At 38.0% G+C, this 53,700-nt stretch overlaps 1 long non-coding RNA gene across 1 annotated transcript; it reads left to right on the forward strand.

Annotated features, from left to right (window-relative positions):
• The first annotated feature begins 19,788 nt into the window (after positions 1-19,788).
• On the forward strand, positions 19,789-32,608 carry LOC134299538 (uncharacterized). The gene is made up of 2 exons (XR_010006757.1): positions 19,789-19,924; positions 32,442-32,608. It is a non-coding gene; the product is annotated as an uncharacterized LOC134299538 (long non-coding RNA).
• Positions 32,609-53,700: the final 21,092 nt, after the last annotated feature.

The raw sequence follows: 53,700 nt of genomic DNA on the forward strand, positions 1-53,700 counted from the left end.
ACATGTGTTTATTTATTTTTTTACTAAAAAGTACACATTTTTAACATATTTTAAAACATTTTCACACTGACTAATGTTACTTTACAAAAATCAAACATATACATATTTTTCTATTTTCTCTCTCTCAAGTAAATAATGAATCTTGGAATTGTACTGATGTCTGCAAAATACATATTGAACAATTGTCAGTCTTAAGAGACACAAAATAAATATTTTTATAGGAAAATGTTTGACCAATTTGTTTCTTTTCCACCACTAGTTTCAGTTTTCAGCCTTCTTGGCAGCTGCATGGTCACGGAGGTGAGACAATAGGAAGTGAGAGAAATCTTCCTCTAGAAGGAAAATGCACTCCTGAAAGAGTTATCATGGGGGAAAAGTGTCTCCACTGAAGCTTTATCAGCAATCTTTGCTTCCACAACAAGCCAAAATTTTCAAACTCCATTTGTCACAGTGTCAGAAAGCAAAACAAACACCACAGGGATGTTAACTACCCAAAGCCTCCCCCCTCCTTTATATGGCTGGAGTTATATTTAAAAAGTACCTGTTCTGACTTACATCCAAATTCTACCTAAGCAATATTGTACATAACTTGTTCATAACTTGGGGGCTTCCTGTACTGTAGAATGACCAATTTAACTGCATTTCTCTGAATCCTACCTGCACTTTCTTTCTACCAGGTTTCTTTCATATCAGGTTGTGAGACATGTTTTTTATTTTCCTGCATGTATTTTTGTTCATTATTCTAATATATACCCCTTATACCCACATTTTAGGTGATGCATGTATTTTACTCATTGCCTAAAACATATATGTGCATATTTTTGTCAGTTTAACAATTCACATTTTTACTAATATATGTGTCCTTTCCCCCCTGAAAACCTCATACATTTGCACAATATTGACATTTCTACAATAAACTGCAGGACATTTTCAAGAAGTATTGAAATGTTATTTTCACTGAGACTGGGGCCCCTTCTACACTGCCATATAAAATCCAGATTATCTGCTTTGAACTGGATTATATGGCAATATAATATAATATATAATCCTGTTCAAAGACGATAATGTGGATTTCCTGATTTGATAATACTGTTTATATGGCAGTCTAGAAGGGACCTGAGATAGTACAAAATTATTTTCTATCCTGAGTAGTCATAGGGTGTGCAATTTAGGACAGACATTAAGGGACACAAAGTACTTCCTTAATACTTGCTTCTTTAAATTAGGAGTATGAGTGGTTTAGGGCTCCATAAGATGAATTCTTTCAATGAACCTTTAACCACTATTTACAAAAAATGAAGCTAGAATACAGGCATTGGCCCATTTTAAAATTCGGCTATAGTTTATTTATTTATTTATTTACAGCATTTATATTCCACCCTTCTCACCCCGAAGGGGACTTAGGGCGGATCACATTACATATATAGACAAACATTCAATGCCTTTTAACATAGAACAAAGACAAGACAAACATAGGCTCCGAGCGGGCCTTGAACTCATGACCTCCTGGTCAGAGTGATTCATTGCAGCTGGTTACAGCTGGCTTGCTCTCCAGCCTGCGCCACAGCCCGAGCCCATAGTTGGGCTATGTTTTTTTAAAAAAAGAATTTCTGATGGTTTTTAAAAATTATTTTATTGTACAAGAGGCTGTATATAATGTCTCCTGTCCTCTACGCTTCTTATAAAAAGCTTGCTTTCCACTGTGGAAAAAGTAACTGGAATAAAATCAAGAAAAAAGCCACACCAGAAGACAAGTTGATATACTATTGTTTAAAGAAGTAGTGACAATTGTTATCTGAGACAAAGAATCTCTCTGAATCTGTATACCTTTCCCTTGCATTGGTGACTTGTGGTATTGATGGGATGCTAGCATACTATAGTGTTTATTAATAACTTGAAGATAACTACCATTCAAACACATACCTATGAATACATATAAAATTGCTTTGGATATTGTGTTCCTTAAAACCTTTGTGCATTCTACAGGAAAATGCTTAAATGGTCTGGCCTAGAGGTGTTTTTGTTCTTTTTTAAAAAGAAGAAAAATATTTCAGAGGTTTTGAAAAAGTGCAAATACTAATAGAAATCTATGCTGTTTACTCTTATGGCTGAACAAAGTAAATTAGACCTATATCTAGAATCAGGTTCTACAAAGCTCATTTACACTGAATTGTGGTCCTAACAATAGTGGTTGGAAACATACAGCTGCAGCATATTTCAAAATTAGTTTCACAGCAATGTGAGGTGATAGCTTGCTTATATGCATTGTGTAATTTATGAGAGATGCAGAAAGTGCTGGCAAAATTTCCTCAGGCATATCACTGAATGCTTTAAAGGCATCAAAAATGTGTAAAATTTACACTTAAATACAGACCTGAAAAAGTGAATCAAAAGGAATGCTTTTCTACATTCAGTTTTTAAGGGATCTAAATCCTTTCTGAATTCAGCTAACATGATGAAATGGAGAATGGAAAATAGGTTTGCTTACCAGGCTGAAATTCTATTATACTGATTTGTTTCTAAGAGCTTCAAAGAAAGTCTGTGCCTTGAGAAGTATAACATAAAATATTCCACTGTGAGTGTGGCTTTCAGTTTCAGTAAGGTTTCAAGGATATTTAGGCTGAGGCTATAATGTGTCTATTTTCAAATCCTTGAATCTTTTTAAATAGCCTCTGTAGAATGACACTGGCCATCACCCATTAGCATAAAAGAATAAACCCAAATAATGAAGCACATTGCCTTATCAATCATAAACAAGTGTCAATGGTTCTTCCTTGATTCTTCCCTCCAGTTAGAGTGATTTCAATAACCAAAAGCTCATCAGTAGGAAAAAGCTGAATCATACCAGAACTACTGCTTTATTGTTATTCTAACAAGACTGGGTCTGAAAATAAGGGCTGGTGTTCTGCATAGTATAAATGTATGTGTAAGATTGACTTGTGAAACCATAACTGCTTCATATTTAGGAAGATTAGGTAGTAGGAGTGTGCAATTTTTTCATTAGTCGTCATAAGCCGTATCAAGTTCGTTAAATGTGTAGTTACAATGAGATATACAATGCGTGGGCATGGCCTGCACAAAAAACTTAAGAATCAAAACTTACCCAGTACTTTTCATTTAAATTTTGTAAATCTCAGAAGTCTCTCAAAGTCAGTTTCATTTTCAGTGCCAGAAAGCCTAGCAAAGCCAAAAAGTCTGCCTTTCCTCTTTAAATTAATGGCCTCTCACCATTAGGAGAAGGAGACAGCAGGGAGCAAGCAGAGTTTGCTAGGAAAGAGACCGAGAAAGCACAGAATTCTGGGAAATGGAGTTTGGGAAGGCAAGGAGCCCTATGCCAGAGGATTCAAAAGACCCTGCCCTAAACTACATGTCCCAGAATTTTGCTCAGCATTAAAATGCCCCAATCAGGATAGGGGAGAGCTATTTTCCCTCTGTAGCAGCAGCCATCCAGAGTTCAAGGAGATAGCTCTTGTAGTTTTTTAATGTTGTGTATAACAATTTTGAAAATTCCCCAAAAATCCATGAATAAGTGAAACATTCTGAAACTTGAAGGGTTAAGAGTGGTAAATGTGTTCCACCATTGTAGCAATTTTTACCCCAATAGCTGTAAAAATGAGAGAGAAAGGAGCCCCTGAAGTTTCCCCACTTGCGCAATTGCTATAACAAAAAAGTAACGAAATTTCGCTACTCTCGTTATAGAAATGGAAGTTTTACTAACAACACTTTAGAAACAAAACACTAGTGTTCCCTAATTTTGTAATGATTATTGAAACATTTTTAATTGATTGCACATGTCTATTAGGTAGTCATGACTGTGGTATTATTGTGATGATCATGAATCCCCTCCCGACCCCAGCGGCTAACAAGCTTAAGGAGCGATATTTAAGTGTAGGTCAGAGCATAAAGATTTTTTTCCAGCCTTTTCTCACCAGAGTGAGGCTGTGACAACAAATTGCAACAGGGGTCTTGTTTCTGATTGATTCAGACTCATCAGCAGCCTGTTAACATGGGTTTGGAGAGCTGAAGTCCTACTTCTGATTATTGTACCCTCATTTGGTTAATGTCAAGATGGAATTTGAAAGTCTTCATTACACATTTGTACACATTTATGCATTTGAAACCAAATAGCTAATCATGTTTGCTTACAGTTTTTCTAATAGTAGTATCCATATTAGAGGCACACAATCCACTCCAGATTTTAGTGTTATCTTTAAATATGTTCTCCAGCAGGCTAGACTGATACAGCTCAGCACCATAGACACTTGATTTCCAGTCTGGACTAAAATCCTCACCTGAATGATATGAAGTTAACAAATGTCACTGAATTCTTCTCAATGATTGACAGCAGTAAGACAGAAACTGGGCTCAGATGTAATGCTATACCTCTTATTGCTGGCAATTTCCGGGTTACTAACGTTAGACTTATTTAAAGAAAGTGGAATTGTACAAGCAGCACATAACAGATATTCTTATGGGTTCTTCTGCATTTTGATACAGGTTTTAAAAATTCATATGATTCAGACTGAAAGAGTAATTTTTCATGAGCATCATACTCACATTCCATCAAATAAAAATGTGCACAAAAATGTTCATAGATGAATAGAGATAGATAGTAGGCATGTGCAATCGATTCAAAAAGTTTCAGAAGTAATTACAAAATTAAAGGGCACTGGTATTTTGTTTCTAAAGTGTTTCTAAAGTATTGTTAGTAAAATTGTCACTACTATAATGAGAGCAACAAAATTTCATTACTTTTTTATTATAATAATTGCACAAGTGGGGAAACTTCGGGGTTTTTTCTCCCTCATTTTTACAGCTATTGGGGTGAAACTTGCTACAACAGTAGAACACATTTATTTTTATTTATTTATTTACAGTATTTATATTCCGCCCTTCTCACCCCGAAGGGGACTCAGGGCGGATCACATTATAACACACATAGGGCAAACATTCAATGCCCATAAACACATCAAACAGAGACTGAGAGACACACGCAGAGGCAAGTTAACGTTCTTCTGAGGGGATGTTCGATTCTGGCCACAGGGGGGAGCAGCTGCTTCATCATCCACACTGACGGCACTTCCTCATACCAGGTCGTAAATTAGTTAATCTTGCCTCCCCACTTTATAAGTGGTACCTTATCTCCTACTTGATAGATGCAACTATCTTTCGGGTTGCTAGGTCAGCAACGAGCAGGGGCTATTTTTATTTTTAATTGACGGGTGCTCACCCCGCCACGGGCTGGCCTCGAACTCATGACCTCATGGTCAGAGTGATTTAAGGCAGCTGCTCAACAGCTGCGCCACAGCCCGGCCCCACATTTGCCACTGTTAGCCCATCAAGTTTCATAATATTTTACTTATCCACAGATGTTTGAGGAATTTTCAATTTTTTATAAGCAACATTTATTTTTGAAAGACTACAAGAGCTATCTCCTTGAATATTCTATACAGTCACACGTGATAACAGGGAATCATTCCCTCCAACTTTCAGAAATATTCTTACAGCTATTAAGTTTAGGATTTTTCTAAAGTTTTAACAAAAATGTTTTTTAACAGCCACAACAGCTATCTCATTGAATGTCTCTCCTATTATCCAATAGAGTTTCGATTTAGGGATTTCTTCCCAACCCAGCACAGAGATTTGCTTACTATACACACATTTGGTGAAACATGCATAAATTTTAAAATTATTTTTAAAATGAGATGAATTTTCAAATTTACACCAAAATGTAAGTCTTGTGCATTAATACCTGAAGATTCACTTTGAGAAAGACAAAATGAATATTAGCAGTGCCATTGTAACTCCTGTGGGAGATCAAAAACACTCACTTCATAACATTCATTTTTAATTAATGATTGTCATCATCTCCATTTGCTGTCAGGTCCATATACCTTACCCTGCAAAGTATGATGTCCGCACTAATAATTAAATAACTAAACATTATTGTTACAGTGTTCATTATTCTGAGCAATAGGCAGCAATTTAAAATGCCTCCCTATTAATCATACATGGTTTCCCTGAATTATACTGAGTAGGCTATGAACATGTGGTGATAGTGAACCCCTTTACTTTGACAGTCCATCCTGCTATGTTTTATGTCATTATGTGCACTTATAATTTGTGCTGGCTTTAGCCTACAAAGCCCTAAACGTTCCCGGCCCAGTCTACCTCTCTGAACGTATCTCCCCCTACGAACTATCTCAGAGTCCGAGATCATCTGGGGAGGCCCTGCTCTCAGACCCACCACCTTTGCAGGTGCAGTTGGTGGGGACAAGAGATAGGGCCTTCTCAGTGGTGGCCCCTCGGTTGTGGAACTCCCTCCCAAGTGATGTCAGGTCAGCCCCCTTCCTCCTGGCTTTCAGAAAGAGAGTTAAAACCTGGCTTTGGTAGCAAACCTTCGAGAAATAGTTATGTAATAAGTTTACTTGAAATCATGCAATTGACTCTGGATCAGCCTTAGACCTTGTCTTTGGATGCTGTGTCTATTGGATTGTATTTACATATGTTTTTATGTAAGCTTATTTTAATCTTAATGTAACTTTTTTATGTTTTATGTTGTAGGCACTATGCAGTGCCATTTGTAAGCCACCTTGAGTCCCCCCAGGGGTTGAGAAAGGTGGAATATAAATATGGTAAATAAATAAATAAACAAATAAATATAATGTCATAGGTAATACATTGATACAACTGTTTCAATAATGCAGAAATGCTTGCCAACTAAAAAAATATTCCAAACAACAGGATTGGGTACTAAAGGATGACTTTATTAACCATTTAAATCTTTCATTTAAAACATTAATGTTCTGCAAGAACATGTTTAAGCAGTGCTTCATTTATAAAACTAATTTGGACTTATTGGAACTGCAAAGGTATAATTCGGTATACAACTTTAAAAATCCTAAATGCACACTTTCTTTCTTGGACATTTGTCATAGATCCTAATAAACCCTGCCTTGTTACTGAGGTGAAGTCAGAACTGTACCTAGGTTTCTAGGTTAATAACTTGTTTCGTTCTTTGGCGGAAAAGAAGGTGTTTTACGTTTCTCTAAAAAAATTGATCCCATGTTGAGATTGTAATATATTCTCTGCTTTAGAGCGGGGCTGAAACTCCCTCAGAAGCACAGCTTAAAATGGAAACAATCTGAAGAATTGGCTCCCGCTATGTTGGCAAATATAGCTATAATGAAAAGTATCTGCTGCGGAGTATATTAAAAGGGACCATTTGGTGTTTGGAGACTCTGTTGGATTTCATTTCCCATATATTCTAGAGCCCTGATGTGTCAGGTTATTTTCCTACATTTTTTCATAGTATGTCTATGTTTTTGCTTGCTGATGTGGAAATTTAAGAATTTTTTCATCGTTCATTTTTCATTCTTCAAGTGATAAAATATTGACTCCTTCGTGCATGACTTATTCATACTCAACTGTTTGCATCATACTGCCAAATACTTTTAAAAGAACAGAAATTTTAGATTTAAAATAGGAATCTGTTAAAATTAGAAGTCAGAAACTGATCATAAAATCGTCATAGGCAAGTCTGCCTTGGATGTGGGTGGGAAGTAAAATTATATTATTGATGGCATGCATGAGGAGAAACAAACGTGCAGTTTTAATAAGGGCAAAATTTCCCACATTGTAGGTTTGCATGCTTATATTTTCATACATGTCCTATGCTGTTCTCCATATATATATATATATATATATATATATATATAGAGAGAGAGAGAGAGAGAGAGAGAGAGAGAGAGAGAGAGCATGAATTCAGGTAAACTACTTTTTAATAAACTTTACTATTCATATCAGAGATTTATTAGTTATTGTACATCAATTCAGTCTAGGTAGTGCTTCTTCTCCTTTCTGAATAACATGCAAAAAGTGTCAGTTCCCCCTTTTGTTGTGGGGAAGAGCGAGAGAAATCTACAATTCTGCCACCATCTCCTTATAAATGTTTTATTTCCATTTTAAAATGGATCTAAGCAAAGGTGGCAGGGTTGAGAGAAGTCCACTTCAGCATTTTTCAAGTATTAGCTAACTTTTTGAAAAAAGGACCTTCTAAAAATTAAGAAGCACAAAACTACAAAGAACCTTTAACATTCTTAACAACTATATATCAATTTATTTATGCACACACTTCTTTTTTGCCTTTTGCGAATAGACTCAATGTGATTTAGAATCATAGAAGATAACACAAGGGCCATCCAGTCCAACCCCCTGCTGGCTGGACTATACAAACAAAGCACTCCTGACAGATGGCCATCTAGAAGGAGACTCCACTACACTCCAAGGTATTGCATTCTACTGTAAAAGCTATTATATTCAGGAAGGTCTTTGTAATGTTTAGGTGTAATCTATTTTCCTGTAATTTGAACCCATTTCTCTGTACCCTAGACTCAGGAGCAGCAGAAAACAAGTCTGCTCCATCTTCCATATGACATCTTTTCAAATATTTAAACATGATTCTCTTAACCATCTCTTCTCCAAATCCTTTAACTTGTCTTCATAAGGTACAAACTTTTTACCATTTTGGTTATCCTCTTTGGGCACAGCTCAGCTTGTCAATATCCCTCTTGAACTGTGGTGCTCAAAACTGGGCACAGTATACCAAGTGAGGTTTGGCCAAAGCAAAATAGAGAGGCACCATGACTTCCCCTGATCTGAACACTATACTTCTTTTGATGCAGCCCAAAAATCCCATTAGCTTTTTTTAACTGCTGCATCACATTGTTGGCTCATGTTCAACTTGTGATTTACTAAGACTCTAAGATCCCTTTCACATGTGCTGTTGTCAAGCCATGTGTCACCCATCCTGTAACTGATTATCCATTTAATTTTTTTCTACATTTCTCCATGATGAAATTAATTTTGTTAGTTTTGGCCCAGCTCTCTAATCTGTTAAGGTCATTTTGGATTCTAATCCTGTCCTCAGGGGTATTAGCTTTTAATTTGGTGTCACCTGCATATTTGATAAGCATGCCATCTTCTCCAACATCCAAGTCATTTATAAAGATGTTGAATAGCACTGGATCCAGGGCAGAAACCTCTGGTACTAGTGAGTCATTTCTCTCCATGATGAAGTGAGAACATTGGTGAGCACCCTTTGGATTCAGCCTGTCATCCAATTACAAATGTATTTAAAGATAGCATTTTACATTTTACTAGCTTGTTTAAAAAATATAATGTGGAACGTTGTGAAAGGCTTTACTGAAATCAAGGCACTGTAATTATGGTTGAAAAATTGAAACAATTTAAAAACTTAAAAATAGTACACTACAAAACTAAGAATAAGAAAAAAAAAACCAGTCATTTTAAAACTGAGAATGCAGCTTACATATTTAAAAATTATTCAATAGGCATAGAAAATAAATAAGTTTTTAAATTATTTATGGCAACAACATAATGATTTATAACTCCAGATAGTATTTATTTCAGTATAAACATAAGAATAAATGCAAACAGGATTATTTCAAAACTTTCACACCTTGTATATTCAACATAAGCCTAACAGTTTAGCAAATGGCAACAGTAATCTTGAAAGATAACAGCATTCTAGAATCACAAAATGATCTCTTTATTCAGTCAGGTGTTTGCACAACTAAAGTGATCATTGACATTTTAAAGCTACTTACTGACAGTGTGAAATATTATTTTACAAACCCCAACATCTATTAAGAATAACTGATATCATGTCTCTAAGTAACTAAAACAAGGAAAGTTAACTTCTAACTATATTAGATTAATTGATATGGTTGCACTTTGTTGGCTATGTATGTTTCTGTGGGTCAAGTCTTGTTGAGACTTAACACAAATGAGCCACATTACATCAGGCATTTCATCATACAACAGCTTCATGAGAACTTGAGCTGTTGACATTGGTTGTTGTTGTTCTGTACTTTCAAATTTATGGTGACATCAGTTGCTCTAGTCAACACTTATTCAGATGAGATTTGTGACATCGAAGGCTTTGGATCTAAGGCTGAAAGAATGCAAGTTGATGCAGATACCTATTGGGTTTCCATGACTAAGTGGCGATTGAAATCCTGTTTCCCTAGTCCTAGTTCTACACTCAAAGCACTACTATTAATTTCAGTTTTAGTATACTGTTACTTTAGAATGTGATTAATTTCTAATTTAGCATTTAGACTTTGTAATCTGTTTTGTTAACATGATTCAAAGATAGGAGTTGTTCTTATATCAATGCAGTAATGAATCTAGAATCATAGAGCCGTTCGAGGTCCTGAACATCTGAAAACAGTACTAGTTGCACACCATGGAACTTTCCACTTTCAACTTCTTCTCTCAAACCTTTTGTGTGGGGATGCATTGACGACATATGCATGCTTGAAAATAAATTCCATTGACCTCAGAGATATTTATTTCCAAGTTAATATCCTTAGGTTTGTGTTTCCAAGGTAGTATTCTGTAATAATGCAATCAATATGAAAATAACTCTGAACAAGAATGTTTCATATTCAACAGAATTAATTAAGCCTTCTGGTGCATATATAAAATGTGGCACTGCTGGAATATTTTTGTGCTGTAACCTTTGAGAAAGGAAATTTTATTTTTGAATCAGTTACCTTTAATAAAAATAGCCTCAGTTTCATGTGGTATGATTTTATTTGGTAAAAAAAGAAATATATATTACAACCAATCTGTTCCTCCTGAATCACTGCATTTTGTTATAGTCTGTTCAATGTTTTAGAAAACAATTGTGTGCCTGGTTACAAGAGTTTTGTAAAGCTGTTATATATTATGTTGCAATATAGTATTGTGCTTTACTGTTATATAGAGTGAACATGATCTATTGTTGCTGATATGAGCTTCAAAACTGTACTGGCTGTGTATGGATTTTGAACAAGTATTTTTCTTGGTTGTTATCCCCTAGCTATTGGTTTAAAATCATTTTAATGCATAGGACTTCTGCAATTATTAAAATATAGCTTTTTATATATTAATGTCTAAACGTTTATATTTCATAATAAATAAAGCTATTTTTCTCCCCACTTGTGCTTGTGCTACTTTTTGTCTTCCACTTGTGCTTGTGAACTTACATTTCCATATTTGCCAACATAGAAACATTTGATTTCTGGTATGTACTTTTTTTGCTGATAGATAATATGGGAGTATATTAGAAATGGGATCATCCTAGATAGCAAAAGGACTTTCTCTGCCTACATAGTCCTATTCATGTTTTATGATCACTAATCTGTGTATCCCTTCTCTAGTACTGAATAAGAAGGGCTTCAGAATTGTTCTCAGATATCTGAAAAGATTTTTCAAGATAATACCACTCCCCCAATTCATGGACCTTTGTTTCATTGCCCACACATTTCAAATACATTTGAAGAACTTTTTCTAATTATGAGAAAAATGTTGCACTCTCATCTTTGGCAAATATGCCTTTTTCTTGCATTATTGGCCTTCAAGAGAAAGGCCAAGGTAGACTATTTTAAGTACTTATGGAGTGGTCTATGCAGAAGTGACTTTTTAAATTACTACTTGATCAGTAGGTAGCTATTCCTTTATTAATGACTCATATTTACTTTACTTGGTTGATTCAAAATGGAATAGGTTATTAGATGCTGTAGATTTCTGAGTGGCTTTAGTATATTTCTAAGATAATGGAGATGTTTATAATAACATGTGGCTTATACACTTTGAATGATACATGGCCTTCACTTTGTCCCTTATTATTATTATTATTGAAGTCATACAGGAAATAATAAAGCTTCTGAAAGACATGGCTGAATTTACTCTTGACATATCTGAGTAAAATCTGTAGCTGAAGTGCATAATCTGACTTTCATTGAGAAATTCATGAGGAAAGAATCTTGAATATATTCACAAATTTGTCCAGGAACTGGTTCTTACTTCCTCCACCTCATCCTACTCCGGGCTGTATGCATTTTCACAAGACAGCAATTGAACTCAGTATATTGAGAGTTCACGCTAATGGACACCACTAGACTAAATTCCACAGTCTTTCTCTTTGAAATACATCCTCTAATTGACAGCTTCAACATTACACATTTGACCACAGTGAAGGTCAAAAACTGGGTCAGCAAGAGAGTCTTTTTGTAGTTTTAATGAGCAATTTTTTCACTTATTTTGAGGGCATAAAGGCATATTTGAAAAACCGGTCAAAAAGTGACATTTGGTCAGCCTCTGTCCATGTAGCAGACTTTAAAGGAGCTTTCTGCTGCTGATTAACTATATATGCAGTTAAAAATAAGTAGTTAATGTGCCAAAACATGGAGTAATTTATGCTCTGTTAGAAACACTGCATTCTTCTGTAGCTTCGGATCTAGGCAGTTCAGAACCCACAAGAAGAACAAAAGTGAACATGATTTAATTTTAAACAGCCAAATGCACCTTTTCAAACATTACCTATATTGGAAGTTTCCTGAGACCGTGGTGGAGGTCCTTGGGGCGGTGAGGGCAATCACGTCGGCTCTGGACCCTTGCCCGTCTTGGCTAATTAAATCGGCCAGGGAGGGGCTGGTTGATTGGTTTGTGTTGATCATTAATGCATTGTTGGAGCAGGGGGTTTTTCCATCTTACCTGAAACAAGCTGTGGTTCGTCCACTCCTTAAAAAGGTTTCCCTTGACTCCACGGTGCTGAACAATTTCAGACCAATCTCCAACCTCCCTTTCTTGGGTAAGGTGCTGGAGCGGGTGGTTGCCTCCCAGCTCCAGGGCTTTCTAGATGACATCAACTACCTAGATCAGTCACAGTCTGGTTTCAGGCCTGGTCACAGCACCGAGACAGCCTTGGTCGCCTTGGTGGATGACCTCCGTAGAGAGCTGGACAGGGGGAGTGTGACCCTGTTGGTTCTCTTGGACATCTCAGCGGCTTTCGATACCATCGATCATGGTATCCTTCTGGGACGACTCTCTGGGATGGGTCTCGGGGGCACGGTTTTGTCGTGGCTCCGATCCTTCCTGGAGGGTCGATCCCAGATGGTGAAGCTGGGAGACGCTTGCTCGGACCCCTGGCCTTTGAGCTGTGGGGTCCCGCAAGGCTCTATTCTGTCTCCCATGCTCTTTAACATCTACATGAAACCGCTGGGAGAGGTCATCCGGAGTTTTGGAGTTGGGTGTTACCTCTATGCAGATGACGCACAACTCTACTACTCCTTTCCACCTAATTCCAAGGAGGCCTCTCGGGTGCTGGACGAGTGCCTGGCCGCTGTGTCTATCTGGATGAGGAGGAACAAGCTGAAGATCAATCCCGACAAGACAGAGGTCCTCCTAGTCGATCGTAATCCTGACCGGGGTATAGGGTGGCAACCTGTGCTGGACGGGGTTACACTCCCCCTGAAGCCACAGGTCCGCAGTCTGGGAGTCCTCTTGGATTCATCGCTTATGCTTGAGGTTCAGGCGTCGACGGTGTCTGGGAGGGCCTTTGCACAATTGAGACTCGTGCGCCAACTGCGACCGTACCTCGCGAAGGCTGATCTGGCCGGGGTGGTCCATGCCTTGGTCACCTCCAGACTGGACTACTGTAATGCGCTCTACGTGGGGCTGCCCTTGAAAACGGCTCAGAAGTTCCAACTAGTCCAATGAGCGGCAGCCAGGATGTTAACTGGGGCCCCTTACAAAGAGAGGTCAACCCTCCTGTTCAAGGAGCTCCACTGGCTGCCATTTATTTTCCGAGCCCAATTCAAGGTGCAGGTGCTTACCTACAAAGCCCTGAATGGTTTGGGACCATCCTACCTCCGTGACCGCATCTCCGTCTATGAACCCACGCGTTCACTTCGGTCATCTGGAGAGGCCCTGCTCGTGATCCCGCCTGCGTCGCAAGTGCGGTTGGTGGGGACACGAGACAGGGCCTTCTCTGTGGTGGCCCCCTGACTCTGGAACACCCTCCCCAAGGATCTCAGACAGGCCCCTACTTTGGCAGTCTTCAGAAAGAACTTGAAGACCTGGCTGTTCCAATGTGCCTTCCCAGATTAATAGGAAATCTCCAACACCAAGTCCTATAAGCACTTTATTAGAACTTAGATTGCACATCGCACCCTTCACTTGCCCTATAAGTCTTATATTTCACCTGTCACATCAGCACTTTTAATCTTGTACCCATTACTCTGGCCCGGCCCAGTTTTATTGTGTTTTAGCGTATTGTTTACTGCTTGTTGTTTATACTGTTTTAATTGTTTTAATTTGCCTTTTGTTTTGTATTGTTATATTGTGTATTGAGGCCTTGGCCTTTGTAAGCCGCATCAAGTCCTTCGGGAGATGCTAGCGGGGTACAAATAAAGTTTAATAATAATAATAATAATAATAATAATAATAATAATAATAAAGTTATAGAAAAGCACATTTATATTTCATCTGTATCTTTTCAGTAGAATTAGCAATTCAGGAGGTAGTCCCACCTACAAAGAGTTTTCTCAGGTGGTACACGATGACTTCTTCTAACCCTGTTTGTTTTTTAAAAAATAGTGATATATTTAGCTAGTTTTAATTTTATGAATAGCTGAATGATATTTTAAACTTTTATGTTTGGTATATGTTGAGCTATGTTTCTTTTAACTGTTGTGAGCTGCCTTGAATCTCAGACTGGAACTCAATTTGGCTGATGATGATGATGGTGGTGATGATGGAGTTTCCTAAAATTAAATCCTAAAATCAGAGATATAAAGTAGTAAACAACAAATAATCAGTTCTTCCATATAACAAAGAATATGACACTGGATTTGGAGAGATATGTAGATCAATATTCATCTCTGACTTCACCCACTGCTTTCTTTGCTCTGGAACTTGTGATAAGAAGTAAACATCTATTGTAATCTGCAGGGGTACTTGAAATGCATTAGCGAGGAGATGTACACAACAGCAGTAATAAAAAATGTAAGACACTCAACACTAGTGAATGGGTTTTCTTCTTTTCTTTTCCCTTCCCTAGTCCTTTTCTTTTATGAGTCATGCCATTTTAAGCTTGTAAACTTGGGAGCAAGGACTTTCTTGTTTTTATTGTAAGCCACTCTAGAAACCTCTTCAACTAGAGCAAGGCACAATTCATTTCAATAATAAACATGAGAAAAATAAATATCACTCTGCCAACTTCAAACTGGCATCATTTGAATGAGTGATGGTGGCTGTCGTGAAACACAGATGGTGAGATGTTGGTGAATGGGTAGTGGAGAGTGGGCATGCAAAGGCTAATCAAGGGGATTATGGATCCAAGAGCAGATGTAATGTTGGGTGTTGTACCACATCCTATTAGATTTGCCTTATCAAAGAAAGAACAAGGGCATCCGTACCTTTAATAGTTGTGAAGGCCTGTCGCTTCCAGCAGGCAGTCAATTTTAAATTGAATTTTAAACTGCATTTTATTGGTGTTGATCTTGTGTTAATTTTGTTATAACACAACACTATTAAATACATATATCTGTTTATTTTAACAGTATTATAGTCTGCTTCGAGCCACAAGGAGAGGTGGGTAACAAATAAAACTGTTATTTCTATTGTTATTATTTTGAAAAAATGGGTTTCAGTTTTAGATTACTTATGACATTCACATTGCTCTGATTTCAAAATCCCCAAAGAATTAGATGGCAAAATTAAACTGAAAGTATTTAGATGATAAAAACACACAAATAAAGCAGGGGATGTCACATCTTTTAAAATAAATGCAAAAACAAGTAGTTATCTACAAAGTTTGGTAGAACACACTGCATGATATACAATACAGTGCAACACATAATCTTGCATCCAGCATACAGTAATCTTAACCTCAAATATTGTTGATGTTATTGTGTTCCTTCAAGTTGTTTCCAACCTATACTAACCCTAAGACTAACCTTTCATAGAGTTTTCTTGGCAAGAGTTATTTAAAAGGGGTTTGCCATTCCACCCCTTTGAGGCCCAGAGAATGTGAATGATTTTCCAAAGGTTACTTAGTGGATTCATGCCTATGCAGGGATTTGAGCTCTGTTCTCCAGAGATGTAGTCCAATGTTCAAACTACTACACCAAGCTGGTTCACCCAAATACTAATAGCATGAAAATGAATTTCCTGTCTTCTTAATTGTATTTTGCATATTGATCACATGCAAAGGGGCATTCTGGCAATGTATCTATAGTCTATACAAACAGGAACAGGATCTGACATTTGTTCTCTAGTACTTGTGAAATTAAGTTCACTTTGTATAGAATACAGATATACCTCAACTAACAAAACTGATGTGCCCATGGGCATTATAATAAACACTCCACTTCTGAGTGTTTCATTTTCACAAATTTGATTATTTGTGGATTATTTCCAATGACTTCTATTACTTCTATTATTTTTAATAGGAACTGCAAGCATCATGATACTGAGGGAGATTACAAACACACAACAAGGCTTGCATGTTCTATTTAAAATGTAGAGCAGCAGTAGAGGTGGAACCCATTTTTGCCTGTCTGCCTGCCTCCCCGCAACCACCCATGACTTGCTAACCAGGCCATGAAAGCCGCCACCACTGTTGCTCCACTGGGACGTCTTCTTTGTAGAGGTGGCTGAACTTGAAAGATTTCCAGTCCAAAGTTTTTCAGTCAATTTAAAAATTGTCGTGGTCATGTAAAAGGAATGGCATAGCTGTAAAAACTTATCAAGCCTATTTAAAGCCAATCAATGTCTCATCAAGTAAATTATAAACACTGACAATTCTGTGTTTTTGTTTTTGTGTGTGACATGTGATCAACCTGCTTTATGTGAAAACCAGGACTCAACCATGCTCAGTTTTGGAGCTGAAAATTGTCTTATGTGCTACTTTCTCAGGAGAGAAAGAAGAACTCTTTTCACTCCTTCTAACAAGACTTAGTTATAGTTGGGTGGAACTTTCATAAAGATTTGGAATGGTTTGAAGGACTTTTTTTAGATTGTTTATAATATCAAAGAAAATGTTTTCATATAGAAATGAAAAATAATTTTGCATTTTTTTATTTTTGCAAAATTAATTTTTTATTAGCTACCCGCTAGCAGTTAAAATAATGTAGTTTGTAGTTCAATGGTAGATCACATGGTTGGATGGACAAGACCTAAGATTCTTGTTTTAAATAACACCCATTAAAAAACAACAACCAAAAAACAAGAAACACATGACTGGAAGACCACAGTATTTTGATCTGTATTTTACTTGTGAATCACTTCCTATTATACAGTTTGTCTATACTGTTGTCATGACTTCAATGGTTGTCCAAACTCTCAGGAAACTCAGCAGTTTTCAGCCCTAATTCTGTGAAGAAAAAGGAACTGTCATTTAGATTAAAATGAAACTTCACCCAGATAATACTTGACCCAGGTAATGCAAAGATACAAGAATGGGGGGCACCTGGCTCAATAGCAGTATGTGTGAAAAAGATCTTGGAGTCCTCATGGACAACAAGTTAAACATTAACCAACAATGTGATGCAGCAGCAAAAAAGGCCAATGGGATTTTGGTCTGCATAAATAGAAGTATGGTGTCTAGATCCAGGGAAGTATTGCTACCCTTCTATTCTGCCTTGGTCAGACCAATACTGTGTCCAATTCAGGGCGCTGCAATTGAAGGAAGATGTTGACAAGCTGGAATGTGTTCAGATGAGGGTGACTAAAATGATCAAGGGTCTGGAGAACAAGCCCTATGAGAAGCGGCTTAAAGAGCTGGGCATGTTTAGCCAGCAGAAAAGGCTGAGATGAGACATGATGTATCAATATGTGAGGGGAAGTCATAGGTAGGAGGGAGTAAGCTTGTTGCTGCCCTGGAGACTAGGATGCGAAACAATGGCTTCAAACTACAGGAAAAGAGATTCCACCTGAACATTAGAAAGAACTGTCTGCCCCGGAGTGTGGTGGAGGCTCCTTCTTTGGAGGCTTTTAAACAGAGGCTGGATGGCCATCTGTCAGGGGTGCTTTAAATGTGATTTTCCTGCTTTTTGGCAGGGTCTTGGACTGGATGGTCCACGGGGTCTCTTCCAACTCTATGGTTCTATGATTCTAAGATAGGTAAGATAGGTTAGCAAAAGTAAAGCGGGCTGAAAGGGAAGAACTCCAAAGAAAGCTACAAAGTTGACAATGTGGATTAAGAAAATAAAGTATGTAGAAAATGAAAGTAAAAGAAAAGTACACAGGTATGGAAGCCTGGTAAGAAAAGTCAAATCAAACGGGCAAGATCCACAGGGCTGGGACCCAATTTTACATCCCAGGACCTGTTATGAGCAACACAAACTCCTTAGATAAAACTGGATGCCCACTTCATCCATGAGTTGTACTTCTTTTTTAAACTTTTTTTGTGGAGTAGGGCATCTAAGGGATTGGAGGTAAAGGAGCACAGGAGCTTCCACACCATGTGATTGCCACTTTGATCAGCCTATAACTGTTTACTCTGATGGGCAGCATTTTAAAGTTGCTTATAGTCCTATGAATTAAAAACACCTCATATCAATAAGCATGAGTGAAACAACAAACATACTGGAGGCAACTGAGAGCCAAGGTGGCAGAAAGCAAGCAGTTATGAGAAGATTAATTGTAGGGATGGTTTTCCCGCTTCTATTTGGATGAAGTGGCCAGTTTACTGTCTGTGAACATATCATTATTCAGTTTTTTTTTAAATGACCTCTGAGTCAGCATTTTATTCTGCTTTTGCTAAAAAAAAAATGAACAAATGCATGTTTTATCACTGAATATATTCACAATGAATATTCCTGTCTGATCATTAAACAGAACAGCATAAGTGCTTGTATTTTTTCTGTCTTCAAAGTGAGTGATCAGAGTGTGAAGTCTTCAGAAAAACTGACACCGTATGTCAAATTTTGCTATATTAAGTGAAATTATAGCAAAGACTTGAATGTGCTACAATAGCTTAATGGCTTCTTAATTGATGTGTTGCTTCTTGACACGATCTAAGTGTATATTTATATCACCGCCAAGGAAATGGCAATAAGTCTTCCAAATCCAAGAATGGCTGTCAATTAAGGCAGCTTTTGTTTTACTGGCCTACTTTCTTTTGCTGAACTGTCAAGATGAGGGTGTGTGTTTGTGTGTGCATGTGCGTGATGGGAAAGCTTTTGTTTGCCTTAGTTCATGGGTCATTGGCTTTCACAATTGCTGGCTCTCAGCTCTATTCCACATTAAACAATGTGTTTCTTCATGAATCATTTATTCACATAAATTCCAAATAGTTTAGCACTTGTCTCATTCATTAGGCAGATTATATAGACAAATTGTTACCTCAAGCCAATCAGCTTTCTTGTTTCTCCAGTATTCTAAATTGACTGAATATATTAAGAAGCTTTCACCACAATTGCATGGGCAATCAGGAGCTCTGTGTTCTGCCTTCTTTAATAAAAATACATGAAAGCTGATATGTCATTCACAAGGTGTTAGACAAACCAAACAATATGCATCCAGTTGACATGTCAAGTCATTTCAGCTTTTAAAAGCACATAGTTTATGCAATCCATGTGGTTAAATCAAGCATGCTGCCTCTGCCTGTGTGCATGACAGTGAACGAAAGAGAGAGGGATTTTTCAAATCTATGTTAGGATCCAGTAGAAGATACTATGGCCTACTGGTTCACAGTTTTATGGAAATGCATGCAATTTATATCTGAACAAAGAAATTCAGCTTCTTTTGATTTCCACCTTTAAAAAAACAAAGACGAATCACATGAATTGTATATCCATATGGCCAGCAATCATAGTCTAGTCTCGATGGAGGCATGGGAGCATTGACACTTCCTCACAATGCACACTAGAGACCTTTGTGATGTGTGAAAGGCACACTAGAGACCTTTCCTGTGTCCATCCACTCAGAAGAAAGGGGCAAAGCACATACATGTATTGATAAACTTAGGGCAACTTTATGAACTATTTAAATCTGATCTGCAACAGTGTTACACAGTGCTGTTATATTGAAACAGATGCTCATCAACTTTCACTTCAGCATATCAAAGGTGAGCAATTCAGACACTAAAACCAAGATAATAATCTTAGTTTGCCACTTTGGGCACTGAGCCCCAAAGGAGAAAGTCAATTGAGTTCAGTTCCAAATATCGTACTCCTTTACATTCTGAGTTTCAGGATTCAAAGAGCAAGTCCAAAGACCTCTGTTTTACCAAAATGTACCTATTATTAGGTATGGGCAAACCGTTGTAATGATTCTTAATTCGGATTAAAATCGGATATAATCTGCTTTGCGAACATGGTTCCGACGTGGGTTATCACGTCCCATCTATTGTGTGATTTCGAAGCATTGTATCCCAACGTTCTAAGTGGCTTCAAAATTTGATCGGAAAGGGTTTTTTTATTTTAAAATAATTTTTTCAATATATATTTTTAATTAATTCTGTTTGGGAGCAGAGCACAGCCTAGCTTGTCCTTGCCTCCCTGACAAATGGCTGTGCACGTTAATGTAAGGGGGAGGGGTTGTATGTCCTCTGCGTGCCTCCGTAGGCATCTTTTATAGACAACGCAGGACTTGGAGCGCCTCGTAGCATTTCGTGTTCAGAAGGGCGCGCAAGCGGGTGGCTTGGCTTGCTCTTGGGCTCTGGCTGGCTGCAAGACTGTGCTTGGCTTTTGCAGAGCTTGGGCTAGTGGGCTAATAGCAAGTATCGAAGGCGAGGCAATTGGGAATGAGCTACCGGCTGGCTGCAAGTGCCTGGCTTTTGCAGAGCTGGGCTTAGTGGGCTAATAGCAAGCATTGAAGGCAATGGCAAATGGTGAAGGACTTTTTAAAAATTGAAGAGTGTTGTTTCCTGAGAAGAATTACAAACAAACACTACTACTCAGAAATTAAGGCTTCTTTTTTTCCTGGGTTGCCATTTAAGGCAAGGGAATAGAGTGAAGGGCTTTTTAAAAATTGAAGGGTGTTGTTTCCTGAGGAGAATTTCAAACAAACACAACTGCTCAGAAATAAAGGCTTCTTTTTTTTCTGGGTTGGCTGGCTGGGTTGCTCATTGCAGGGCACTGAAGGGTTTTCCTTTAGAAACATTAAATCTCAGAACTCAATTACTCTGCTGTTTTGCCTCCTTCCTTTTGCCTCACCACATCAAATCCCCCTTTGCTCCTTCCTCACTGGTTGTTGGGGTGCCCTGCTCACTCACTGCTTGTGATCCACTGCATGTGTGCTTGAAGCACTACTACATTGCCAACCATACCACTGTCCCAGCCAGGCTGTGGGGGGCATCCCATCTGTTGCCTCCCACCACGTCAAACCCCTGCCCGCCTGCTCCCTGCTGGCACAAGTCCCTGGCCTTTACCTCCTTCCTCGCTGGTTGTTGGGGTGTGCTGCTCGCTCACTAATTGTGATCCACTGCATGTGTGCTTGAAGCTCCACTACATTGCCAACCGTACCACTGTCCTGGGCAGGCGTGGGGGGCATCCTCAGTATCCTGGTCCTTTAGTGCTGCCTTCAGTTTCCTGATCCTTCTGTGCAGTCTTCAGACAGCTCCTGGGGTGGGGCAAGGGATGCCTTTTTGGGTGGCCCTCTGTCCGGACAGCAATGCAACCGTGCAGCCTTCCTTCAGGGAATCAGTGCAGCCTTCCGTGAGCTGGTCCTTCCTTTGGCGTTCCGTTCCTGCTGCTGGTGTGGGTTTGGTTTTCTTTTAGTTGGTTTGGGTGCAGCAGCAGTATCCTTCCACTTGGGGAATATTCCCTCCTGGGGTATGCCTGCCTTTTTGGCTGGCGGTAGCATGTAGGCATTGCACCCAGGGGTTCACACTGTGAACTTTACACGTGCACTAAGGCTGCCCAATGCCAGTGTCCATGGAATGGGCTCCTTCCCAGATGCCTGCAGAAGCACATTGCGCATTGCGGCAGCACAGTGTGTCCTGTCCACCAATGTCCACCAATTTCACAGATTTCCGGCCAAAAAAACAAAGTTTCCCAAGCAGAAGAAGGACTTTCACAGTGAAGAAAACCCAATGGAACAGGAAATAAGACTTTCAAAGCAGGAACAAATTTCTGCAATTTTTAAAAAATGGTTTCTTATATAAGCTATGAAAATTTGCCTTAAATCAGAGGATAAGGGAACATTCTGCAATTTGGTGAGCTAGCAGGGTTGAATGTGTTCTCCCACTGTACCAAGTTTGATCAGGATACCTCAAAAAATGAGGGCAGGAGGGTCCTGTAAATCTCTCCCCATGCTGTTTTTTCGCAACTGTGAATGCACGTCCACCATTAACGAATCAATTCCGAATATTCCGAATTTTCAGAAAGAAATTTTGATCAAAAAAATCAGAATAGACTTTAGAAACGAAGTGCCAGCGCCCCCACTCTAGAAGCGAGTATTGAACCATTTTTTCCCTGGATCGCACATGCCTACCTATTATGTACAAAAAGGCTTGGCCCCATGTTAGGTGCCCCAAGTCCCTTCGGGGAGATGTAGGAGGGGTATAAAATAAAGTTGTTGTGATTATTAAGCCTGTAAATGACTAAATAAATAGTTCTATAGCTATACATTATTCAAAGGCATAGCTGCATTAGACCCCTTCTACACAGTCCTTATATCCCAGGATATGATCCAAGATTATCTGCTTATCCCAGATTTTATGACAGTGGAGACCTCATATAATTCAGTTCAAAGCAGACAACCTGGGATCAGATCCTGGGATGTAAGGACAGTGTAGAAGGCGCCTTAGTCTGGAACAGGCATCTTCAAACTGCATCCCTCCAGCAGTTTGGGCCTCCAACTCTCAGAATTCCTGACCACCAAACAAGCTGGATAGGGCTTCTGGGAGTTGAAGGCCCAAACAGCTGGAGGGCTGCAATTTGAGGGTGCCTGCTCTGGAATATCAGTATGAAAAGGGATCTTGTAGCACCATAGAGATTATCTGCTCTTTATTATAAATATATGCAGGATGAAGATAGTGTTCTCTTACTGAAAGAACACTTTAGAAGTAGCACACTACATCTTCTAAGGTAAAAAAGTGGTGTGTTATTTAAAGATCAAGTGCCAACTATTTGAAAAAAATGTAAGTACTATTTTTGGAAGTAACCCAAGTCTTATCTTCTGAAGCAAAATGCAAAATCTTGAGAAACATACAGCAAATTCAGTCATTCATCAGATTGGGGTATAGGGTGGCAACCTGTGCTCGAAGGGGTTGCACTACCCCTGAAGACACAGGTCTGCAGTCTGGAGGTCCTAGACTCAGCTCTAACGCTTGATGCTCAGGTGTCGGCGGTGGCCGGAGGGCCTTTGCACAGCTAAACCTTGTGTGCCAGCTGCGACCATACCTCATGAAGTCTGACTTGACCATGGTGGTCCATGCCTTAGTTACCTCTAAATTGGATTATTGCAGTGCACTCTACGTGGGGCTGCACTTGACAGCCTGGAAACTCCAATTGGTCCAGCGAACGGCAGCCAGACTACTAACTGGAGCAAATTACAGGGAGCGGTCAATCCCCCTGTTTAAGGAACTCCATAGGCTGCTGTTCATTTTCCAGTCCCAATTCAAGATGCAGGTTATCACCTACAAAGCCCTGAATGGTTTGGAACCCCCATACCTTTGTGACCGCATTTGCTCCTACGAACCTGCGCGATCCCTTCAATTATCAGGGGAGGTCCTCCTCTTGCTCCCACCTCCATCGCAAGCACGGCTTGTGGGGACGAGGGAGAGGGCTTTTTCCGTGGTGGCCCCCCGGCTCTGGAACTTGCTTCCCAGGGAGATAAGACAAGCACCCACTCTGGCAGTTTTTAGGAAAAGCTTAAAAACTTGGCTTTTTCGGTGTGCTTTCAAAGATTAAACAACTAATCCCTATGTCAGATTCCTTTCCAATGTCAAACTGTTTTCTTGATGCACTTTATCTCATCCCTCAGTTGAGAATAATTTCATTGTTTAGCCGACCCGAGTCTCCCACTACATGCAGCATTTTATCTATCTACCTCATCCACGGGTTTTATTATTTTTATGCCTCGCACTTTGGCCCAGCTCACCCTCATTTAAAATCTTGTACTATTTTTATACTTTGTTTTATTATGCCACTAGCTGTGCCCAGCCACGCGTTGCTGTGGCAAAGTATGGTGGTATGGGAAATAAAGTATTGAGGAATTGGTGGTAGTTAAGGTAAAGGGTAAAGGTTTTCACCTGACATTAAGTCCAGTCATGTCTGACTCTGAGGGTTGGGGCTTATCTCCATTTCTAAGCCAAAGAGCCGACTTTGTCCGTAGACTCCTCCAAGGTCATGTGGGATGACTGCATGGAGCGGCGTTACCTTCCCACCGGAGCAGTACCTATTGATGCACTCACATTTGCATGTTTTCGAACTTCTGGGTTGGCAGAAGCTGGGGCTAACAGTGGGGGCTCTCTCCGCTCCCCCAATTCAAACTTGCGGCCTTTCGGTCCAGAAGTTCAGCAGCTCAGCGCTTTAACACGCTGCGCCATCAGGGGATATTATTTCCTAAAGGTTGTGAATATACAATATTTCTGATTGGTTTTTTTTGTCTGTTGGAGGCAAGTATGAATGCTGCAATTAGGGAAAATGATTAGGATGTAATGGCCTTGCAGCTCTAAAGCCTAAGTCTGCCTATCCCCTGGGCTGAGTTGGTTGCTAGGAGACCAAGTGGGCAGAGATTAGTCCTCTAATTGGCAGCAATTGGATAAAAACAATTATTCCTTTCCCTCTAATTAGGACTTTATTTTTCTTTTTGTTGTATCAACCTAGAGGCGTGGATGATGGGTTGTGTTGTCAAATTTCGAGGTTGGGGGGCCTGTAGTTTTGTTGTTTTGTTGGTCGCTGTGATGCCATCACTCTTTTATATATATAGATTGTTACTATGTTTTGTTTTACTTTGTTATTGTATAAGCATTTTACTATGTTTTGTTTTACTTTGTTATTGTATAAGCATTTTATTGGATGTTGTTGTGTGTCTTGTAAGTATTTAATTTTGTTTTATTGTAACTGTTTGGGCTTGGTCCCATGTTAGCCGCTCCGAGTCCCTTCGGGGAGATGGAGGCAGGATACAAAAATTAAGTTGTTGTTGTTGTTGTTGTTGTTGTTATCATCATCATCATCAGAAAGCATTAGATAACTCAAAATTGATATGAGTATGAGTAGTACTGCATTCTATACCAACTGTATTCTTCACCAACTGTTTCATGTCTTTGGGCTAGAATTAGATTAATTTAGCCATGCTATATAGTCCTCTTAAAATCAATTCGTTATGTGTTCATGCATGTGTGGTGGTTATGTGTTCATGCATATATGGACCTTCAAGCCACTTGTCAATTTATGGTGACTCCAAGAGTTTTATAAGATTTTGACAAGAAATACTCAGAGGTAGTTTTGCTAGTTCTTTCATCTGAAACATAGCCTACAGTACCTGCTATTCATAGGCGGTCTCCTATCCAAGTGCTAACCAGAACTGACTGATTAGTTTTCAAGAGCTGATGGGCTTTAGTGACTTTAGGTATTTAATTTCATTTAATTCCATTTAATTTAATTCCATAGAATTAAAATGTGGCTAAAATAGAATGGATCCAACCCTGGAAGTTTTATAAATAAAATATTAATTTGTCTGACAGTTGATCAAGAGAAAGATCTTCATGGAAATCCTTTGAGCATCAGAATTTTTAAGCAATAATAAATAAGGATAAAGGTTTGATATTTTATGTCTTTATTCTAAAAGTATTGTTAGTGTTGTTGCCTTCTGAGTGCTAGAAATCTTATGCTTTATGTATTCAGGACCACTGGCATCACTGCTTTTGTTGAGCTTTTGTCCTTTTGGTCAAAACTGAGGATGTGGGTGATATGGTTAATCAGCTAACAGATTCTGCATTCATAGAGTAAACCATCCATGACTTGAAAATGTTAAAATACACAAAATACAAATTTTGGTTTTGCCATTTTATGTAACACCATTTTATTTCACTATTGTATATGATGGAACCTGAGCAAACACAAATATGATGGGACTTAAGCATTCACAGATCAGTACTAAATGGGAACTAAATTCCAGTGGATGCTAAGAAGCCACTGGAAATAATAAAGCCAAAAGCCGAACAGATAGGAGTGATGTAGGAGAGGAACAATAAAACAACATCACCAACAATCTTGATGCATAGCTCAGAAAATGTGTGAAGGTCTCATTGACTACTAGCTGATTCCATACTTCCTTTTATTGAAGAGTCTGGTCCACAGAAAGAAGGAAAACAACTGTTCTCGGATTAAAATGATAATGTGAGAGAAACTAATAACTAATAGGTTATTCAGTAAGTTATCATTCAGTAAGTTACAGTATCTAATGAACCAAAACAAAGACTTCAGCAAAGCTGATGTATCAACTACTTTGGGCACCATGATCCCATAAACACTTTTCATGCTTGTGTTTATTCATTTATTTATTTATTTGCTTTGCTTCAAAATGTAATGTTTCAGCTTATTTTGATAAAAAATTATGTTTGTCTGAACATGCCCAATGTTGTAGTTGGGTCAAGGAGCAGCTCTGGTACTACTGCTAGGAGGAGAAAAAGGGATAACAGGGAACAGGTGTCTGATGAAGAACAGCAAGTGAAAAGGATTCGTGAAATACTTATGGCTCCCTCTGAGGATAAAACGTTTGAAGGATTCTCTAGTGGGGAAGAGGAGATGCTAGAGGATGATGAGTTGACAGAGAGTAGAAAGATTAAAAGGTCAACTCAGGAGCAAGAGTCTGATGGGGAGAGGGAAAGAAAGAAGATCCGGGAAATACTTATGGCTCCCACGGAAGATGAAACCGTGGGTTTTTCCGGGGATGATGGGTCTGGGAGTGAGATGGAGAATGCTGATTGGACTCAAGTAAGTGTGGATGATGAGCCAGCTCATGGAGCTGCATCTGGGGATTGGCAAGCCTCTCATACTTCTGGGACATGGGGAGATCTAAGTCTTGAACGGAGATAGAGGGACTGGAGAGATGAGGGGCGAGGCCCTCTAACAAGATCAAGATCAGCTGCAAGGAATAAGGAGAGGGCGGAGGTCTCATCAGGATCAGACTCCGATGAGTAAGTTAAAAGTGGAGTTTGGAGAATTGTAGCCTTGCAGAAGGCAAGGTGTCTTTTGGGACATTGCTTTGTCGCTGCCTGTCTCCTTGGGTCCTGGTTGTACAGCTTTGTTTGTTCCTGTGTCTGGTCTACTTCCTGGATTGGCGTTCCTGGCTCTTTGACTCCGGTCTGTTCTTTGGTGACGACGTCGCTTGCTCCCGCTTCAGCGTTTCCTGCTCTGGAAATCCATTTGGTGTTCCTGGCTCTTTGATTCCGGTCTGTTTCCTGGTGATGACTTCGCTTGCTCCCGCTACAGTGTTCTCTGCTTTGGCGCCCCGTTTGGCATTCCGTTTGGCTCTTCGACTCAGGTTTGTTTCCTGGTGACGACATCGCTCCCGCACTCCCTGCTTTGGCGTTCTGTTTGGCGTTTTTGGCTCTTGACTCCAGTTTGCTTCTCGACAACGGCTTTGGACATCCCCAGCGGTTTCTGGCTTTGTTTTAAGAGCAGTTAGCTCTTTTGACTCTCTGTGCCACAGCGTTGCGTGGCGTTTGTTTTCTTTTGACTGTGTTTAAACTGGATTATCTGGCTAGATAATCCGGATTATCTCTCTACTCCTATTTTAGTGCCTTTTTGTTGCTGAAACCACTTCCTTTTGTTTATAACACTGAAGTTAAGTGTTTTTTGAGATTAACTTCTCATTTAATAAACGTTTGTTAACACTATTTGTGTGTGTGGCACTTTAAGAGGAGCCTGTGTCTCGACACCCAAACATTTCCACATAAACTCAGAACCAAATTTTGGCATCTTCTCAGAGCTAAGGAAGAAATTTCTGGTTTTGATCCATTTTGCATACAACTTTGTATGAAGAAATGTTAAGACGTGTGGGTGGTATTACCCATATATTTGATTCATTTGAATATTAAAGAATATAATTAACATTAACCTGGACAGCATTGGGTAAATTTCAAACCTTACAATACAGCAAAAAGAAGAGCCTCGGATGCTACCTTGGTATTGGATGAGAAAAAGGCCCATTATTTCCATGTTCTAACAGTTGAACAGAAAATGGGTAGAACATGAGGAAATCAAACAAATTTTCTGCATGTAAAAACAGGAAAAGAGGTTTCACCCTGAAGACATTTGATTGAAAAGAAGCAGGGTATTCTTTTTCTTTCATATATACACATGAATAATACAAAAAGAGATGAAACACTGCCATATTCTGTTGTCCAATGAAATACTATTTTTGTTGAACATTGGTCTTGCTATTTTTGGGGATGAGAATATTCTTTAGCAATATTTTTATACGTACCATTATGAAGATTTCTTTTATGTCATGAATGCTGTTAAAAAGAGAAGACAGAAGTGAAACAAGTTACTAAGGTTGAAGACACTGATCAGAGTGATTGTTTCACCATTTTATCCACAGTTCAAATCCCATAAATAAGGGTAAGCTTTATAGGAAATTGCAAATTATAAGAATGGATGAACTGTGCTGTGTTGCTGATAACATTTTTTTAAAAAAAATGTTGAATGAATACAGAGAGAACAGAACGGCATTATGAACAGTTACACAGGAAAAAGTCTCATTGAAGCCAATTTGGCTAACTGAAAGGTACTCATAACCTTGGTAAAAAAAAAAAAAAAGCATTTTCTTAAATGACTTAAAAAAAAACATTGATTGGTACATGTAAATAACTGGGCTTACCCTCATTTCCCTCTCAATAGTTGATGACAGATTTATAGCAGCTACTAGCTAGTAATCTCTCCTCCTCTTCAGGTTTATGTAATAGGCTATCATTTGGCTCTGTGTACACCTATTAATTTCCTGCAGACCTTTTCCTTTCTTCTGTTTTATTTGACATATTGCATTATTTACTACTGGCATCATACTGATGTTTACTTTAATCGTGTTTATTCCTCTATATCCCCACTTTATCTTGGTAGGAAAGAACTAGGGTGGCCATGCCTTGGAGCAACAGTCACAACATTTGAAGAGAATACATTATCTGCTCTTCAGTGCTGTTCATAAACTGATATATATATATATATACCACTGGGAGGAAGCTGGATGCATGATTCACAACAAACAAAATTCTTCAGATCCTCTCCCCCTCCTTTCAAATGTTATGCTGCCTGGATCCATTGTCATTATTTGACATGAGTTGTATTATTTAGCTGTGACTGGCCACACCACATTACTTTGGTTCATTGACTGGAACAAGTAGGCAATCATAACTTGTCCTTCAATATTTGCTGCTTGTCACAATACACAACCACGAACGATTTGTGTTATAGAAATTATTTTTATCATAGTGGCTTTTGATGATGGCCTACTGTATATTCTTCACATATGCTCAACTCAATCTTATTTTATGCCAAATCTTTCAGATTTCCAGAATAGCTTTTCTTTATATCTTGGCATAACTGCAAAGGTGAGCAAAGGTGTGGCTCATGGAATAGTGATGGATAGCAGATAACCATGTGGGAGACTTCTGAATACAGTGAGCCTTCCACATTTGCAGGTTAAACTTTTGTGGATTTGATTATTGGCAGATTTGATATTATAATATAAAACTTTTCTTCATGGTAGACTGACTGGATTTTTCATGATATACTTGTGAACAAAATGGGAAATTGATGAGTCTGACTGATATCTTCTACAGTTTCTATGTATAACTTAGATATTTATCTCAAAGCCATTTCCATTGCAGATACCATTACCTATATATTTGACTACATGCTTCATAAATCATGCAACCATTGCATTAGTGGAAAATGTTTGTACCAATCGACTTTGTATATCCAAGTGTCTAAAATCCTTCTGTGAATGATGATTATAACAGCAGTTCCTTTATCTGTGCAATTCTATATAGTGTATTAAGTCTATTCAAAGGTAAATCCTGCCTACTCCATAGTGCAATTGTAGCCTAAATAATGAGTTTTCTTATTTCTCTGAAAGGTTATTTTAATGAATATCTTAGGGTGTATTTCTATGTTTATCCCCCTTAGCTAGAAATTTGACATATTATCAAAATGGTATCAATAATTTAGCCATTTCATAACAATGGTGAGTGTAAGAAAAAAAATATAATCCCCACATTGCTACCAGTTTGTACATGAGCTGCATAATAGATATTTTGGTCTAAATTCAACCAATAGTCCTAACTTGAGGAAACCTACCAAATTAGTTAGTGAATAATAATCATATTTGTTTTTAAATAAATATAATATTTAAATATAGCTGCACATATATATTGCATTTTCACATAAGGATCTTACAATGAATTAGCAACATAAAGAAAATGAAAAGTGACTCTTCATCCTCATTAGTTCTTATGTAAATTCCATTTTCTCAATACATTTACTGTAGTTGAGCCTAATAACTGTGCCTAGACCTTTACGGTTCACTATGTCTTAAAGACATTTTCCCTAAGACGGCTTACTGTTCCCCTATCTTTTACACACACATGCAAAACACTGACAAGATTGTACAAGATAGGTTGAAATAATTATTTTAATCCTTGAATATTCTAGATTAGCAATACACATACAGGTTATTGTGTACCTTCAAGTTGTGGTGATTCTAAAGTTTATTGATCATGGGGTTTGCTTGACAAAGTTTGTTCAGAACAGGTCTACCTTTGCTTTCATCTGAGGCTAAATGTGTGTGACTTGCCCAAGATTACTGGGTTTCCATGGCTGAGTGAATGCTTGAACTCTGATCTCCAGAGTTGAAGTCCAACAATCAAAACACTAAACCACATTGGCTCTAATATACATGAACACAGAAATAATACAAACGAAGCTGAGGGGGCACTTTTAATTCTCATTCATATATGCTAACATTAAAAAAATGCCGTTGTAGTTAAATGACTTTCCCTTCTGCTCTGTATAATGAGGACTGGAATAACCTTACATTTAGAAATGAAAGAAAGATAATAAAAATGTGTGTGTGTGTGTGTGTGTGTGTGTGTAGGAGATGACACTGCTCTATAAAACAGCAAATGAAAATTGTTCAGTTAAAATATTCCAGTACAAACTGTTTTAAGTTTCATTCCTACTCGCTATGTTTCTTTAAAGATATTAGAGATTACCTAAATGTTCACTTTATTTTCTCAAATGTTAATGAATATTCTAACAGCCACATACTGGGTATCCCAGTGGATGGAGTGTGAATTAGACACTATACTCAGAAGATAACATCCTAAAGTATTAGCATATATTTTAAATGCAAGACGAATCATATTTACTACCTCTTGTGGGGTTATTTAGCATCTTAGAAATCCTCCTTTGATTTCCATGTAAGTTCTCAAAAATTTTTCTTCCCAGATGTCATGTGCAGAGCAGAAAACAATAATGCAATGGAACACTTTAGAAATGCTGAATAGTTAGTATGTTATTTTCTAAGTCATAGGATATATTACATTAGATTTCTTGAACATGGCCATGATCCTGCTGGTCTGAAAACAGAGCCCTATATAACATGTGATATATTATTATTTGATGACAATTTAATTCCATCTTTCATTAAATTACATTCTTCTTTCAGGTTTAGTTTCATAATACATTTCTAAAATAGGCTAGGAAAAGGAAGAGCAAGAGTAACTAACTAACTCAATGTTGCCCAGTGAGCATCACAGCCGACTATAGATTTGAATCTGTATTTCTATTAGCTCAGCTGTGCAATTCATACAATTCATCAAATGGATGTTGGCTTAGGTCTTAATTTCTTGGCAAGGGCAAAGAAATGGACATGGTTATATAGTTAAATAGTATAGTGCTTCCATCAATCTGTTGAAAGACAGATTGCATACTGTGCTTTCCAGCCTGTTGACACTATTTTGAAATCCCCTCTTGTCCCCTTAACTGGAAAGTGTCTTCTTGCGCTGTATGTTTTAAGAAATAGAACAATAAATGAATCAACTGTTGAGATAATATTTCTTTTATCAGCTTAACTTTCTACTGTTTGTCTTTGAATAATCTATTCAACACCTTTTTAAAAGATTTACAGCAATTTTGTACCTGCAAAAAATGATTAATTCAGCAAACTATGATAACAATCTAATCCAATTAAAGTATGAACATTCCTTAAATAATGCATATTACACTGCTACTGCTCAGTGTTTCACCAAATTCAATCTTATTCCTAATGTCAGGTTAGGTGAGGAGAAATGTTTAAAAACTTCTAAATTTAAAGTGACGGTTGGCACATACTATGTTAATGTTCTTGTACAAACTCTTCAGGAGCTGCAGTCTTGAGATCTCAAACATTTCAAAATATATGCTATAACCTCACTGTTTAGTACAGAGTGCCAAAACAATAGCATAACATTGTACTTCTGGTTAAAATGAGAAGCTGATAAAAGGGAATTAAGTTGTAGCACAACTGTAGAATGTATTACAGAATAGATGTAGATATAAAATCACTCATAGGTGAAACCATTACACTTTGTCACATGTAATAAAATAGAAGAATTATCAAAACTTTCATCTCTCTCTTCCATTCACCAGGTGAAGATCTTTTATGCATGAAAATACCCCTTCCACCAAGTAGAGGATGACAACAAAAACAGCCCAATGCCTCATGTGAACTGGTATCAAAGTTTATGATTGAGTCCCTGTATACAGTATACAGTAGTTTTCAGACTATTGTAATGAAATTAAAGGTATGGAAAATATGTCTTCATTTTTTCAGCTGTACTCATTTGATCATGTAATATTTCAGTGCAAACTCAATGAACTCTTGAAGGCTCTTGCTGAAATACACTCATAGAATGTATGTGCTGACCTAACTCGCCTGTGAATAAAAGTAGGCACCTAGAAAAAAAGAATATAACAGTAGGTAAGTAGCTCCTAAGAGCTGACCTTGGAAGGGAAATCTCATCTCAGAACTTCTCTCTTGGATCTGTGAAAACAACAATAGCCCTTATATCTTTTATGTTGGTATTCTGAAATCAGAGATGGAAATAAACTGTCCCCTAGCATGCTGGGCAAGATTTGCTTATGCAAATAACCAAAGTTTTGTCAATCTCCAGATCAGAGTTTCTCAAATGGTGCTCCTCCAGATACTTTGGACTTCGGCTCCAAAGTATCTGGTAAGCTGACTGGAATTTTTGGGTGTTGACGTCCAAGACAGCTTGATAAACACTGCTCCATATAATCCTTCCTTCCTGAATGAAGGAATTCTCTCTCATTGCTTATAATGAAAGGGCCACAGTTTTAAAAAAATGTCTTCCTTTTTTTTCTACCTCCTGCTCTCTGGTTTATGACGGGATAATTTGTTAGAGGTTCTGATATCATAACATTCCATATTGGGATATATGAATGCCTTGTTATAGTGTTTGCTTTTTGTTTACAATAACTGAGGAGTGCAAGTGATGTCTGGGGCTTTTGAAGGTCTCTCATAGGTTGTCATAAATGGAAGTTAGATGGCAAATAACATTTTTTTTTACTGTAACCAGTGGCAGGCCCACTGTTTTCAGTGTATTTGCATAGAATTTTCAAGCTAAGGATGATTTTATTGTATACAAGTGCTATATAAAAAGTTGCTTCAGAAGCACCGGGAAGAATCAGAATAGATTTTTATATGGTTCAATTGCAATGTGACAACACTGTGTATGTTTGTATTAGTTGGACAACTTGGGCACCTGTTCCACTCACTCATCAGAATCTGTTACTTCAGCTTTTGACTGACATTAGTTGCACATCCTTATATCTATCTTTACAGAAGACAGTTCCACTGAGTATTGTGAAATTCACTCCTGGATTAATAGAGAATCACAATCTAGGTGTGTTGTAGCAGCCACTGTAGATTTATAGGATAAGGTAAAAAAACAACAACCCTGTGACTTAGTCTTAGAATCCAAAAGAAATAATAGTCTCCTGGGCACTCTGTGAAAATGCTTGGAAAACTTGATTTTAGTTGGATGAAGAAAAGGAGGAATAGGACAAGGAGGAAGAAGAGCTGGAGGAGGATGAAGAAGAAGGAGAAGCAGAGGAAGAAAACTAATAGTAATAATAATAAAAACTCTCCCTGGGTAACCCTTCCTTGTGGACACCGAAAAAGACATCAATGCTGTGATATTAATTAGTTGGTTCATATACTTCAACATTTGAGAAATATTTTCAGTTTATTCATACATTCATTTATTTCAAAGCTTGGATTTCCCAAACTGAGGCTTTGAGATGGCTTAAACTGCACTCTAACGGATATCTTAAAATTAGTGAGACAAATGCAAAACTTTATCAAGCCAGTGAGAACTCATTTTAATAGAAGAGTCCAGGAAGGGCAACATGCTGTGCCTGAAGGCCTCTGAAAAATTCTGGTTCTGTCAAACATTGTTCCAACCCTAAAGACACCTCAAAATTAATTTGTTCCCCCTTTTCTTAGAAACTGCCATTTAATCAAACACTGGTTTTTTTCTTAAACAGTTACTGAGAGAATTCAAGTTTCCACATCTTAGATTGCCTTTAGTTACTCAATTTTACTCTACAGACTTTCATGCACTACCTTTTTTAAGGACACGTTTGTAAAAACTTGAAAGCTTAACCATATTGGCCTCTTTCCCATTTTTCAAAACCCTCTTCAGAGGATTTTGACACAGAAAGTGTAATTTGCTCTTTCAGAGACCATGCTAAATATCCCCATGTCATGTCGCTCCCACCTGCTGTGCTTTCCCATTTTCTTTTTAATTATTTTCTTAATTGTAGTGGTATTACAGATAAAATTCACCAGCTTATAATTGGAGTCACCTAAAGCATCCTAGAATAGGAATTGTTGCATCCCCATATATATAGATAGGTACAATAAATTTATTCAAAGAAATTAAAGGAGCAACAGTTGATGAAGACATTTTCCTTGTGCTCATTAAGGAGAGGAACCATTTGCCCCTATACCCAAGGCGGAAAGAGGATATAATAAATAAATGTAAGTAGATCATATATTTTATTTTATTTTCTATTTTTTAATGAAGGGGACTGCAATGGGATCTATTAACTTACCAGCTTAGCTTGATTCTACCAAAAAATACATATATGGCAGATTTGGACAACAGGGTGCTAATTTAAATGTCACCTCCTGTTGTTGCAGTCAAAAAGCTCTTTCGACTGCAGCAATGTAACATTTTCCACCATGTGGTGGAAAATGTTTAAATTTCAATTTTACATGTTCCAGTCTTAATATGTAGAATGCTTGCTTTGTGGGGGCACTATTCAAAGAAATCCCTTCAAGTTGTTACTTTTAAAAAACTTTTCCTTGAAGATGAGCACATAAGTGGGAATGACAAGGAACAGCAGGAATTAAAGTGCCATTGGCAGTTATCTCCTTTAAGGATTGTAGACTTCAAAAAGTGCCCAACCATGCCTATGGCTAAGGCCAGTTCTGTAGATGTATGTGCAATAGTATGAAAAGTAAAAAAGCTAGACTAGTGGGCAGAATTGAGTATTTCATTTAGTGCCCATTTTAAAACAAATTAATTACCTTCCTACACTCGCTTGCCATAATGCTTTTATGGTTTGTGTGAGCACATTGGAGAAGGAGAGGGGGACTCTGCCCCGCCTACAGTTCCAGGACTGCTTGTTTGGCCAGTAAGGCCCTACGAATGTGTGTGTGTGTGTGTGTGTGTGTGTGTGTGTGTGTGTGTGTATATATATATATATATATATATATATATATATATATATATATAATTTCTACTCCATCACCATTTCCCTCGGGACTCGGGCGGCCAACAAAATACAGCAAAGTGTATTATATACATAATACATAAATCTGAAATGGTAAAAACCACAGAAATAAATACAGAATTACAACCACACAATACATAATTACAATGTAAAACATTAACATTCATAAAATGCAGTCATAGCTGCAGAAAAAAAACAAGTTATTTCAATTGACATAGCACAGTGCCGCCATGATGCGTCTTTATGTATCTCTGCTTTAGAGGCAGAGTGCAATCCGGAAAGGGGCGCGATCAGAAGTCAATCCGCAGACGAGCCCGAGGGACAATAAGTGGCAGTCGAAACTGCTGTTTCTCTAGTGGAATCCGGAACATCGACACCACCAACAGGTTCCATCTACACAACTACAAGTAATAATGTATCAAACACATGACCATGGGATTCTCCTAATTCCCAGGAGATTTCTACATGCTGCAGAGTCACAGCTGCAGAGTCACAGGCCCTAGTTAGTTACCCACCTCATATTAGCCAGCAAGGGCTAGGAGAAGGCAGCAGTAGTCAGGTGACAACAAAGGCACCAGGGTCAGCACAACTAATACTAGGGCATGCCAAATTGGCCTTTGGCAGCACCTCACCAGATCAACACCATAGCACTGGGTGGACACCTGGTGCTAAAGAAAATAGATGAAATTTTGAGGGCCAAATATATAGACACATTTTCACTTTTCTTTAGAGAGCTAGATAAAAAAAGGATAAGTTAGATGATGAGCATAAAGAAAAGATAAAAAAAGAAAAAATGACCAAAATTGGGCAAGTGGGCTCACCCGTTTCCTGATCTGTGCCAATGTCATTGTAAAGGCATACCTAGCTAGAGCATTCTCTCTATTTCAGTATTTAAATATTATTTATTCTGTATATGTTGACTTTACTGCCAATGCCTGTTTGCTCTATGACAAGCACTTCAGGGTTGAGGTAGCTCAACAGCCCACACAGTGGTGGGACCTGATAGAAACCAGCTGTGGATACAGGTGATGCTTACATCTCAGCCAGTCAATGTTGAGAGAGCTGACAGTGGTCACATCATCCAAAACTGCAAAGGGCAATCCTTTCAGCAAGAAGCCCTCCAACAGCAGTAATAGCAACTATGAATGCTGTACTGGGAATATTCATCCCAGGGAGTGTCCTCCCATAAAGCGTGCAGGTTCCAAAAGTTTTGCTCCATCTGCAATGGAGCACACTCCTCCAAAACTTGCAACAGGGGAAAGCCCTTCAGAAATAACCAAGAAGATAATCAATTTACCAAAAAAGGCCAAGACTCTTCACCCCTTCCCAAAGAGCTGTCCAATAAACTTACACCAACTTGATGTCTGGACCTATCCTAATGTGATGGCAGCCAACTATCTCTTTAGCGGCTTCAGAGGTTTCATATACCAGCTCAGGGAACATCAGTCCCATAATCTAAAGTCCATCATGGGAATGGAAGCTATATTTAAACAAAAAATTGATAAGGAAGTCAAGGAAAGCAGTGTTCTAGGACCTTTTTCTTCACCACCTACAACCGACCTCAGAGTTTGTCCACAGGAAAAAGTTCCCAAAAAGGCCCTGGGGGAATATCACCTTATCCACCATCTATCTTACCATAGTGATGGATAAGTGTATAACGCAATTCTTGAGGAGTGCTGCACGGTCCATCACACGTTCTTTTACACAGCAATTTGCTTGGTTAGGAGCTGCAGTATAGCTGCTGAACTTGCAGAACATGATATTAAGTCAGCCTTCCGCCTTCTCCATATTCATCCTGATGATTTTAAGCTTTTGGGCTCCTCATTTGAGGTGTTTTACCACCTGGACCAGGCACTGCCCATTGGCTGCTTGGTATCATGTGCTGCTTTTGAAAAATTTAGCACATTCCTCAAATGGGCGCTAAAATCTAAGATGGGTTTGAAGGGGATGGTGCATTATTTGGATGACTTTTTATCTATTGGTAAATGTAGGCTGATGAATGTGCTACCTTATTGGTAGCATTCAAACAAGTAACATCTCAGCTGGGAGTCCCTTTGGCTGCTGAAAAAAAAGGAAGGACCATCAACACAACTGAGCTTTTTGGGCATTGAGATCGATACTGTGCAGTAGTCTTCAAGGTTGTTACAGGCAAAAGTTTAAGACATGGTGCTTAGGATTAACACTTTCTAAATCATAATAAGGCAACACTTAGGGAATTCTAGGAGTTAATTGGCCACCTTAATTTTGCATGTTGAATGGTGTCATGGGACAGGGCATTTCTGCGCAGGCTATGTGATGCCATTCCTGGTGTGGTATTACCCTATCACATACGGGTTACTCAGTCTATTAAGGATGATCTTGTTATTTGGTCACAGTTCTTATCAAGTTTTAACTGTGTTTCATTTTGGAGACAAGATCTATTATTAAAAAGTGTATGGTAGATCTCATCTGATGCCTCTGGGGCCCTTGGTTTTGATGTCTATTTTAATGGCCACTGGTATGCAGAGAGATGGCCTGCTCACTGGCATGCAGAGGGTGTAACAACAGACCTTACCTTCCTGGAATTCTTCACTATCCTGGTAGAAGTGATGGTATGGGTGCGAGGATTTACAAACTCAACTGTGCACTTTTGGTGTGACAGCATGGCCACCATACAAGTTGTTTACTCCTTATTATGAAGAATTAGGTGGTCCATTACATTATACTTTACTGCATGAGGCACAGCATATGATTTTGTGCTTTTCACATAGCAGTGGCTGATAATGCCTTAGCTGATCCTCTGTCCCACATGCAGATGAAGTGCTTCAGGCAGCTGGCACTCAATGCTGATATTCAGCAGGAGTCCATGCCGATTGTCTATGGCAAATTGGACTAAGGAGTTAGTCAGGGGTATTGGGTTGGCCTTGGTGCCAAGTTCCAAGAAGTCCTAGATCAAGGCTGTTCAGGACTTCATGGAATTCAGGCAATATTATAAGATAAGTCACATTCAGTCAATTCCTGTTGAACATGTTTTACAATTTTTTATTTTTCTCAGGAGAAAAGGTCTAGCTCTGCAGTCCATCTGGGCTAAAATATCCACACTTGTCTTTTGATTTAAGGCCCAGGGCTTTCCAGATTGTACTATAGATTTCATTGTCCATAAATTGTTAGAAGGCTGGTCACGTGAGTATGGAAAGCCCCACAACAGCCATCAATCCCTTTCACTGGGAATCCTAAAGGGCCTTAGACCAATTTCGTCTTAGGTTTGTTCCTCCTATTACGAGGAGCTTCTTTTTCATGCAGCAGCCCTTACAGCCTTTTTTGCCAACCTCAGGGTCAGTGAGTTGGCGGTGAGTTGAGCTAGGAAAAGAGCTAATCAGGCAATTCAGAAGGCTTTGAGTAATGGTATGGGAACCTACATACACCACAAGGAAATAACCAATCTTAGAAAATATTTTTTTCAAGCTGGTGACATCCATCTCTCGGACTATGGCAACAATAAATTCCTTTGTGACTTGCAAGGGGACGTAAGGGCCATTTTGGCTGACGGTGGAGGATAAGGGTAAAATGGACATTTGCCCCTAAACTGTGGCAGGAAACAGGGATGGTTCCACACCTGAGGCACCCTTTGTGGTGTAAGTCAGGAACGGAAACCCTCAGCTGCATTTTAATAAACCAAGGCGAGGGCAAACGGAAATGGCCTTGGGGAGGGGAGAGCTCTAGCCTCACTCAATCCTCCTGAGTTGGGGCAGAATTCTCTGTTCCATTTCCCTGATTGGTCACCCTGGAAACAAAGCGGTTTTATTGCATCCAGGGACCCAGGTGTCTCACCCAGTTTATTCCACACCAAGTTCATACCCTTTAGAAATGTTTTGCAGGTCACAAAAAGGTTAGACAAGTAACATTAATAAAAGTTGCCCATAGGTATTCCGTATTGTTGTGTGGTCTTGTTATTTCAGAGGTTGAGTGGCGATTTATACCCCCTGGCATAATGTGTGGATTAGAGCATAACTATCATTTGGATAGTTCATTCTTATTCCCTCCTGAAATAAGAAAATCTTTTCTGAATAAACTTATCACAAAAGCCCTGCAATGGATTATCTTTACAGTTATCATAGGTCAGAAAGGCTTGAAGGCACAAAACAAAAACAACAATGTCACATTATAAATAAGAATGCATATATTTGAAAAACGTCCTTGCAATGATATGTGCAATAAAACCTAAGGCTCATAGCTATCTGTTACTCTTTCTTTCTTTCTTTCTTTCTTTCTTTCTTTCTTTCTTTCTTGAAAAAAATAACAATTTCAGACTGAAAGCTCATTGATTGCCAATTAGTTTTGGAGCAAAGTATAAAGTGTTGGTTTTGACATTTAAAGCCCTACAAGGTTTGGGTCCAGATTACCTATGGGATTACTTTCTCCCATGCAATTCATTCAAGACAGTTAGATCTTCTGGGGGTCAGCTATTCCAGCCTGCTGGAACTTGAGTGGCGACTGTCAATTAGAGGACCTTTTCATCCGCCACCCCACAACTTTTGAATGACTTGCCAGAAATCCGACATCTAAATCAGCTGTTAGAGGGTTGTTGTATGTTTTCTGGGCTGTATGGCCATGTTCCATGTTTTATGTAATGTATTATGTAATTGTATTATGTTATGGTTATATTGTATTGTCTTGGGCATGGCCCCATGTAAGCCGCCCCGAGTCCCCATTGGGGAGATGGTGGCGGGGTATAAATAAAGTTTTATTATTATTATTATTCCAGAAGAATAGTTCTGGAACATGGCAATACAGCCCGGAAAACATACAACAACCCTGTGATCCTGGCCATGAAAGCCTTCAACAACATATTCAGCTGTTAGCTTTCAAGACATGACTGAAGACCTATCGCTTCCGACAGCTCTACCCAGTCAATTTTAAACTGTGAAATTTAACCTGCATTTTATTGGTATAGTTTGACACATGCATTTAATGGTGTTACATTTGTCTTTCTGTTTTACCCATGTTGTGCTCTGCCTCAAGCCATAGAGAGAAAGAGGTAACAAATAAAATCATCATCATCACCACATACTAATGGTGGTATATGTCATTCTCTACTGGCCATGTTGCTTGGGATAGCCTGGGAACTAAAGAACACAAAAAATAATTTTCTAGCCTTAGACATGTATAATCCTGCTGAGGCATAGGCCATTAGCTGAGTTTGGGCAACACACTGCTATTCAGGCTGGATTCCACCACAATAATCCCTTCAAGCTGAATGTGTATTTATATTTAATTGCCTTCTTTACTTTTCCCCATTTAAATATGACTGTACATTTCCCAGTTGGTTTCAACAGAATTGCCACAGATTTATTATGGATTAAACAGAGAAAACTCCTCCAACTCAATTATTGTAAATTCCAATGCAACAAAAACCCATGCAGATGCAAGATAAACCAAATATTTTGCTTTTAAAAAATCAGCAGGGTTATTGCTTCTCAAAGAGAAATTCTTGGGATATTTTCATTATACTCTATTGATTAATCTCAGATTCAAGATATATTAGGTCTAAAGGTCAATAATAATTTCATGTTCTCATCTTACTGCAGCAATATAATTCAAATCATTTTTGTTCTCTCCAGTTGCACTTACAAACACTGAACTTACAAAGGCGGTTAGGATTTATTAAATCAATAGAATACCATGACTGTCCTCATTGTTAATACTTGTTGCAGTGTCTGTCTCCAGATTGGCCACATATTTCACAGAAACTCAAAGCAAAGTCATTAATGGGAATTTCATATTTATTTCCTGGGCTTAAACTGTTCCATTAATCAGCATGGCTGATTAGATGGAAATGCCCATTTTCCTGAATAATGAAACAGCTTATCTGCAAGAATAAATGTAAGATTCTCTTAATGACACTGCTTTGACTTTTGGCACTTTCTCTTTTAGCTAAATTGAGATGGACAACCCAAGATCTGGTCCATTACCATGATCAGTTCAGATATACAGTTATTTCTTTACTCCTGGCTTGTTCCCTTTCATATCACCTGCAAAAATGATTAAATTTTTGTTCTATGTTCTCATTAACTAATATTTCTTTCTTCCCTTTTTTCTGTACTTTAGTTATCAAAAAATAGAAATTGTACCAATCAGGAAATCAAAGTAACTAGTTTCAAACAAGATGTTATTTGCAATTTATTTTCCCCAATTATGAAGGCATTGCGACATTGTGTCACAACTATAAGTCACCTAAAATATTTGTGTTGTAACTAACCTTGAAGTTACTTTTATAGTGACAATATGATGACTCACTTGGGGAATTATATGCCATGGTTCTTGTTCTGATTCATGCTGCTGACTTGTGTTCTATGGAGCCAATAAAACAGGAAAAGGTATTGCACCATACATCAGCATCTTGTATAACATTTTTTGAAATGAGTAGAAGTAACTACATTGGTTGCTCTTGTAAAACAAAAGTAAAATAGTAATGCTTCACAAAATGGTAAAAAATTAAAATAACTTGATATTGCAAACCTTCACTTATTTTGTGAATAAAATGAATAAAGAACTGTAGAATGAAAAACTATATAATTTTCATCCCTCCTGTCCAAGATTATGAAAATGGCACATTATATATTTTGCATATATAAACACACTTTGTTTTTCAGGAAGAAGAGATGGGGGTTTCTCTAGGAGGAACAAAAAGGAACAAAAAGCATAGAGAGGAGGGCTGAAAGAAGTTGCTCCATTTTGATTAAAATAGGGTAAATATTAAATACCACCCCCGTACCCCTGAATTTGATATCCATGGTTTCATTTACCCACATTCAAAAATATTCCGCCAGAATTGTCTGTGGACCTCTCTAGGTTCTCCAGTGTGATTCTATAGTATGTTTCCATCCCAAATATTTTCAAAATATAGACGCATGATATCAGGTCTCCATGGGGGTGGGGGATCTTGGAATGTATGGCCTGTAGATATGGAGATTGTACTGCATAAAAGAATAAGAGGATAAAACATGGCAGTAGATAACTAAAATGTGGTCATAGTAATATGCAGGGAAGGAAAATTTATATTAGTTCACACGTCTGTCTGGCAGCTATGATTCATTAAAACACCATGCTAGACATCTCAAAATTTGACAGAGTGTTTTTAGTCATTGCCCAAGTTGCAGTTTCCAAATTAAATTCTAAATGGGGGGTGGAGTCAAGGTCACATAAAAAAGGAGTAAAGAAATAATATGATACAGTAATAATTCATCAGGAAGCTGTAATGGAAATTGCAATACTTCATAGTGTTTTTTAATGTTATCAAAGGAGCAGTCCTCAGGTTCAAGTTGAAAAGTCCAAATTCCAAAGGGAGAAGCATTCAGGAAGGAAAAAAAGATCTTGCCGCAACTCACCAGGATATATTGATTAACATTTCAAAATTTTGACACTGAGTTTTTGATTCTCACTCAAACTGTAGTACTAGCCAGTGGTTGCAAATCCAAATTGGGGGCTTCTGATATAATTCATTATGATGTATTTTCAAAGGTCTAGAATCAAGAGGACTTTCTGGGGTACTGTTTCTAAGAGTCCTAAGGTTAAAACTAATTAAAGGTCTTCTTGGTGTAGGGGACCTCCTAGGCATCACCAGATATAATTCAGTTAGAAGACAGGGGGGAAAGTCTGCAAAGGAACTCAGACAAGAAAAGGAAGCAAGAAAGGAAGAGGCACTTTTGATACGACTTTTAAAGTTTTAGAAAGGTTGAGAAATCAGATGACCTTTTGAAGTGTTGCTGAACATTTTTTGAACAGGTTTTTAAAAAGATAGGAGTAGGAAAACATTTGACACTATGGATCTATGGTGGGGGTTTTTTACTGACTATATTCCATTGGTGATTTTGGACCATTTTGGGCACAATTTACTGGCCTGTAAACCTTAAGATCAATAAATTTTGCCTAAAATGTGGCAGAGTTACAATAACTCAAAAACCAACCACTGTAGGAGATCTAAAGTATTAAGCTACTTGCCACAAGGAAATGGTGGAGGCAAAGTGCTTAATAATGACATAACAAGGAATATATATTAATATTTATTGATGCTATCAGTTTGCCAAACTCTTTCTCAATCCTCCACCTAGTTCTGTCCTTGCACCAGCTTATTGTGAAAGGAAGGCTTCAGCAAGTGGCACCATAAATATGGGAGAACATGTGTCTTAAACTAACAATAGGTGTTTTAGAAAATCAAGTTGAGGACTGCAGTCTTTAAAATTAATATATATATTCTTAAGCAGGATTAGCCACATGGCCTACAGTGTCACAAGAGACCAGTACTCAAAGATACCAACAAAAGACAGGCGCTAATAGGATTATCTAAAACTGTAATATAATAAATGGATTTCCTTTTTAAAAAAAAGAAATGTCAGCATGAGAAATTAGATTCATAGGTCATAAAAGGCAAAATGCTAACAATCCTTGTTATTATGGAGAATGAAAACATGCCCATGTGTAATGAATACATGTGTGAATACATCTGTGTCTTTTGTGACTGTGAATTACATGTGAACATTAACCATTATGGCATTGCAGATGTACTAATGCTGTAGTAGAGAACGTAAGAAGAGTGAATGCCAGATTTGTGGAGGGGGTCAGAAAATGTCTTGTCTCCCCATTCTAAGCAATGTCGTGGCCAGTGTTCTCATTTGCATTGGGTTGTGGGACACTTCATTGTCTCCTTTTTGACAATGAGCAACTTCCTCCACATCTTTTATTACACTTTCCTCACCAAAGTGGAGGAGAAAGTACCTTTTAGTGCTTCTCCTCGACATTGGGCAGAAATTGGATGGGGCCTTCTGTGCATCGTGTGATGGTGCACGGCAAGCCCCATCCTTGCCACAATTAAAAGTGGCAAAACAGGGTAAAAATGCACCATGTGAGAAGGTCCTTGAAAGGCAGAAGGGAAAGGATTCCAGAAAGTGTGTTATCTTAAACTCTTACCTTAAACTCAAGTCTCCTTGAAAGACAGAAGGGAAAGGATTGCAGAAAGAGTGGTATCTTAACTCTGGTGTTTTTAATCCAGTTCTTAATGAAGGATACAAGGACAAATGATGCCTAAAATGATAGGAAGGGGAGCCTGGGAACTCCTCCCCATTAGTGCCAATGGGCCAGATCAGAAAAAAAAATCAGCTTCCCAGATCGCAAATGGATTCCAGTTCTCCCATATTTGGGAGGCTCCTGAAAAATGGATCAGGGCCCCCACCAAAATCCAAGACAAAAAACAGATTGGGTTTACCCGAATTGCACAACCCTACTAGTGATCACAAGAAGACACCTAATGAAATGTACATACAGTAGGATTGCATATTACTTGAGGGATCAATTCCAGGGCCCTTTGTGTAATACAATTCATGCATAGTATGGAACTCTCATTTTCTTCACCTGAAATGAATTAGACTTCCAGCCAAAGAATCACACTGAAGGATTTAAAAAATGCCTGGTGTTCTCTGTAGATTCTTCATTATAGTACTATGGTAAATTTTTGACAGAACATGCTCTAGAAGTTGACAACAAAACTGCACCAGTGGCCTAAAGAGAACATTTTTCTAGGCATCACTAGATCATCAAGAGGAATTTTGTTGTATTCAAAGCTACTTTTTGTAAATGATACTAAATTCAATGAACGTGCATAATACTGTATTACCTAAAAACCAGCTGCTGCCACGTGCAAATGTTAAGCTTTCTATGTAAAGGTAGTCCCCAAGTTACAAACATTGGACTTATATGACTCATAGTTACAAACAGGGGTGAAAGAAATCTACCCCTCTGAAGGGAAATTCACTCTTGAAAGAGTTAATGTAGGGAAAAGGTGTCTCCACTGAAGCTTTATACCAATCTTAGCTTCCACAACAAGCCATTTTTTTTTTCAAAATCCAGTGGTCATAGGGACAGAAAGTGAGATGAACAAGATCATTTGAACAAGGTCACAGACAGCAAAACAAACACTTTGTATATATTTGGCTGGAGTTACACTTAAAATGTACCTGTTCCAACTTACATACAAAATCAACTTAAGAACAAACCTACAGAACCTATCTTGCTTGTAGCTGGGCTGTGGCACAGCTGGTAAATAACCAGGAGTAATAAGATCTACCAACCAAAAGGTGGCTAGTTTAAAGCCCAGTCGGTGTGAGCACCCAACCGTCAAGCCCAGCTCATTGTTTAAGCAGTTTGAAAACAACTTATAAGCTGTACGTAGAGGAATTAGGTACCTCAAATTGCGGGGGAGATATTTTACAACACCATAAATAACAAGACCAGAAATGCTGTGACTGAGAGGAAGAGGGAAGGAGGAAGTCCTGATGGCTCTTCATCATAGAGAATGGACCAACAGCACCCCCTGTGACTGAATCTGAGCACAATTTCAACCTCTAAGGCACGAAAAAATGGACTTCAAGACTACATATTTCCTTCTGTCTGTCTTGTTCTGTCCTGTCCTGTCTCCAAACAACATTGAATGTTTTCCGTGCATGTGTACTGTGATTCACCCTGAGTCCCCTTGGGGAGATAGGGTGGAATATAAATAAAGTGTTGTTGTTGTTGTTGTTGTTGTTGTTGTTGTTGTTATTGCTTGGGGATTGCACATATTGCATTTCATAATGCCATTGTAAAAACTGAAGAATCAGATGAGTTTAGGGTTGTTGTGTGTTTTCTGGGCTGCATGGCCATGTTCCAGAACCATTCTCTCCTGACGTTTTGCCCACATCTATGGCAGTCATCTTCATCTATGGCAGGCAACCTCTGAGGATGCCTGCCATAGATGTGGGTGAAACGTCAGGAGACAATGCTTCTGGAACATGGCCATACAGCCCAGAAAACACAGAACAACCCTGTGATCCCGGCCATGAAAGCCTTTGACAACACAGATGAGTTTAGATTTCAATACTGGCAAAAAAAAAACCCAAAAAAAACTGACAGCAATGGAATCCCTACCCTTCATCTTTGTGGCATCTGAATTCTGATAAAATGTGGAGAAGAAAAAAGTCAGAATCCTCAAAAACTGAGTTCCTTTGTAGAATAAAAACTTCTGCTTTTTGGGGAGCTCCTCCACATTCCCATACCAGCCCACCCCATTTGAAAGAGTCATTCTATGCAGAATTTGATAAATACAAAACAAAACAGACAACTAGAGAATTCGCTTCTTGAAAATAAATGACAATCTATCTGTAGGGCTAATAAAACTTGCTCACCAATGCATAAGTGTGCTAGAGCAATGAGTCAATTATCTTTTAATAATTGTAAGCAATTCAGAAACAAGTAATAAATGTAATGAGTAATAAGACCTTTTGACACATTGACAACATACAGCTTAGAGAATCCTCTGATAATTTATGAAAAGCAATATCAAGTGTGGATTAAATGCATACCAAAACAATCATAGAATTATGGAAGTAATTATGAGAATGGTTTACAGTACTGTAATGGCTTAATTAAGAAAGGAAATCATTTCAGTGCTCTTTTCCCTATTCTGAAATATTTGGTAAAACATTTTTCATGGAAGAATACTTTTAAATGGAAAAGGTAATATTTCCTTTGCTTTACAAAATTGCTTTTTTAAAGTCTGCACAAAGTGCTTAAGATGTTCTACTTTCAGAAGGCAACTATTCTTGGCCAATTCCACCTCCCCAAATAATGCAGTCTGGCTCCTAGCTACCATCAAAGGAAGAGATGTCAGAAATAAAGATGGGCAAAAGCAAGAGGTCTTCACTATTATAGATTCCTTATTTCTTTCAGAGCTTGGAAAAGTATGTTTGGACCATGCTGGTTTGATGTTTTCTAGAGTTGTGGTTTGAAAAAACAAAGTTTTTCTGAACACTATGCTTTATTATTCCCTTTCAATTTTCTTTCATCCATTCTTCCTGTTTTCTATGCTATGTGGAGACTTCAGTGTACAGTACTAAACTATAGTTTTACTCAGTATGAGACAGTGGTTTCACTGTATGAAATAATTCCCTGTCTTCCCTTTACAAAGAGATATGAAAGAAGGCCATTTGAGTGTGATTATATAATTTTCTTCCTCATTATACCATAAACATACTGAAAATGCTGTGAGTTTCTTTTTATGACTGCAATAATGAATTTTTTCTTGAAATTCATAACAAGAAAAAAAACCCTTGATATTAAACACACACTTTTGTGTCAATGATCTTCATTGTGATTAATTTAGCTTTACTGCTGAGATGTAGGGGAACATAATTTACTGAGCACACTGCAAGCATTGAGATCATGTCATGTCAAATAAAATCCAAATTCAGAAGAAGGTCGAGGGGAAGGCCCACAATTTGCCAAGGGGTGTAGCTATGAGTGATGAAAGCCCCTTCTACACTGCCATATAATCCAGATGTTTAAATCAGAAAATCCAGATTATTTAATTTAAACTGAATTATATGAGTCTACACTGCCAGATAATCCAGATCAAAGCAGATAATCTGGATTTTATATGGCAGTGTAGAAGGAGCCAAAATGAGTTGATTTGGCTGCTAAGAATATTGCCCCATCCAAATGACATTTTCCCATCATTCCCCAAATTTCTACATTTTAAAATTTCTGTGGAGCTGTGAGAAATATAGGCCCCCGTCTACATTGCTATATAAAATCCAGATTATCTGCTTTGAACTGGATTATATGGCAGTGTAGACTTATATAATTTAGGCTTCCTTATATCCTATTTATTATTATTTATTTATTTACAGTATTTATATTCCGCCCTTCTCATCCCGAAGGGGACTCAGGGCAGATCACATTACGCATATAAGGCAAACATTCAATGCCTTGACATAGAACAAAGACAAAGACAAACGCAGGCTCCGAGCTGGCCTCGAACTCATGACCTCTTGGTCAGAGTGATTGGTCTCAGCTGGCTGCAGCTGGCTGCTCACCAGCTTGCGCCACAGCCCGGGCTGTTGTGTTGTTAAGTAATGCTTGGATGCAATAAGGCCCTTGGACCTGCCTCCTTGTGGTATGTATCTGATGAATAAAAAATACTTTGCAAAATTACTGCCCCACTTCTCCCATGACTGCCTTTTATTACTTTTCTCTTACCTTGATTATTTTTTCCAGTTTACCAAAATCCCCCCTTTTTAAACTTTTAAAGCTTTTGTAATTCCTTTGAAAGTAATCTTTACATCTTCCTCTAAACTACACTTTGAATTAAAGTGTGTTAAAGGATGTTGCATTTAATCTATGCAGTTGAGACATACATGACATGATGAGTACACAAAAATTGTCATCAAGTAAGAAAAATAAGAAAGTGTATTTATTTTTGAATGAATGAAAGAATGTCTTTTGGGTTTTATTCCTTTTAAAACTCAATACAACAAGTCATAAGGAAAGTAGGGATGCTTTTTCTAGGAAGGAAAAAAAATAAGACTGTAGATAAGGCCACAATTCAGATCAGTACCTATTTAGCTAATCTGAGTCAATTCACTCAATTTAGTCTGAATCAGTCTAGATCTAGTCTTTGATTTAAGCTTGGATTATGTTTTTATAGATTTTATCTGTGAATTTTAAATTCTGTTTTAATGTTTGTATATTTTTATATTTTAATTTGTATTGAAATGCTTTTAATGTAAAATTCCTTGAGTCTCCTTGTGGAGAGAAAAAGTGGGGTATAAATAAACATAATTATAATAATAATAGTAAAAATAGTCTGAACTCTGAATACAAAGTGAATGTTTGACATCAGAATTTCCAGTTTTCCCTGACTGAATTGCACTGGAAAAGCAAAATGGCCTTTTTGTTTTTTAACATGATACATAAAATATAAGGTATAGTAGAGGGGATTAATAGCCAATTTTCAAATGAGTAGCATTATAGATTTTTTTACCAGACACCTCTAAATCTTGTCATAGTGATTGGCTGCTAATAGTTCTAGCAACATGAATAAACAGATGCAACAAATAATTGACTATATAACTTTAGTAATCATACACTATCATCATGTGATACAGTTTTAGACTGCAGCAATAGGAAAATAGTGTCCACACCAATTGAATTATTAGCATACCTGTGTTCTGCTTTAGTTAGTTCTCAACCCGAATACTGTGTCCAATTCTGGACATTACATTTCAAGAAAAATATGGACAGTCCGGAATGTGTCCAGAAGAGGGCAACCAAGATGGTCAATCATCATGTGAGAAATGGCTTATATAGGTGGGAATTTGTTAAGTTGCACAAAAGAAGAATGAAAGGTGATATGGTATTTGAAAATGCGAAGAGATGTCATATGGATCGTTGTGTGCATTGCCCCAGACAGATTCTGCCTAAATATTTGGAGAACTTCTTTATATTAAGAGCTGTTTGAGAACGGAATACCGTGTTTCCCCGAAAATAAGACAGTGTCTTATATTAATTTTTTCTCCCAAAGATGCGCTAGGTCTTATTTTCAGGGGATGTCTTATTTTTCCATGAAGAAAAATTCACATTTATTGTTGAACAAAAAAAAATGAACGTGTTGTCGAAGGCTTTCATGGCCGGGATCACAGGGTTGTTGTATGTCTTTTGGGCTGTGTGGCCATGTTCCAGAAGTATTCTCTCCTGACGTTTCGCCCACATCTATGGCAGGCATCCTCAGAGGTTGTGAGATATGGGCACACAACCTCACATACCTCACAACCTCCATACCTCACAACCTCTGAGGATGCCTACCATAGATGTGGGTGAAACGTCAGGAGAGAATACTTCTGGAACATGGCCACACAGCCCGAAAGACATACAACAACCCCAAAAAATGAACATTTATTATATTCCGTTACAGTAGTTGTCATCACAAAGCAGCATAACCAGACAAACTGTGAATCCTATCAAGAATTTCTTATTACTACCATTATTTCCATGTATATAGTACGTACATTTATCAATCCTGCATGTTTCCAAACAAAAACTTTGCTAGGTCTTACTTTCAGGGGAAGCCTTATATTTAGCAATTCAGCAAAACCTCTACTAGGTCTTATTTTCTGGGGATGTCTTATTTTAGGGGAAACAGGGTAGGCTGCCTTAGAGGATGACATACTTTTCTTTTTTGGCAATTTCTAAACTAGATTGGACTAGATGGTGCCTTCCCATTCTATGACTGTGATTCTGTAATTCGTTCTCTTTCCATGTTATAGTACTGCATGTTAGAACTGTCAATGAACAAAGTCTAGCTCCCTGCAGTGCACTCCGCATTACACTGCTGTAGTGTTTTCCAAAAATGGTGATGTTGAAGATATGCTGTGAGATTGGTTCCTCCACCTATTTTGAAACCTAGATCTCAGAATTGCTTGGGATTATGCCATTCCTCTGTGAAACTGAATTTATAAACAATCTAGAGCTAGTACAAATCAGTCCACATTGATTCGTATGAATTGGTTTCAGAGCTCTGGGAAAAAGGGAAAAGAGAAAAGTTAACAAGATCATTTAAAATGTATGAAAAATTGAAGTTCATGAAAATATATGTTACACATGCAAATAATTGAGAGATTAATTCTACTTATACAAAGATATCCATACTCTTGCATGTATTCCCTTATTATTTCTTAGGAAATCATTACACGAAGAAGGTTGGCATTAGCTAGGTTATTTCATTCTCCTTTATCATTTGGAGGTGAATAAAGACTATCTGGATTTTTAACCTCTCCCAAGGAAATGCAAATAGCAATTTGGTCTCAGAGAGATATGTTTTAATTCTGAAGTTAGGGAAGAGAAAATGGGGGATGGAGTATAAAAAAACTAACTAAGGTCAACAGAAGGAGTTTAACTCTCACCTAAGTACAGCAGTAATTATGAGACACAATACTGTCAAATTGACCCTATAAACTCTGCCTTTCAAACCCTGCTAATTATAATACGTTTCACATTAATAAAAGAGGAACGATCATAATTATCAGGCCGTGATGAATTTTAAAAGCTTTATGAGCTCACATTCCAGCTATAACCCTCTACTGACAAGTATATTTGCAGCCCTAAGCAACAACAGAACACATGGTTTCACATGGTATTGCTTTCAGTTCAAAATTCACTAGTGAAATGATAAAAATGTATTGATAATGTATAGGTTAAACATATATAATGTGGACCATGGAGCTTTTAGGAAAAAAATTGCTGCAAAAATTCCTTTATTCTTCCCCATTCTGCAATTTCAGTCACTTAGGTGAGTTTGTTTTTATAGGTATTTTTCACCATAGTGACAGGAGCAGATTTCAAATGTCTTAGTTTATGTATGTAGTTTCTGTATGCTTCTATATGTAGTTTTTGACAGCATTGTTCGAAATACTTGCATGAAGAATATCCATTGCATTCATGTATGCCCTTTTCACTATTCAAATTGTCCTCCACTGAAAAGTAATCTATAAACCATTATGAAGCTGTTGATTCAGTTAACACAAAGAAAATGAATAACCTTTAAAAATAATGTAACTGACATGTTTGTGATTTCAAGTGCACACATTTTTTAAACAAGCGTCTGTTTTTTGTACGATTGTGACATATTTCACTTTGCATATTTCTAAGAGTATACCAATTTTCTTGCAAACATTTCCAGCTTACAACAAATTATTATAATTATTGTTCAAGAAAGATTTGTAATTTGTTAAGAGTTTCTTTTCTTTTTGTAATAATAGAATCAAATTTGTTCCACTCACCTATAAATGGAACTTGGAAAACACCATTGATCTGTACAAAGCATTCATATAGAATAGAAATAGAACAGAAAATGTACAGCTACAGTTCTGTAGTCAGGAGAAAAGAGCAGACATTGGCCCCATCTACACTGCCATATAATGCAGTTTGAAACTACATTATATGGTCAATGTAAACTCATACAATGGAATTTAACAGCATTGAACTGCATTGTATGAGTCGACACTGCATTATATGGCAGTTTTGATGAGGTCATTGTCTCCTGGGTCTCCAGCAAGAATATCCCATGGTTGTTCTATTCTATTACCATAACTGTAGCTTGGTGCTTTTTAAACTTTGCATCCTTTGGTCATTCATTAGTGATCTACACCCTAGTTGTCAAATATATTGCTGTGAAACAGTCTTCTAGTGATGGAAGAATTATATGAAGTGATACCAAATTTGGGAACTGGTGGGCTTTGATGAGCAACAAAATGGACATGTACCTGTTATCTGAAATTGGGACCCACCAAAAAAGAAGGTTCAGGTAAATGAGCTCTAAGTTATCTGCTTGGCCCTAGAAGCAGGAAAACACCTGCCAACTTCTCCTTTTCCCCCATCTCCACATAATGGGCTCAAGATACCAGAATTTCCACTTCAGCCTCACCCTTGGACTATTATTTAATCTAGGAGTCTTCCCCTTCCCAGCCCTAATATCCACTGACAAATTGTTTTCCCTGAAACAATCACTTCCTCTGTTAATGAGTTCTCATAGGTAGAAAGGGGTGGTGTGGATACAGAAAACAGACTCAATAATTCTTACAATAAAGAGCTTTATTATGTTTCCCACCATACATTTTAAACCAATAAGACTGTGGCTCATAATTTCTACTATTCAGAGCAATTATTATTTCTGTACTGTGAACCAATAAAATTGTGGATCATTATTTGTATCAATTACAGCAATGTCTATTCTTTCACATGTCAAAATTTCAAAATTTCAAAATTTTTAAAATGTCAATGTCTGTAACTGGGCAATGTCAGATTTTGCCCCCCCCCCCCCCCCCGGGCATCCTTCTTTTGCCATCATGCTGGGAAACAGACCCCAAGGTTTTGGACAATATATCCACAGGCTGTATTTCTCACAGAATCTTCAGCAGCTTCTTGAAATCAGCCTGCAACAATGAAATCCAGCAGCACACAGGTTTTTTTTTAAGTATTATTTGTTTTAAAAGAAAATACTTTGCTCTGAGATCCCTCCCCTTGTTCTGATACTCAGAGGACAGAAGCCAAGCCCTGAGATTTAGGATTGGATAACTGTAACTGTTTCTGTGAGTTTGGTAACAAGTTGCCCCCTATCAAAAGAGAACTGAATCAATGTTGACTTGCCAGGTTCATTCAAGAGATCTCATCCTGCATTAATAATTTGGTTTACCTTAAAATGGAGCATCACTTTGGACCTGATACAGAGATATCATCTGGG

Source organism: Anolis carolinensis, chromosome 5, assembly GCF_035594765.1.
Source record: "Anolis carolinensis isolate JA03-04 chromosome 5, rAnoCar3.1.pri, whole genome shotgun sequence".
Lineage (NCBI taxonomy): Eukaryota > Metazoa > Chordata > Lepidosauria > Squamata > Dactyloidae > Anolis > Anolis carolinensis.